Consider the following 72,089-nt stretch of genomic DNA (forward strand, 5'->3'; position numbering starts at 1 on the left):
CAATTGGAATCAGTGCAAGAACATTTGTTTTTTCAAGTCATTGTAAGTCTCTATCAATCAGAGAAATTCAAATTCAAATGACAACTGGAAGTCATTTTGAGGAACCGGACCAACTTTAAACAACAACAGAGAGCGGTGCCAATAACACATAATATAATCACTGCTTTGTACTAGAAACGATACATGGAAGTTGTATTTGGTTGCGGTGATTTCTGGACACAAGACATTGAGCTTCACACTACAGAAATATTCTCTCACCGTGGAACTGTCTGCTCAACAAAGAAGAAAAACTTATCGAGTTCCAAGAATCCATGCCTAAACATGCCCCTTCCCTGAAGCCTGACGCTATGTAATGAAATGAGTCAATCATCGATGCTGAGTGGTTCTTTTCAGAGCCTATCATTTGGTTAGTTAGCGCACACATATTCTGTGTTGTGAATTACCACAACCCTCTGTTGCCAAATGCTGTGACTCCAACACTTTCTCAACATGTATACAAAGAATGTGTTTAGTCATCTAAGACAGAGGTCACACATTAAAAAGAGTTAGTTTTTTTGGTCCTGATTAAGCCAAGATTTCTCAAGACTAAAAAATGATTATCTGACTCCTACAGACAATTTTAACCTGCGCAGGTTGGTAATATTTGTACTGCAAGTCCGTCAGCATCAATCAGTATATTGCACTTCCTACGCCCTCTTCCTCCTCCAGTGCATTAAGTCATGTTGCCATTCTTACAGGAAAAACATGAAATGGTTATATATTATTATTAGTGCTGTCAGTTAAACGCGTTATTAAGGGCGTTAACGCAAACCCATTTTAACGGCGTCAATTTTTTTTTAATCGCGCGATTAACGTTCTTTTTGGCCTAGCGAACTTTGTAGTTTTTTTCCACATGCGGTTGCAACAACTAGTAACGTTAGAAAAACTACCAACACCATGCCGGATCTAGCTAGACCGGAAACTAAACAACAGCCACGCCGCACACACTTGTTTGGGCTCGCGAGCCAGCCAAAGAGTAGCAGGCTAACGTTAGGTTTTGAGTGGATGGCGAGCAGGAGACGGCGAAATGGATGCCAATAAGATTCTGAATGGAAAGTTTGAAGCGCAACGGTTCCATTGACAAGACCAAAGTGATGTGTGTGTTTTGTTGTTGTGAACGGAGCCATCATCGCAGCACGTCCAGTCTGAAATACCACTTGATGGCCAAGCTCACAGCTGATGCCAATTCTCCGCCCCCCCTCGTCAAAGCCAGGCGACAAAAGCACAAAACAAGCCGATCCACTTTAGAGCATTAAAATGAGAAAAAAAAAATAATAATGGGACAAAAATAAATCAAGGGACATTTAGAATAGATAAAAATGTGCGAATGATTGAGAGTTAACTATGACATTAACGCGATTAATCGCGATTAAATATTTTAATCGTTTGACAGCACTAATTATTATATATCATCATGGCCTATCAACAAAGGTTGATGGCCACATGTCTCATGTATGAAATCTGGAGTAGAAAAGCAGTTTGTTTTTCTTGTCAACACCCATCGTCACCTTTTTCAGAGCGGCCACGGTATTGAACTCCGAACGCAAAACCGATATTAAACAGTCAAAAAATAAAGAGCTGCACAAATATAGTCTCTCCACTGATTGTACAGTGAGGAAAACAAAAAGGTGCGACATACATACACAGCAAAAATGTGGTACAACTTCAAACGGCTGCACAAATTCAATTAATATTTAACAGGTCCCCCGCGCTCAAAAGAATTATCTTACAAAACATAAAACAAACAAATGGATTGATATGACATCCGACAGGCGGCAGCTACCACACGCTACATTCATCGTCCCAGTGTTTTGTCTACAGTGACTTATCTGGTCAGGGTCCGTAGTTTTCTAACAGTTCAGAATAAGAAATCACAGCCTACCCATCCTCAGATTTGGTCCTTTGTTTCAGCAGGCGAGTATCAGCATTTGAATAACTTCGTTGATCTTGTCAAGTCATTCCACATCCTCTAGGATTTAGCAGAGCTTTCCTGACCTGGACTTGGACCGTGAGAATGTGGGACATGTCATGTGTTTGATTAAAAGGTCTGTCTCCCCGCCCGCCCACTGGGATGCAACTACTTCATTCACAAACGTTAAATTGTTGCAATTGCTAAACCGCTAAATCGTTTCCTCTAAATCCCTCTTTTTGAACAGCCGTGTCCTTTAGTGCTGTGCATTGGGCTGTAAAGAGTGACATTGCACTTAAAAAAAACAAAAAACGTATGTGTTGGTAAAACGTATGTATCACCTTTTCAAAACCAAAAACACAAGGAATGGATTAAACTTTGTGTTCATCTGCGTTAGCGAAAGTTCTCATTTCAACCGACAAAATGGACGTTCATTGGCTAGAAATGAGAATCTGCTTTTTTTCTACCTCTGTCTGAGATCACAGACCAATTGTGTAGAAAATGACTCACAATTTAGATGGTAAATCTGCAATTTAGTCTACTGGATTTGTGCCTGTGTGAGAACTGAGAGCATGACAGGCATAGCAACAGTTACTAGGGGACAGGGGTTAGTGAATGGCCAATGTATGTAACAAGAAAAACTGATTATATTCATTGCACCTGAAAGCTTAATTAAGATGAATTATTAGTAATTTCCCCGCAACTGAACAAATATCTCTGCTTCAAAAGCTGACAGCACACATGTACCTAAATGGTTAACAGTATAAACACAGAAGCAGTAATGGATCGGTGATGTTGAGAGAGAGAGAGAGAGAGAGAGAGAGAGCAGCAGTGGTTGAGCGAGCTACAGAGGGAGCGCAGTAATCCGAGGAATAAAAGGCTCTCGTCTCGCAGCACCTTCTGAAACACACACACACACACACACACACACACACACACACACACACACACACACACACACACACACACACACACACACACACACACACACACACACACACACACACACACACACACACACACACACACACCGAGTGAAGGTGCCACACTGTCGGATTATGAGTGAACGCAGAGCTTCATCCTGTCAGTTTCTGTCAGGGGAACTTGTGCGCAGGTATGAGACCCAAGAGACAAACGGCAATTGGAATTCAGAACACGCCATTATTGGCTGGGGAGGGGGTTACACACCCACGTTAGGCCCTAAGGCTCTTGTTGAAGGCCAGAAGTGTTCTGACTCTGCAAAAAGAAAAAGAAAAAAAGAAAAGAGAAGGTCCAGGCAGAGGGCAGGTTCTCTGCAGATACAGACACCACCCCACACTGCTAGTTGGTTATGAGGATTGAGAGGGATAACTTTTGTATTAGTCTAAACATGTTTTTTTTTTGACGAAAGAATTGCGTATTATATCTTTAAGGAGCTACTTATACACCCACGGGTGATGCTATTTCATCTTGGTTTTATTTCATATTTACCTAGTCTAGACAATCTCATTCTCTATCTGAACAGAGTAGAAGAATAGGAAGCTTCTTAAATAACTCAAGTCGTCTGGCTCTGAGCTAGGATAACATTACATCCTAGTCAAACTTCCAGTGTGATTTCTAGCAGGTATTCGGAGATGTTTGAGAAATACGGGCCCTGGTCAGCAGAGCTTCACCGGGTCAGAGGGGAGAAGTTGCCAGCTAGGCTGTGGGCCGGGGCCCTGCCCTGCAGCAGACGGTCCTCCACCCCTGGGTGGCCCTGTGGGCCCCAATACTTCCCTTCCCTTGCTAATCCAGGTCCAGGATCTGCTCAGCAACAATGTCCATGGCTGCAGAGGCCTTGATAGAGCTCCCTGCAGAGCCAGAGTCCACAAACATCTGGGGTATTTCGTTCCCAAAGTAGATTTTGCTGTTGGCTGCGATGGCCTTGTACTTCATTAGCTGCAAGTACTCTGGTGTTAACTTCAGCTGCAAGAGGGGCGACAGAATTCAAATTACATCAGAGCAGTCTGGACTTCACTATTAGTCCTGGCTAAGGCGGGAAGTGTGTTTGTGTCATCTCTTTACCTTATTGGCCTCTGCGATTCTCTGTGACGTATAGAACTCTGCATCGGCCCTGGCTCTCTGCTGGGCCAGGAAAGCGCCGTCTATAAATCAGAAACAAGCGGTCAGAAAGTAGGAAGCTGGCGTAAATACTGCAATCTGCAATTATGACTTCAATCTAAACAACTGGTTCCCAGACTCAAACAGCAAACCAGTACTCAAAACAAACACGCTTGGAAATAAGCAGTTCTGACTGTACACAGCACAGCTGCTGAAAACCACTTGGAGGTCTACTCGTAATCATAACACTAGGTTTTCTTTTTAAAATCGCATTGACTTCTGATGCACTTCTACAAATCTCAACTTTGTTACAGTGTTCAGCATGTTTGGCAGTTTGGCTGTCGCCATCTTGTTTTTTTTAAACTGGATGCGATGATTTGTGGACGAGAGGGCGGAGCTAGCGAGGATGATACGGCCAAGCCAGTGTTGTTTATGGTTGCAATGGCGCTTTGCCAAGCTAAACGCTAAAGAGGGAAAGCTGCAGACTTTAAACCCTTCTGAAGCGAGTGGTCCAGCGGAGTTTTACCAGTGGGTAAACACGGACCCCCGAGGTACTGGCGCCATTCATCTGCATGTACAGCAAAACACAGACAATCAGGAGACTTTCCCTCCTTTAGTTACCAGCTAACGTTAGCCTTGGTTGGCAAAGTTAGATAAGATAAGATAAGCCTTTATTGTCTCAGATAGGAGAAATTCATCTTGGGCATTCGAAAGAAACAAAATGGCGACACATCGCACATAAACACACAATAAAAGTTGTGAGGTGGTGGTAAATGTACAGTGCAGGTTTCAGTTTGTCCATTAATAAATGATGCAGCTTTAGATGCAACATTTGAGGCTGTGGTTCATAATTGTCACTGGGTGAAACCTGGCTCTAGTCTGTTTACACAATAGTCTATATCCACGCCGGATTTCACTCATTTAGGCCCGATATCCGTTGCCTTGGACTTCCTTTGTGTTGTTATTCTAAACTCCGGTGGATTTGTGAGGACTATGGTTAACTGCTCCTCAGATCTCTGCAGGGTAAATCCAGACAGCTAGCTAGGCTATCTGTCCAATCTGAGTTTTCTGTTGCACGACTAAAACAACTTTTAAAATGCACACGTTCCACCACAACAAGTTCCTTACGAGCCTATTTTGCAGCGGCACCGCGCCTTTTCACCGCCCAAGACGATTGTGATTGACTTAAAGAAATGCCAGTAAACGAGAGCCCATTTTCCTCCCATCACACATGCTGTGTGGACTAGTCAGACTCTCCTCTAGCGCGCTTTGGAATGAGGTTGTGGCAAAGCGAGACTAATAACAGTAACATTTTAGATGAGTAATCCAGAACTATAACTTGTTGAAAATAGCATGGTTACATTGAAAATTATTCCTCAACTAAAACTCTCAAACGTATCTTTACCATGTCATGTGATGTGCTACTTCAGTATACAACAAACTAATATTATTGGGAACACAACAGATGAACATTTAGTATCTATATTCACATTATAGACACCACCGCTGACTATCCCTAGAACAATTTGGCCACAATTAGGTCCAATGACCATACAGGGTTCAGCCATTTACTAGATTTAGACCTAATCTTGTTACATTGTTGTGCTGGCGCTTTTAATTCAGCAAAGGATTTGCGTACTTCTTCCATGGCTGGAAACAAACCTTCGATTTCAGAGATCCTTTTTTCAGTTTCCTTCTCCATCACCTTCTGTCCAAACTTGATCTCTGCCACTTGAGCCACTTTCTCAGCCTCTATAAAACAAAAGCATATTTGCATTTCCAACCTGTAGTGTGTGTAATGCACTTCTCCGCGATTGCTTTATTCCGTCTCTCTCACCTATCACAGCTTTGATCCTTTCGGTTTCTGCCTCCTTCTCCACAACCTTCTGTGTCTGTACAGAGACAAGCAGCTTCGTCTTCTCGCTCTCCCTGCAAACATAAAACACACACACTTTAACTGTAAAACCCAGACTCTGCAAGGCTTCATGGGAATGCTTATTTTGTTGCTGTCTTTATGGCGTCTTGTCTTCTGACTGTAAATTTTAACCCGTACTAATGTCTTGCTGTTTCCTTTTGCTCTGGTACCCAAAACAACTGGCCAAAAGGACAAAAGTTGAAAATTAGACACATTTACAGAAATGTTGATTAATGTGCATTGTCCGTATAAATAAATAAAATGAAATATTCCAATAGTAGTATGACTTTTTTTTGTTTTATCTGGAGCTCGTTTTAAATAGTTTATAAAGTGGTTGTGCTGTTGTGGCTTCCATTTCTTGCTGTTATTGTGGAGCACTGCAGGCGGCCTCCATGCTGGAGTATTGCGCAATACCAACAATAACTCATCGTCACACACTGTTAACAGCCTTCTGTCTGCTCAGGAACTTGCAAGATCATTTTACCTGGCTATCGGCTCATTACCCGCACCTGGTTTCACCTCTGGCCCATTCCCTCATTAGTCCCTCACTAATATCAAGTCCACTTTCCCTTAGTCCCTGCCCGATTGTCCTGTGTGTTAATGACAAGCTCTCCAGTGTTACTTAGTGTATATTTCCCTGGTCTGCCTGTTCTGACCCTGTTTGCCTGCGTTTTGGACATTGGATTCTGCCTGCATGCTTCTCTTCGGATTTGTTTGCCTGTGTGACGAATTTCCCGGTTTTGACCCTGTCTCAACTGTTTAAGTAAACTGAGCTTTTCTTACAAACTCCAGACTGTCTTTTTGTCATGCTTTTGGGTTCAAGTCTGCCAGTACCAGTGAACATTTCAGTAACAATCCGGCCAATGTGAAACTAGGTGACTCAGAATCATCCCAGACTGAGCTGCTGACACAGGCCAACATGATTCAATGTTGTGCTACGCTTATTGCGGAGAACGCAGACGACAGGGTTGCGCAATAAAAAAAAAATGCCAACGAAAACAGTAGTTAATGTGCTTACTATATAGGCACCTGTTTTGTGAGAGTGCATGAGAGTGTTAAAGAAATTATGTTCCTTTAAGTTTTTGTTAACCATTTCAACATTTCTCTGACTATTATTGCCACTGTTCATCTCATCCCCAACCGGCACCGTCAGACACCGCCTACCAAGAGCCTGGGTCTGCCAATGTTTTTTCCTAAAAGGGAGTTTTTCCTCGCCACTGTCGCATTATGTCGCTTATGCTTGCTCTTGGGGGAATTACTGGAATTGTTGGGGCTTTGTAAATTATAGAGCGTGGTCTAGACCTACTCTATCTGTAAAGTGTCTCGAGATAACTCTTGTTATGATTTGATACTATAAATAAAATTGAATTGAATGCATCGGTTTGAAATTGTCTCACTGTTTTAAGAGCTGTGACATGGCGATGTAGTCAAAATGCCTATGCAGAGGGTTTTTGTCTCACTGATTTATGAGTTGTAGAGAGGCTTGCGACTATAAAATCTGAATGTTAAACTGAGTGAAGTTCTGACAGTTTATAAAAAAAAAAAAGGAGACAGGAATGTCTGAATGGCTATTGAAGGACAAGCTATATATACAGAGACATTTAAAATCTTGCCACTGGCTACTGGAAATTGTTAAACAACCTTTTGATTGATTTGTAAAAATATTCATTTGGCTGCTCTCCAATAAGCTTGGATTTATTCTTCTTGTGGCATGTATATATTCACACGATGTTCCTATGTCAGGCAGCACAGTGGCTCAGTGGTTAGCACTTCTGCCTCACAGCAAGAAGGTTCTGGGTTCGAACCCAGGTCGTCCCGGGCCTTTCTGAGTTAAGTTTGCATATGCTCCCTGAGTTTCCTCAGGGTGCTCCGGTTTCTTCCCACCTATGCATGACATGCATGCTAGGGAACTAGGACTACAGTTGAAAAGTAGCCGAATGGCTAACACTGGCGCATTTACAGAAATGTTGATTAATGTGCATTGTCCTAATCAAATAAACTTACAATAATTATTACAATAAATGTGTCCTTTGGGAGCTGCGGAGAAAAACTAAATGACACTTTTGCTTTGTAGTCCCTTAACTGCGGCACAGAGCCCAGTAACCACCGCTGCTCCCATCTCTCTGGTCCAGACTTCGCCAGCATTTGATGAACACTTGCCTCCTCCAGAACGTTATTCCAGTTCTCCTCGTTCCTGTAACCCATTCCTTGTGCAGTGATCCCTTGCCTTTGAGCTCCACACACACACACAGAGAGGTCTTGGGGGGGAGCCCATGCAGCTGCAGCAACAGTCACACTTACTGTCATTGATCGCTGCCCCATCATCCCACTAACCAAGTTATCCACTGCCAAAACAAACGCTGAAGTTACTGTATGTTGCAACATGTGTTCCGGCTGCATGGCCTCCCAAGTGAAGTGGCCTCTGACTGTGAATTCACTTCTCAATTTTTGTCTGAGTTTTGCAGGCTGCTGGGTGCCACTGCCAGTCTGTCATCTGGGTTCCACCCCTAATCCAATGGGCAGGCCGAGCATATAACCCCGAAAGGGAGACGGCCATGTGCTGCCCTTGCCTCATGCGACCCCGCTATCAAACGCAATCCTTTATTACAGTTGCCATGACTAAGCACATGCTGCTGATTCACAAAGCCAGAGTAAGATGTTCACAGTCTGAGATGAAACAGCAGAGGTCTTACATGACTTGGCAGAAGGAGTTGATGATGAGGATCTGGTCTATTCACTTGGGAGTGAAAAAGAATTACACAACACAGACTTTAGAGGTCAGGGAACATTCCTCGTTGGGCATGGAAAAAAATAAAACTCACATGAGCTCGTAGTTCCTGCGAATGCTCTCTGGGATATTGGGTTTTGTGACACGGACCGCCTGTGGTTTAGTGAGAGACAAACAAAGACAGAGAAAGAAACAGTCAGTTCTGAAGAAGGCAGATAAAGACAGCGTCAGTATTAAAAGCAACAGGACTTTAAAAATAGGTTTTCACCACCAAGGGAGTTATAAAAAAAAAGGGCACTTTTAGAGGAGCCCTGAGACACAAGGCATTTTTGTTCAAAGGCCCACTCTAAACTGTAGGATTATATGTTTCCCCAAAAGAACTTGTTATTTCAACTGTTTCTAGAGATTTACAGGAAACATTAGGTTGGAGTATTAAAGCCCAGTGGAGCGTTTAACACTCAGAAGTGAAATGTGTGTATGTCTGTGGGTTGTGGAGGGGGGTGGATTCAGTAAGGGGGAAAACCACTCAGGCTCCTTTTCAAGTCATAAAGTTGTCCTTTATAAAACCCTTCGGACAAACAATATCTTGTGTTGTTGTAATGAACTCTCCAGAAGGGGGGATGGGGGGTTTATAGAGATGGTGACAGTCAATTTAAAGCCAGTTATGTTTACCGGCTTTGAGTGCAGTTCACTTTTTGCTACTTCCAACGGTACATGATTGCTGGACATACCAACCAAACTTTTTCTTCACTTTCCTGGAGCACGAGCTGATAGCTGACAGGAACATGACAACTGTTGTGTTGAAAAAGGTTGAGAAAAAAAAGGCACTACCACAAAGCTGGCTCTTCGGTGTCTACCCTTCATGAAAAAAATAAATAAATAAAAGCCCAGCTTAAATTCACTCAGAGCATTTCACTAAGAGGAAACTCAATAAAAAGCCATTTTGCCGACAATAGATATCAAACAAAAGCCAGACAGACACTATATGAATACTATATACTGTACTTAATCTCGCTTCCTCCGCAGCGCTGTGCAGACAGGTCTCTATCTCGGAGCTGCTGACGGGGAAAAGAGAGAAGTCTTCCTCAGACTCACCCTGGGTCCGGTTGTTTAAGGGTGTTTTCACACATACCTTATTTGGTCCGGACTTTCGGACTTTTTAGTTTGATCAGAACCAAAATTACAGGTATGAAACCTCCCCCGGACCACGGTCCGGATCAAAAGACCAAATTTTGGTCCGATAAAAAGAGGTGGTCTCGGCCCGGACCAAACTGAACCATGGTCCGGTTCGTTTATAGTGTGAAAGCATTTTTTGGATGGTTCGGACTTTTGGACCAAATAAGAAGCTCTGGCAGGCTCTCCTTGTGTTACAAGACCGGGGAAGCTTTTAAGGAATAGCTCGGTGCTTGTGGGTGTGTGTGTGTGTGTGTGTGTGTGTGTGTGTGTGTGTGTGTGTGTGAGTGAGTGAGTGAGTGAGTGAGAGAGAGAGAGAGAGAGAGTGAGAGAGAGAGACTGTGAATGAGCTCAGAGCAGACAGCTGTCGGCTATCAGAGCGGAGAATGCATCAGCAGTTTATTTGTTAAGTGGTAGTAAATACTACAGTGTTGGTTTCAGTTTGTCTCTGAATAAATTCTCCAGAAAGAAAGTTCCCGTGTCTTGCTTCTCAACATCACAACAAAACAAAAAGAGCCGCGGCAGTAGGGGAGAGCAGCAGGCAGTTGAATAAACTCCGACACAGAGAGAGGATACGAGAGGATGGGGAAGCCCGTCAACAAACCAATCAATTATAAGTATCTGGAGACGCAGCTCACGTATGTGATGACGGCAGGACGTAGTTTTGTCACGTAGAGATCTTTAGCGCGCTTGCATAACTGCAGTGTGAAACCAAAACTTACCGGATCAAATGTATACAGTGTAACAAAAACATGAACCTTGGTCCGGACCTTGGTTCAGACTTTCATGTGTGAAAACGCCCTAAGAGTGCTGCTAACTTATAACATTACCCTCGGCAAAATACCCCCCCGAGAATCAAATCCATACTTCAGCGTTAACCGTCACACCTGTTTGGAAACACCACCATCTAGGCCTGCATGATATTGGAAAAAAACTGACATTGCAATATTTTTTTCCCCTGCGATATATATTGCGATATGAAAATAGACAAATTTTTACAAGATGACATATATAGCTCTATTGAGAAATAATAAATCATTCTCGACTACTGGGGTGATTTTATAAGGGAGCACATCTACATAGACAATAAAAATGAAATATGTGAACCATTCTTTGTTGAACTGTACAAACACCAAAGCAAGTAAGCGCTGTGACTACTCTTCTGAAGTGATTTTGGAGAGGGAAATTAGGTACAAAGACACTGGTTGACTGACATGACACCGTTGTATTCAGAGAATACTATCAATCCAGGCTAAAGTGAATGATATTAATAATGCGTGCATGCTTGTTTGTTTGATAAACTGATCAACATTGATTGCGATTGGTGGTTTGCTGAGCATGCAGACCTGCATGTCGCACACTAGCAACAAGAACATTTAAATCAGTGTAGATTATGTTATATCAGACACAGGGCTAGATTTATCAAGCCGTTTGCTCCCGTTCCAGGCGCTAATTGGTCGCAAAGACGGACGTAACCGATGCGGGCTATTTACAAACAGGGCGCACTTAGGTAAAATCGCAGATTGTCTGCCACATGAGCGAGAAGAGACAAGTTGCGCTTTCAATATGCGTTCGGGAGGGGCGTGGGGAAAGTGGGAGTTCCACCCGAAAAGGTGGGAGGATAAGCGCAAAGTGCCCCTAATTATATATTCCGTGGTATTTACAAAGACTGTCAGTAAGAGCGCGCCTCTATTCTGCGGGGGAAATTCTCCGCCTCTTAAAAGCAGGTCTAAACCAGCCGCAATCGAGTTTCCTCGTAGACCTTTATGCCGCTGGTGAAATGGCAACAGTAATTTGAGCAAGACGAAGACATAGGCGAGGCTGAAAATATTTTGAACACAAGAATCACACTTTGTCAGTGAACACAACATCATTTAGCGTTACTTATCAAGCAGCCGTGCAATATTAGAGTTACTGGAAGAAATCAAAGATGACATTGAATCTCCCACTCAGCGTTCACATCCCATTCCAGCAGTTGTTAAACTCCTCGCTACGTTACAAATATTGGCATCAGGATCATTTCAAACAGTCATAGCATCAGCAGTGGGAATATCGCAGTCTGCACTCAGCCATATCATAGCACCAGTACCGCTTTGCTACAGCGCAATTTACGGTATAGTGGGCGGAGAAAGACGCTGTTTGCCTGATGGGTGTCAGGGTTGATAAATACTACGCAAAATGTGGAAGCATAGCGTGCGCTATTACCGAACTCGCATAAACAGACGCAGCGCAAACTGCGCTAGTGTTAGTAAATCAGGCCCACAGACTGCTGTAGTAGATCAGTGTTATGTTTCCAGCGTCGCAGCTCAGAACCGTAACGTTAGTTGGGACAGACGCCTTGTTTCTAGGCGAACTATAGTAGCTTTAGCCTGGCTGGTAGCAGCGTTCTGTGGTGAAAAAAGGCCGGGAGATGTTGTGATTACGTTGCTGTAGCTTCACTACCGAAGAAGCATGTGCTCTTACGGTACTTTTCAACACACAGAGAGCCTCACTTTCCATAACAAACCTCATCGAACTAATGTTACGTTACATACACACGTTGCCCACATGGCTACCTGTCTTAAAAAGGGGAAGGGTCAGCCGCTAACAATCATGTAAAAGGAGAACGGTGAAAGTTCACTTATCAAGCAGCAAAAAAGTTTTTGCGTCATGTAGAAATATATTGGGTTTAGAATAAGAATGTCCTGTAGCCTAGGATGGCCTCGCTGTCTCCTCCTGTCTGGCATGTTTAAAATAAGACTGGTTCAAATTTAGTGGATAAAAAGTGCTCCTGATTTGTTTAATAAACATTTGGAACAGAATGCACCTAATGAAATATCTTAAAGGAACAGACAATCTCTAGGCCATGAGAGAATAAGAGAATGAGAGCGATCCCAAGGCTTGCGTACAACTTCTCTATCTTCTCGGAGACAGAAAGCCTGAGTGATATCCAACCAATTGGCGGCCCAGACGCAATGGCGGGAGGAGGAACCTGAAGATGAATAAAAGAATAGGGAAAAGGAAGGTCCAGGGTCAGACCCGGAGAGACTTGGTTGGTGGCTACGGAGAGAAAGTCTTGAAGGAGCGGCTGATCCATATGCACATGAAATATCGGTTTGCAATATCATTTTACTAAAGATTGTTATAGTTTAACTGAACGAATCCTGAGTTTTCATTTCCTGGTCTGCCTTTCAACGAACACAATAATTAAAGGGAAAACTTTGAGAAGTGACCGGTTGTTCTTAAAAGACTCCGGCCTTTTGAGCCAGAGTAGAATCGTTCGCATTTTTTCCTACAGTCAACATCGCAATGTCCTGCAATGTGACTATCGCGATGTAGACAATGAAACAAAATATCGTGCAGCCCTACCACAGTCATTAAACGCTGACCGAGGCGATATCAACATGCGATATCGTTGACAAAAAAGACAACACTAAAATGTAGTCTTTAGTTACATTGCCTTCCACCTTTTCTTCTGCCCTCTTCTGAGCTAAAATGTTGTATCAACAAATTAACCTTAAAACCATACTATGATCCATACTAGGGCTGAAATGATTCCTCGAGTAACTCGAATAATTTGATTACTAAAAATCCTCGATGCAAAATGATTTGCCTTGAAGCTTCGTTTAATCAATGTTACCAACGTATCGCTCACAGTGTTTCCGCACGGAGGATTATTACGGTCGCACAACAGGCTGACGCTGCTGGCGACACATGCCATGAAACTGACGGCGCAGTTTACAAAATGAAGAAAGAGCGTAAATAGTCAGGCTGGAGAAAACGACAGAAAGTGTCCGAAGTTTGGAATCAGTTCAGACGTAATTAAAACGAAAATGCCGTACAGTGTGTCTACTGCAAAATCAAACTAGCTTACCACGATAATAGCACGATGTCAATGCTTCAACATCTCAACAGAAAACATGGAGTCTAACTTAATCATCCATTCCACGAAGCGGACCCAACAAAAGTAAATCACAGAGTCGTATGGGACGATAAAACTACACCAGACACAACAACTACCAAAAACAAAGACAAGAAAATACGTAGTGGTGACCACAATTTGACCTAAAGATCCGACTTGTTGACTATCCCTTCGGGAAAACAGCCGATTGTTGGGCACCATTTTCTCTCACACACTCTGTTTTCACGGAGAAACAGCTGATCAACGATCTACTAGCATAAGTGTAACTGAGCTGTCTGACATTGTAATCAAATATATAAATGAAAATAGGTTAAGTATAACTTATATATACTTAGAAGCCTATATACAGATCAGTCTCAGGTTGAAACTTGCAGTTCTGAAAGTTAAGTTGCACAATTTAAGGTAAAGTTTCTGTATGTTAAATGTATGCCTTAGTTTGAGGTTGTTGTTGCATTTCAGAAAATGTTTTCTTTAAAAGAAATGTAATATGGCACTTAAAGTTTAGTTTTTTGAGAGATAGTGTAAGCAATGTAGGCAATACAAATTTAGCTTTTTCCGAAAATTAAACCATTGTATATTATTGCTCTTCAATAAAACAAAAGTATTTCTTATCCAATTACTTGATTAATCGATGGAATAATCGGTAGAATACTCAATTACTAAAATAATCGATAGCTGCAGCCCTAATCCATACAGAAAGGTTCATGTTATTATAAATCTCAACCCTGTGTGCACCTCCTTAACTCCTGTTAAATCATGTTACACTAAGGCTATCCCAAGTTAATTCTTGTTAATTTTAGTTGTTCTAGATCATTGTTCATTTCATAAAGTGTTTTAAATCGTGTTTTGGGGATTCAATAACTGTTTTGTGCCGTAACGGAATTACATGTCCGTATTGCATTCATTGCAATCTCATCTGAACAGATTTCTGTCATTCAAACTACTGGCTTATAGTTAAATTTTTTTACAACATGCTTAATAAAATGTCTGATTTTATTCAGGCTCAAGGGGAAGGAGAAAACATTAACTGAAGGCTCGGGTAGCAACGATTAGCAACGATTAGCAATGATTAGCTCCGGTTAGCGGTTATCTCCAAATATAGATCATCTCAAGCGGACACACTGCCGTGGAGAAAAAATGTGTGGCTTTTTTTCTTTTGCAGTTCAGATGAGATGCGGTTAATTTAGGATTATGTCACATAGCTATGTGCTGACATGGATACATCCATCCAACATATTTCAATAAAGTAAAGTCACATCAATCAGTTTTGCAAAGGAATCAAAATATGCATCAAATGTCAAAAACGGGACTTAGTTTTTGCCCATCTGGACCAGAGACAGTTTTGGTCTCAGCTCTTTGTCTTGACTGCAAACTTTCTGGTGGTTGTGTTGTACCTGTATGATGAGTCCTGGTGCCATGGATGTTAGATCCTCTTGTAGTGTCAACTTCAGGTTTTCATCGATTTGGTCTGTGGGGGTGAAGTACGAGAAAGACACAAGGTGGGTGGGTGAACTGAGGACAATTAAATTAAATTAAAACTAAAAAGCAGAAATAGTTTAGTTTCATTTCAATGTCTCTACAAGTGGATTATGTCAGATATTTTAAATTCATTAAAGTTCTTGACTCGTCAAAACTGAAATACTGATACACCATCAGTAATATGGAAATTATTCAAAATAATTCAAAGTAACATAGCTGGAAGGAACTTTCAATCTGCTTACTGTAAACCAGAGATCTTCAACAGGGGGCCCGTGACCCCTATAGGGTCCTCAGAGTTAGTGCAGTTAAATTATGTTAAAGTATTTGTTTTGAAAGTTTATTTTCTAAAATTAATATATGTATGAAAATATACTTTAATATGAATCCAACATTTTAATAGGAAAGATAAATTGGCCTACAGGTGGAGGGTGGGGGTGTGGCCTTGACCAACTGCCACTTTGCTTGTTTGCAAGCCATGATGTCTCTCTCATGGGTGGGCCAAATTCTCTGGGTGGGCAAAGCAGAGAAAGGGTGTAAACCTTGCTCCTTATGACCTCATAAGGAGAAGATTCCAGATCGGCCCATCTGAGCTTTCTTTTTTTTTAGAATTTATTTTTGTTAATTTCTGTGGGTCACCATAATCCGGTTCCAGGAAATACATCAAACAAGGCGAAACAATAAAAAATAAAATTTCAAAATAAATCAATAAAAAGGACAGATTTCAAAACAGTTTCGTCAAAATTTCATTTCTATTTTTTATATAGTATACTTCCCTCAATTCTTATTGATTTTATCGACCCACCCCCACCCACCCAGATCACACCCACCTGAATCACACCCACCCACCCAGATCTCCCACCCACACACCCACCCATACATCCACACACACGTAAAATAAATTAACGGGGTTCTAAAGACAGGTTCTAGAGGGCATCATAAATTTGTCTCCATTGGCTGTCAAATTGTTTATTTTTATTCTCTGACATTGATCTTTCAATACTCAGATAATACTTCATTAGGGCCTTCCAATTCTCTATTGAAGGTGCTTCCTTATTTTTCCAGTTTTGCAAGATCAATTTTTTAAAGATAAGAGAGGAAAAAAGTATCTGCCAACTAGTTGGATATCTTATTCCCTCTATATCTTGAAAAATACATATTTTTGGGGAGAATATTGTTTCTCTATTAGTATACTTAGATAACCAAATCTCTATACCCTCCCAGGTCTTCTTTATACCTTTGCAGTACCAAAAGGCATGCATAAGGGAGTCACCATATGAATTACATTTTAGACATATATCCGATGTATTATCAAACTTGTTTATTTTATCTCTAGTGTAATATATTCTTGTCATTATCTTAAACTGTATTAGACGCAGATTTTCGTTAGTAGTTAATTTGTACGTTAGTGACAAACTTGCTTTCCATTTTCCTTTAACATCAACCCCTAGGTCTTCTGTCCATTTATTGTATATACTTTGTAATAATGTATCACTATTTTCTATGCTTATATAGTAAATTGTACATAGAGCCGATCAGCCTCCTTTTTTTGTTTATTTGGCTAAAAATATTAGATATTTCAGGGCTGATATTCTTTTCCAAGTCAAAATTACAGATAATCCAGTTTTTCAGTTGCATATACCTAAATAATTCTGTATCTTTTAGATTATATTTGCTTTTTAATTCACCGAAAGGTGCAACAATATCATGATTTATGACATCTGACAACTGCTTTATTCCACCTTTTATCCATGTTTCCCAGTATAGTTGCGTACTCCGTATATTTATTGAGGGATTGCTCCAAATAGGTATATGTCTGGGAAGCCCCATTTCTTGATGAAGAATTTTTTTTATTTTATTCCAGGCCTTTAATGTACTATTAATAACAAAATTTGATGATTTGATATTGCTCTTAGAAAAAAGCGCCAACAGTAAGCTGTTGTACTGCAATTGATTATTTTCTATATCTATCCATGGATCTTAGTTTGTTTTATTTATTATACGATCAACATAAAATGACTGAGCTGCTACATGATACAACTCTAAGTTAGGGAGATTTAAACCCCCTTCTGCTCTTGAGTGATACAAAAGTTTCCTTTTCAATCTAGATGCTTTATTTGACCAAATGAACAAAGAGATTATTGAATTTACCTCTTTAAAAAAAGTTTTAGGTGACATCTAGCCACTGGGGGACCATAGGCAGGCTGGGGGAACTCATATTAAAAAGGTCCCATGGCAAGAAAATTTCACTTTATGAGTTTTTTTAACATTAATATGAGTTCCCCCAGCCTGCCTATGGTCCCCTATTGGCTAGAAATGGCGATAGGTGTAAACCGAGCCCTGGGTATCCTGCTCTGCTTTTGAGAAAATGAAAGCTCAGATGGGCCGATCTGGAATCTTCTCCTTATGAGGTCATAAGGAGCAAGGTTACCTCCCCTTTCTCTGCTTTGCCCGCCCAGAGAATTTGGCCCACCCATGAGAGAGAGACATCATGGCTTTCAAACAAGAAAAGTGGCACTTGGTCAAGGCCACACCCCCACCCTCCACCTTGCCCCCCAAAGAGCACCATGTCATGGGACCTTTAATGTTAAAAAACCTCATAAAAGTTAAATGTTCATGCCATGGGACCTTTAATATCCATTAATTTTCATCCAGCCGGCCTAGTTCAATATGCAACTCAATTTTATACAGTATATGCAGTAGGGGGTCCATACTCCGTGTCTCTTTCAGCTATAAAACAAAAAAAAACATTGAAGCCTCCTGCTGTAAACAAACCTTTTACCACCCATAATTATTGTAGGTGTCTCATCATTAGGCCATGGTTGTGTTTACCTTCTGAGGACCTTTGCTAGGTGGATAGTTTGTAACATTCACAAGTGTGGGCTCACTTCAGCAAAGGGCATATGCATTAGCAGCTGCTGTGTATAACAGGGCACCGTCTGAGTTGTAAAGACAAGCCATAACAAGGGTGCTATGAACCCTCAGCTGTAGGCTGACGACATGCTGTTTGTGTAGATGTATCATTAAAAAGAAACTGAGATGAGGTGTTTCAAAGTAGTTGTTAGTGCATACCCAGTCCGCCCAGTCTTCAGCACTTACCGAACAAGCCGATGTAGACCTCCTGCAGCGAGTGAACACTGCAGAACTGGTTGAGCTCATGGTGAACCTTGTTGAATATCAATGCTTTGTCGTAGTCTGCCGTGAAGTTCCTCACTATGTCGTACACTGCAGAGAGGGAAATAAGTGCTCAGCGGATTCAGAAATGACAGCAAACACAGATCACACGTACAGTTGGTAATGTGGCTCGGCTGGAGCCAAGGGTGAACGTGTTTGTCAGTGCCAAGTTGTCTTCAGATGTGAAAAGACCAGAGCAAGGAATTCAGGATAAATACGTTGTTTGATGTTTTTGGCCTGTTGAACACTGGGGGTTTACCTGCTGATTGAACGAGATAGTTCACCACTTCTATACGGTCAAAGTAAATCATCACTCCTCCACTGAAATAAAAAAGCAAACATAACATTGATATATTTGATAGGCACTTTTATCCAAACACCAGCACAAGATAAAGGGTTTGTATCTTCAGTTTGGGTGATGCAGATGTGTGCTGATGAACCTCTGACCACTGACTCCGGCAGTGTTGGTGTAATAGTTCAGCCAAGGTATTGTGTGGGAGCGTGTAGGGTACAAGACAAACGTTCAGTGTTTTAAATCTGGGGAACACATCTGATACTACTTCAGCCAATCAAAACAGCAGACCTACCTCGTGCCGCATGGTACATTCTTCACCTCGTCTGTCTGCAGCGTTGTCTGTGAGACAAAAACAGAGATTCGTGTTTCCATTTTGTTTTTCTTCCAAGAATCGGAAAAGAAAAGAATTGGCAGTTAAACAAACCGACGAACATGGAGAAGGGTACGGAACTTTTACATGGCCATTTTCATTTTAAAGTTCTTCCAGACAGCGCAGTCAACAGAACCAAAGTTATTTGTAGCCACTGCAAAGTTGAATTTTCTTATATTTCAGTACTTCCAGTTTGAAATATCACCTAAATGAAATACACACCGTTGATACCAGCAAATCATTCAACTAGGGCTGAAACGATTCCTCGAATAACTCGAATAATTCGATTACAAAAAATCCTCGATGCAAAATGACTTGCCTCGAAGTTTCCAAAGTTTGGAATCAGTTCAAACGTAATTAAAACTAAAACTCTGTACAGTATGTCTACTGCAAAATGGAACTAGCTTACCACGATAATAGCACGACGTCTAACTTAAATCATCCATTCCACCTAGCGGACCCGACAAAAGTAAATAACAGTCGTATGGACGATGAAACTACACCAAACACAACAACTACCAAAATCAAAGAGAAGTAAATACGTAGTGGTGACCACGATCTGATCTAAAGAGCTGACGCGTTGACTATCCCTTCGGAAAAACAGCAAATTGTCTGTCTGTCTGTCTGTCTGTCTGTCTGTGTGTCTCTCTCTCTCTCTCTCTCTCTCTCTCTCTCTCTCTCTAATAGCCTAAGTGTAACAGAGCTGTGTGACATTATAATCAAATATATAAATGAAAATAGGTTGAGTATAACTAATATTTACATATAGGCCTACTGTAGGCTATATACAGATCAGTCTCAGGTTGCACAACTTAATGTAATGTTTGTGTATTTTAATGTATGCCTTAGTTTGAGGTTGATATCATTTGAAAAACAAAATTCTTTAAAAACAATGTAATATGGCACTTAAATGCACTTAATAGGTTTAGTTTTTTGAGAGATGATATTGTAAGCAATGTAGGCAATACAAATGTTGCTTTCTTCTGAAAAGGTTGCTTTTTTTCCCTAAACATTTCACTGTCAAAGAGCCTGAAACGAAAAGCTGTGGAAAACAGCAGCTTTAATGATGAATGGACTGATACGCAGGCTAGCATTCGTCCTGTTATGCCTCATTTGAACTAAGACAAAAGAATACAACGGACAACATCATCGAGAATGAAGAACGCGGACATGATGATGGCGTCATTCATGTGCATATTAAGTAGCCACATGCATCGGTTTTGGTCTTATAATACCTCCATAGGTTTACCGCTCCAAAACCTTAGACTAAGGCTCCTTATACTGTAGGCCTCTTTCTGTGGACACAGTTTGGAGAAACAACATCCAGCTCCCTGCAGCAGATCTGAACTGGCAATCAATCTGGAATAATATTTTAATGACCGATACCGTCCCCAGAGTGCTCTTCCTTTCGGTTTTATAAATGGCTCAGCCAAATACAGTTGTGGTCAAAAGTAAAGAACATGTATGTCACGGGAGTCATAAGCTTTGCTTATACGGGCGAGCCATCTACGGGGGCCGGCACCACGGTGTTGGGTGCGCTATGAGCATGCACGGGGACATTTATGCTCAATGCATTGTTCATTGCAGTATTCTCTGAAACACCAGAGGGCGTACAGATAAAATAATCTGTGAATAAACAAGAAGTAGTAGAGATGAAGAGAGGGAGTAAAGGGAAAGCAGGCTGCCAGTCTTCCTAGCTGACATCGGCTTCTCTGGGCTCATCTGAGATGAACTGACGCAAAGTGGAAAAGTGTGCTGTGGTCTGACGAGTCCACATTTCAAATTGTTTTTGGAAATCATGGATGTCGTATGGGGGGGGGGTGTTAGTGCCCATGGCATGGGTAACATGCAAATCTGTGAAGGCACCATTAATACTTTATGGTACACACAGGTTTTGGAGCAACATCCAAGCAATGTCTTTTCAGGGAGGTCCCTGCTTATTTCAGCAAGACAACGCTAAGCCAGATTCTGTACGCGTTACAACAGCGTAGCTTCATAGTAAAAGAGTGTGGGTACTAGACTGGCTTGCATGCAGTCCAGACCTGTCTCCTATTGAAAATGTGTGGCGCATTATGAAGCGCAAAATACGACAATGGAGACCCCGGACTGTTGAGCAACTGAAGTCGTACATCAAGCAGGAATGGGAGAGAATTTCACCTACAAGTCTTCAACAATTAGTGTCCTCAGTTCCCAAATGCTTATTGGGTTTTGTTAAAAGGGAAGCTGATGTAACACAGTGGTAAACATGCCCCTGTCCCAGCTTTTTTAGAACGTGTTGCAGGCATCAAATTCAAAATGAGTGAATATTTACAAAAAACAATAAAGTTTAATAGTTTCAACATTAAATGTTTGGTTGAAAAGGATTTGCAAATCATTGTATTCTGTTTTTATTTACATTTTTTAACGTCCCAACTTCATTGGAATTGGGGTTTGTACATACAGCAACTTGAATTATCAATTTTGGTGATGTGTCAATCAAATTAGCTTTGAGGCGTGGCGTGAGCTGGTGACTTCTCTGAGCCCATTTTAGGGCTCGTTTGATACACTCAGACTCATCTACAAACGCAACAACGGGAAAGTCTAAGGAGCTCAGCACAGATCTGAAAAAGCAGATCATTGATTTAAATAAGTCAGGAAAGTCACTTGGAGCCATTTCAAAGCAGCTGCAGCTCCCGGGAATAACTTGTTTGCAAGTATAAAGTGGATTGGCACAGTTGTTTTCGCTGCCACGATCCGAAAGAAAACACAAGCAATCATTGGCTGCTGGGAGAAAAGTGTTCAGGATGGTCCAGAGTTCACCAAGAACCACCTAAAAGCAGGTCTGCGATGATGATGATGTGTGTTTTACATCGCCATGGGCTGAGAGGCTGCCGTGCAAGGAAAAATAGTTTTCTGCTGATCACATCGACAAAGAAAAGGCCTTCTGCCGGACAAAAGAAATGTAGCTATTTGGCCACAATGACCACGTTTAAAATCAATCAAATATATGTTTGGATCAAAGAAGGTGAGGCCTTTAACCCCTATAATAATAATAATAACAATTTTCAATAATGTCAAAGATAACATTTTCACTGAATATCTAACAAATTAAAATATATTTCAACTTGTGTATTTATTTTAGAATGAATATTAATGATTATTATTATTTAATATTAATTCATATTATTAATAATATGGCAACATTATGTGAACATTGAAGTGAATTCAGTGATTCAGCCTAATGGGCTCAGATTGAGTTACATAACTTTAGGCTACTCTGACACTGTTTGCAATTATTTATGATATTTCAAAAGGAAAAAAATATTAGATTTATTTATATTATGTTATTCCAGCCATTTTGTAATTAATATATTATCTGAGTTATTAATTACACACTAATGTAAATGAATTGCTCGCTAATAAAAATTTGTTATTCCAAAGGAAATCATGTTGGCTCACCCAAATTATCTGTTGGTCCACTCACATTTATAGTCAATATACCCTTCTAGTTTAAATAGGGATGTCATACAGGAAGAAATATTTTTTCAGTGACCATATAGTTCAATATTTGTAAGTGTAGTCAGTGTGTTCTGCTTATTTTATCCCTTCAGTCAGCTTGAATATGTTTTTTCTATGGGAGAGGGAGAGCTAACAGGGCAGACTTAAGGGTTTTTTACACTAGACGCATCCAAGGTGGCCCGATTTATGGTGCACGAGCCGAGGTCGCGCACGGCTCTTTTTTTTCAGCGGCGCGCGACAAAGCGGAAACAGGAGGCCTGAACGAGTTCGCTGACAACCGGATGTCAGGACTCTCACAGTGACTGCAAGTCTCTCATGTAAAGTTGCTGGGTTAAGAGGAGTTCTTTTATGGTGAATGAAAGGCTTGATCTGACGAAGTAGGTCATCGAATCAAACCGAAGCATTGACGGCAATGCTGCTGCCAGTTCTGCCGTTGTTTACCTTTTTCCTTTCTTCTTCTAGTCCGTAGAAAGAGCAACGTCGGTAGCCTTTGCTCATTAGCGCCACCGCTGTTCAGGAGAAGACCGCAACTAGTGTCGCGACCACCAGCGCGGGTATAAATACTGACGCCGATCCCATGACGTCACATTTGTACGCGCCAGCTGGGCTGCGTCTAGTATATAAGACGTTTTAGCTCTTCCAAGAGAGGAGAGGGAGGATGAGCCAGGAGCCAGTGATGAATGATTTACCAGAAATCCAGAAGGAAAAAAACCTCTGTTGGCACTCAAGTAGAACAATTTCCCCAGTGCCATCCTGGAAAGGCTCTCTCCCAGAATCAGTGGAAATACTATAGTCAGTGGATTACTTGCATGCAATTGAAAAAGGGAGGTGCAAAATGCCAGGGTGTAAAGGCCTAGTGAGAAGCAAATGCTCCAAATGTGATGTCTTCCTCTGCATTACCCACGAGTGCAACTGCTTCGTGGCCTTTCATCAGGGCTAACACCTGGGTTAGAATGCATTGTGTAATGTGGCTTTGTTGACATTGACCATAAAATGATTTTACTGATGACCAAATGAGATGAAGGATATGAATTTTATAATATTAAACTGGAAATAAACGTTTTTTAAATCAAGTAAATTGTATCTGTGTGTCCTCTTTCAGGTATGTGTGTGTGTGTGGTGTGTGTGTGTGTGTGTGTGTGTGTGTGTGTGTGTATATATATATATATATATATATATATATATATATATATATATATATATATATATATATATATATATATATATATAAAAACAGTCTTACTACAGTGTTATTAATAATCATCACAAACTACAATTAAAACTAAACAAATTTCACTGTAAACACATTGGGCTATACATTTTAATAAATATAAGTAAAATTTGTTTGGTATTTTTTTCAATAAAAGCAAGTTTTTAAAGAAATCTACTCTGACACTGTTTGCAATTATTTATGATATTTCAAAAGGAAAAAAATATTAGATTTATTTATATTATGTTATTCCAGCCATTTTGTAATTAATATATTATCTGAGTTATTAATTACACACTAATGTAAATGAATTGCTCGCTAATAAAAATTTGTTATTCCAAAGGAAATCATGTTGGCTCACCCAAATTATCTGTTGGTCCACTCACATTTATAGTCAATATACCCTTCTAGTTTAAATAGGGATGTCATACAGGAAGAAATATTTTTTCAGTGACCATATAGTTCAATATTTGTAAGTGTAGTCAGTGTGTTCTGCTTATTTTATCCCTTCAGTCAGCTTGAATATGTTTTTTCTATGGGAGAGGGAGAGCTAACAGGGCAGACTTAAGGGTTTTTTACACTAGACGCATCCAAGGTGGCCCGATTTATGGTGCACGAGCCGAGGTGCGCGCCGCGCTCTTTTTTCAGCGGCGGGCACAAAGCGGAAACAGGAGGCCTGAACGAAGGGGCCGCCTGACAACCGGATTTCAGGACTCTCACAGTGACTGCAAGTCTCTCATGTAAAGTTGCTGGGTTAAGAGGAGTTCTTTTATGGTGAATGAAAGGCTTGATCTGACGAAGTAGGTCATCGAATCAAACCGAAGCATTGACGGCAATGCTGCTGCCAGTTCTGCCGTTGTTTACCTTTTTCCTTTCTTCTTCTAGTCCGTAGAAAGAGCAACGTCGGTAGCCTTTGCTCATTAGCGCCACCGCTGTTTAGGAGAAGACCGCAACTAGTGTCGCGACCACCAGCGCGGGTATAAATACTCGCTCTTTTTTTTCAGCGGCGCGCAACAAAGCGGAAACAGGAGGCCTGAACGAGTTCGCCGACAACCGGATGTCAGGACTCTCACAGTGACTGCAAGTCTCTCATGTAAAGTTACTGGGTTAAGAGGAGTTCTTCAGGAGAAGACCGCAACTAGTGTCGCGACCACCAGCGCGGGTATAAATACTCACGCCGATCCCATGACGTCACATTTGTACGCGCCAGCTGGGCTGCGTCTAGTATATAAGACGTTTTAGCTCTTCCAAGAGAGGAGAGGGAGGATGAGCCAGGAGCCAGTGATGAATGATTTACCAGAAATCCAGAAGGAAAAAAACCTCTGTTGGCACTCAAGTAGAACAATTTCCCCAGTGCCATCCTGGAAAGGCTCTCTCCCAGAATCAGTGGAAATACTATAGTCAGTGGATTACTTGCATGCAATTGAAAAAGGGAGGTGCAAAATGCCAGGGTGTAAAGGCCTAGTGAGAAGCAAATGCTCCAAATGTGATGTCTTCCTCTGCATTACCCACGAGTGCAACTGCTTCGTGGCCTTTCATCAGGGCTAACACCTGGGTTAGAATGCATTGTGTAAACCGTCTTACTACAGTGTTATTAATAATCATCACAAACTACAATTAAAACTAAACAAATTTCACTGTAATCACATTGGGCTATACATTTTAATAAATATAAGTAAAATTTGTTTGGTATTTTTTTCAATAAAAGCAAGTTTTTAAAGAAATAATGGATCTTTTGGCACTTTCCACGAATGCGCATTTAAATTACCACCCCCCCCCTAAATTGTTTTGTTGTTGTCATTTTTGTTTTTTTACATTTGCATTATTTAAGCAACCTGGAGTCATAAAAACACATCAAGACATTTTTAACAGGTTTAAAAAATAATTCATGCAATAGAGGGTTAAGTGATTTGGGATTTTAGGCTATACATTTTTTTTACTTCACTTGACTCACCTGAACAGACTTGTAGGAGGTGATGAATGGAAGCATAAGATGGAAACCAGGGCCACTGGTGATGGTCAGGAGAGCCCCTCCCCTGCGAGAGACACACACACACACACACACTTTTTTTCTTTTCTTGTAATGAATAAAACTATTCTGATTATGTGTGTTAAGATCAATTAAAGATTTGGATCTTGGCCAAAATAATAAGACTTGAGTTAGACTTTATTTATGTGCCAAGGAGGAACTGTTATTGTATTTTAGTCAGTGTTAGCAGTTAGAACTCAGGTGCTGACATTGTCCCTTATGCTACTGCAAGTACAGACATTCCTTCCTTACTTAATGTCCACATCCTCAGGCAATTCATCAGAGTAGAAGAAACAAGAATTTTTCCACGAGAATTTCTCATTAAAAAGATGTAATCTTTATTGTTGAATTACACTATCGTGACTCATAAGAGAGCCCAGTCTTAATGGCAGCTTATCATGTGTTTAAAAGAGCCCTACTGAAAGGCATAACTCTGATATTTACTGCATGTCTGTGCAAGTAAGAAAGCTCTAAATACTCAGCGCCTAAGAAGATACACACAACTGTTTAACAGTTAAGTTGCCTACGGTAAACATCTTTGCAGCAGATGCTCTCTTTTATTATAGTCTCCATTTTACAGCAGAGCAGTTTAACACACTAATGTCTCAGGCACAACATAAAAAACTAGGGATGCACGATATTGGATTTTGGCCGATATTCGATATGCCGATATTTTCAAACTCATTTTGGCCGATGCCGATACCGATGTATATGCACATTTTTCCCCTGATATACTGTTCACTTTAATTCTACTGAAGAGAAATCCAAGTATCTCTCCTGTACTACCTTTACCTTATTACAGTCATGTGTTGTAGATAAGGCAATACACAAGACCAACAACATTTGATTCTACCATAAATGTATCATTTTACAAATGTAGACAGACATTCACCCCTGAAAAATAGTAAAATTATTTAACTTGGAGGAGAATAAATTATATGCCAGTGCCACATTTTATTTTTAAGTTCAGACTTCAAACTTCAGTCCTTAGGAGTAAAATAAATAAAAATACATTTTCAAATAAAAAAATGTAACTCCTCTCCTACTTGAACAGGTCTGCCAAATGCCTTACATCAGAGGCAACGCTAAACAGCCGTTCACTGTCAACACATAGCACGACATGCACTTGTTCTCTTTCTATTTTCCATCTCACAAATGTATCATCAAATGCAGATGCAATTGCAGCTGCTGTGTGAGAACCGGAGCATTCCTGTGAGTGTAGGTCGGACAGCTTTTTTAAGGGTGAAGTCTTCGTCTATCCACTGGGCAGTGAGGCTCAACATGCTAACAGGACTCACGCTTGATGTCCAAATGTCCGCGGTAAAGCTAATGTGACTAGCGCCGCAAGGAGCTTTTCAATGTGACAAGCGACAACACTCTGGAGATCAGATAACGGCACATCAGAAAAGTAGCGCCGGCTAGGCATAGCCTGGGCATAGCATACCACGGCTCCACCACGCTCAACGGCTGGTTATCAAGAGCAATACATTCAAAATTAAACTTTTACCTTTGGGTCGTCGCTGCTGTATTTTCTAGCTTTGTCAAAGGACTGAAGTAGAGGCTGCTGATGGGTTTTTGTCGGCGTTTTTTCTTCTTACTTTTCTCGGTGCTGCTCAGGATGACGGCTCTTGAGATGCGTAATCATATTTGTAGTGTCGAACACGCCTCCTCGCATCACTTGTGCTTTACAAGTACTGCATATAGCAAGTTTGTTATCTGTTTTACATTTGAAATACCTCCACACAGCCGACATGTTGGAAGTTTAAGTTGCTGGCGCTCATGCTACGTTCATGGTCGTCATGTGCGCATAGCAAAAAAGACACCCTATCGGCATGGCTCATCGGCAGAAAAATTCATATCTGCCGATGCCGATGATGACCATTTTAAGTTTTTAATCGGCCGATACTGATGTCGTGCCGATATCATCGTGCATCCCTATAAAAAACAACAATGTGTGCGGCAGTCTCACCTGTAGTAAACTCCAGTGTGTCCCTCATCGATCTTGTGCACGGAGGATAGGAGCGCTGCTCCTCCGAGAGCGCCGATTACTGCGAGTATGACACCCCACTGGGCCATCCTGGCAGGCAGAAACAGAAGACAGCATTTTTATTTTACCTTTATTTATTTTTTTACAGGCAAGTCATCAAGAACAGGTTCTTATTTAAAATGTCGATCGGACAAGTGGCATAGCCACTTAGAGAAAGGGAAGGAGGGCTAGATAATACATAAATTAGAAATACATACAGTTTAGAAATTACATAAAATACAATTTGAAATACTCAGGATTTGTACCTTTTCCAAGGTCAAATTCAAGCACTTTTCAAGCACTTTCAAGATCCATTTTAAAGTTTCCAGCACCTTACACAACCATAAAATACATACCAATACATAGTCAAAATTATGATTTAGTGTTTTTAATCACATTAAAAGAGATAATGCTATAAACAGCCAAATTTGGGTTTCGTAATAGCAGGAGGATCAGATATAACACAAGTTTTATTTTTCAAAATGTATAACTGTCTAAGTAGACTTTGCTTGCCATCCAACCTGCCTGAGTCAATGTAAAAACAATTACCCCAAACAAAATCACTCGACAGGTTCACTTCACCCTGAATTATCACCTTTAAAATGTTTAACCTCTTCATGGTTCCTAACATAACATCCAGTAAGACAGCTTGGAGAGGAGCACTGAGTGGGAGGATCTGAGCCAAGTGACATGCAGCTGGCTCATTCTGGGTCAAAATCCAGGAAAACAGTTGCTGCACCCTCTTTGATTATACTCAAAGTTTATGCTACCCTTAATTTCAGTCTTTTCACACTTTTTTTTCCGAATCTAGGGCATGCCGTACAAAATTGTAATGGTTCAGTCATTTTGACGTGTTTGTCTTCCACCCTACAAAGTTTGGGCTGCCTATGAATAATACTTTCCATTATATTAATGTCCAAATATTGCTTCCCAGATAATGTGATTTTCATATTTTTACAGGCCTTTGTTTTGGGACACATTCTTGATATAGACAAGGTTTGAACAAAATCTGAGACAGTGAAACAACAACCTGTAATTCCATTTTAACACAGAAGACTGACAGTGAACATGCACCTGCCTGATAAATAGCCTATATAATGCAATTGAAAAAAATTATCTATTTATCTACTGGAATAGAGCAGTGTAAATACTGCATAAGGCCATCCTCAACCTTACAGTAGGCTACTTGTATCGCTGTATGACACTCCATCTTCTGACACAATTTCGGTTCAGCCATCAACGATTTTTGTTATACACTGGGCTAACGTTTGCAGCTTTTAATTTGCGGGTAGGTAACGTTACAGTTACTGTGATGTCACTTTGGCTACGTTCACTGCATATTCCACAAATGAACGTGCCATAACGGACATGCAATACTAACGTAAGGTATTTTATTGTGTAACCTCTCAGTTGAGGAAGTTACAGTAAATATAGAGCTTTTATTGTGACGGGAAAACCGGAAGCGGATAAAGTGTTGTATTTTCTGACGTTTGACTGTGTCGGGGGTTGAATAAAGTGAGACGTGCAGTGCCGTCTTGGTTCCAGCATTGGAAGCCTGTGTCTTTATTTTACAGCCAAACCTGAGTCTAGACAGTATAAGAAATCCTCGGTTACACTAACATTACATTATCACACCAAGTACTCTGTCACTTAGCCTGCGAATTAGGGCTGTGCAATTAATCGAAAAATTTGGCTCCCAATGATCACAAAAACATAATCGAGAAAAACTAATTATTTAGCTCATTACGTTTTGCAAGTAAACTATTATAACTCTCTCACATATGGAAACAGACTGGCAGATCACAAGCGAGCAGGTTTCATTTTAAGCTCGCCGACAAAAAAACACAACAAATTGCATGTTGAATTTAAAACAAAATCATTTCTAACATGCTTTTATTGAACAAATTGAAGATTGAATTGAACATAAAAGGCACTGCTTAAAAAAGAACGAGTTACATTTTAATTTGCAGTTTTTTTTAACTTATATTTTCTTTCAACTAACACAAAAAAATTGTAGCGTCTATAGTGATATGTTGCAGCCTTTTGCGATATGTATATTGCGCTAGTTGATATGGTGATGGCGATAAAAAAAAAAAACTATATATTGTGCAGCCCTAAATGGGAGAAAAGGTTTTCAAATCTTACACGGTGCACCCGGTGAGAGAGAGAATTGGAAAACCAAACCAGTGAGTGATCAGTGACACCAATTCTGCTAAGTCTGTGAATGAGTGTATTGTGGTTGCATGTGAAAATGGACAGATGGTAACAGGAATTTCTCTTTTGATGTTTACACACGTTCCTGCCTTAAATAAATGCTCCCAACCACAAGTATGTCCTGCACTCAGTCTCTAGCTTGTGTTGTACTGTAGTAGTATCACGTTGGAGTTGGCATCTTGCTCACTGGTTTATCTCCTCTGAGCTCAGGCTTAGCCCGGCATCAGATGGGACTCCTACTACAGTGTGACCTTGTAACACTTAAAGAGGATTGAGGCTAAAGTACGTTGTTCTTCTTTACAAATGAAATAAATGTCAGGCTGACTATGACTGACATGTGATGTGCATTATTTTTAGAAAATTCGTTTTTAGAAATGCCTCATGATATATTGTCTCTAGAAGTGTATTATTCAACTTTTGTTTTCGTTAAAGAAGGAAAAGAAAATCGCAATACTCAATACTATTGGATCGCAACACTTCTAGAATCGCAATACAAATCAAATACGACGGGTGCCGACCCATGTATCGTAGGGGTATGAACCTTCATTGGTCTCGTTTTGATTATTCTGTCAACGATTCAAATCGATATCACGATGCGTCACCTCCTCAATATCATATTTTGCTACACATGGTTTTCATCAACAATTTTAAGCAGTCAGATACATATGAACTCCCCTTTTTATTGTATCTTCGGTTACACTTTACTTGAAGGCATCTACATAAGAGTGACATGACACTGTCATGAACGTGTCAAACAATATAAACAAGTCATAAACATTTATGACATAACGCTTCTTTTAGTAAGTGTCATTCGTTTTTTGTCATGACAAGTTATGGTTAGGGTTCATGTGTCATGACAGTGTCATGTCACTCTTATGTAGATACCTTCGAGTAAAGTGTTACCGTATCTTCTCTTAAAAAACAAACAAACACTTCCTGAATGTAGTGGAGTCTGAGCACAGAAGACAACGAACAAAAGGCTTAAAAAAAAAAAAAAAAAGCAGTGACCGGAAAATCAACAAGGATTATGGTCTGTAAATCCATCGATGCAGAATCGTCCACGTCCGCATCGTGATGCAATGATTCATTTCAACGGCCCTATCGTGAAAGAATCGAAACGGAACAAAAGCATATCGTCCCAGCCCTACTTGTCATATACAAAGTGAATCTGCCAGTAGCATCTCAAACAGTATACATACATACATACATACATTCACTTATATGTGAGAACCTTGATTTTAGCTAGTTTAAGCTCAGAGTTGGATGAAGTGCTGTTAGCTTTGGTTGGTAAGGATTTGCAAAGATACAATCCGGTGACCCTGCTGTCTCAACACTGGACTCGTCTCATACAACTTCCCCTTTGTGCGTTAGTTTAAATTAAATTTACATTCTCGTTTCTTTACTATGATTTTGACTGTATTCGGACTTTGTTCTTTGTAAGACACCGGTCTGCAACTAAAGTAGAGTACTGCATTTGTTTTGGTGCTGGTCGTATGCTGGCCCCGGCAGCTACACGTTAGATAATGTGTATGTGAACTACCGACGACCTGTATGGACAGAACGGAAGGAAGTGAACACTCAGAAACTGGTACCGATATCATGGCAAAGTCACTAAAGTGTTAAGTTAGAAGGGTTTAAAATCTTGTACAAATAGAAAGGATTTACCGGCAATTTTCAGAATACATCGACCAAACAGAACCTGTCTGAACTAACGTTCTATCTTAAGTCTTCTAAAAGTGGCGGACACAGGCTCCTCTGCTTCACGGAAACGACTAACGTTACAGGTACAGCAGTTCAAAGTTAACATACTATCAAAATACAAAAAAAAATTGTTAACACACGTATGCCGAATGGCAGGGGGACATTTAAAGATGTATATACAGTCGTAGCGTGTTTAAATTATGTAGGGTATGTATGACTTATTAGAAAGTGAATTTAAAATATCCAAACGTTTGAACCTGATTTGGTTCCGAGGACTTCGGAGCTAGCTGCGATAGCATAACGTTAATGTAGCTAAGTTACTAGCTATATTATTTCTGCCTCAAAATGAGTCGCCTTTTCCAACAGCAGACCGGTTTAACGGTCTGCTGCCCAGTCACCTAACACAACGTAACGTCAGCTAACGTTACACTGTTGGCGTCAAAACATTAGACAGCGCCAAATATTGACTAACCTTGGCTAACGTTTCAAGTTAGCAAAACAATATTAGCATGTCGTATCTAGTTTTGACAATGCACTGTTATATTGAACAAAACGGCGTATACCAGAGACTTTGTTTGAATTGACGGTAACATATATTTGTATTGCTCTGCAGGTCTTACCTGTTACTTTACCGGAGAGGGCCACGAACAACAGATAAGAAGCAGGCACCTCTGGCACCGGCTACCTTCTTCTTCTTCTTCTTCTTCGGTAGAGTATCAGAGTGTTTGGCGTCTAACTTGTTGCATTGGCGCACCCTCGTGGGCAGTCGGCCAACAGCGTCTGTCGTTCGCATACAGTATTATGTCTATGCAGTATTATTATTATTATTATTATTATTATTATTATTATTATTATTATTATTATTATTATTATTATTATTATTATTATGCAGTACTATTATTATGCAGTACTAGTGCTAGTCTTTTTATTGACAAAAAACTACCTAAAAACTCTCGTTGGGGAAAGAGAATATACATGCGTAGATACAATACAAATGTTGTCAATGAACAAGAAATAATTACCCAGCTAAGCAAAACAAAAATAAAAAAGGAGGAACTACTTCAAATACACGAGTCAAAAGCAAAAAGGCTAGAGAAAGTAAAATTAACATTTAGAGCAAGACACAAGGGGAGATTAATCAAAACAGTAGTCTCCGAGATATGTCACTACACATTTTTCTTGCAATTTTACTAGATTTGATCGTTTTCAGTGAGGAAAAAAACAATTTAAAATCATTTATTTACCAAACAAAGGAAGGCTTAGAACATCTCCACTTACTGCAATGAATATGATCTTTACATAAGAACAATCATATTGACTAAATATGATACTGATGAATCTATATTATCCATATAAATGAGAATATGTGGCAAGAGTAGAGAGAGAGAAGGGATATTATCAGTCTTAAAGGTCCAATATGTAATACTGACAGCTTGTGTTTTAAAAAGTTACTGCAGTACACATTCAAAATACTAGAGAGTCGTCTCCCCCGCCACCTCCTCCCCAGACTCGAAGTTCACGGAGGTTGCCAGGCTGAGACCGCAGCATCCACAACAATGTTGCTAGACGATAGACCTTTTTCATGGCAGACATGTTGACATGTCATAGCAGGAAAAGCACAGGTGTATTCAAAACCATTAATGATGGCTGCATTCCACTTAGGAGAGACCCTGGTATTGTTCATGCTGACTCACTGAAATAGCTTACTGGGACACTTGGAATTGAACCATCATTAAGGTTATCAATTTCAGCTGTGCTTTTCCTACTATGACAAGTCCAAATGTCTGCTGTGAAAAAGGTCCATTGTCCGAGCACGGTCCGCGTCCAACAGAAAATCCTGTTCCTGGTGAGCAAATGACTGAACTTGGCTTTCAGTCTGGGGTTTATTTTGGACACTGCACACACTGTGTACAAAACTTAAACTTCTTCCACCAACTCTGCTCTGGTTGCATACAACACGTCTGCTTCCTCTTTCTCTATCTCTCTTCTGCCCACTTTCCACACACGCACACGCACACGCACACACACACACATACACATTTTAACCATTTATTTATGTCCACATAAAGAAAAATCGTACAGGGACACACATATTACAGATGCAATACAATACAAGACACAGCACAGAACTCACTTCTTAAGAGTATAAGTAGCACAAAACTCACTTCTCGAGGGTATAGGTAGCACAATACTCGGTTCTTAAGGGTATAAGTAGCAGCGTCTTCGCCATATGTGGCGGCTGCCAATAATAGCAGATATGGCACAGTATTTTGCAAACCGTTTAGCCCTCTTTTTGGCCATTCCAAGTTGTTGCAGCCCTCTTACTACCAGCCTGTGTGTGTTTCCTAGGCTACCAAATATGAAAACCAGTAGTGTGCACCTATAGCCCAGCTCTGAGATGGTGTTTAGGAGTGGTTGGTATTTAACTACCTTGGTGTAGAAAGACTCCTCCATGCTGGAATCAAAGCTGCAGCCTACCTCCAAAATATGCACCTCACTGGACTCCTCGTTGATAATAACTACATCTGGTGTATTAGCAACCAGGTGTAAGAAAGTACTAAGATTACTACTGCAATGCTGGAACATGGATGGTTTTACCTGAGAATGTTTGTACATTTTTACCGAGAGAGGGAAATGGTTTGATATGTCTTTCACTATGAGGTCTACTATTCTGTCATGACGTGCTATGTACATTCCTTTATAGGCATGGCAACCATTTAAGATGTTCACACACACACACACACACACACACACACACACACACACACGAACTGAGCTCTCTTAAAAGGAGCCGCAGCACCATTGTACAACAAATGCCTTATCACGCTGATGTGACCGAGTCTGACCCGAACCCGACCAGGGCCGGATTGGGACTCATTTTCAGCCCTGGATTTTCATGCCTTAGACCGGCCCACTTTACTTCACAAATGACTATATTAAAAAAATGTAAACAAAACCTTAGTATATAAGTCTGCAATAGCGCCCTGTCCTCTACATCCTTGTTATCCGGTGTATTTTGTCACTATTTCCAAGTGTTGCCTAACAATGTAGATTTATTAGAAAAGTTAACATCTTAACTACAACCCAATGATGTTGAACAATATCAGAATCTGTTTCTGTGCAAATAAGTAATCACAGATTAAATAAAGAACAAGATTTATTGTATTGCACCTTCAAATGACACCATAATCTATTTTTTCCTTTGAATATTTCATACAACTTTCATAATGGGTCACAAGTAATATTTGGTCATAAAAAGTGATTATATTGTAGCTAATCTGATCATGTTTGCTTGTTCACACACTGTGATACAACAGCTTACAGTAGATGTGCCATCCACACTGACAGCAGCTATCCCTAATGCACACTACTGGCTCTGCTTCTGACACTAAATCACATTTTATAAATTGTCATAATTCTCAGCACAAATCTCTCCTTTTTACAAAGCTTTCTGATCAAGTCAAGTCAGTGTCATTATGGTAGTGCCAAATCATCTGGCATCATTAATTATCCCAGGGCATTTTTCATATAGAGCAGGTCAACACCACACTCTTATTAATTCTTATAATACTCAGTCAATGAGCAACCCTACTTGCCCAAACTGGAGTTCTGGGCTCATATAGCTGCTGCTTGGTAACCTTACTGGCTCTTCATTGTCACTGTTAGCAGCAAACTGGACTAGTAGGCCTACTAGCTGCTGCTGCGGAGCTACAAGAACAAGTTTGATTCATAAACATAAACGCTGGTTTGCATGCACTTCTCCTAACTAACTTAGCTTACCCGTCTCAACGTCTTCATTTGACGTTTTGCTAAAAATAGAAAAAGTTCATCTGGCCGCGTCACTTTCTAGAGCTCTACTTTTTAAATTTACGCTTTTTCAGTGCCTTTTTGCGCTTTCTATTACCCGTTTAAAACAGCTTATTTTTGCTCGCGGTGGCATCCTCCAACAAGCACCAGTGACTTGTGTACGATGACGGTTTGTTGTTTTTTTAGCAAGGTGCTGCCGTCATATAAATAGGTCATCATTAACCAGGCTGCACTCTGCGAGTGGGCTGCATGAATGAAGAGAACGGTGGGCTGCAAGAAAAAATAAATGCTGTAAATACAAAAAGTGGGCTGCGAGTGCAGGCAGCATAGGGACAGCATCCATAATATTCAACTATGATTTCAACCCAGTGCCATACCTGAACACCGGCCCTCACAACCAAACAACCAGACCGGCCCACCGGGAATTCTCCCGGTGCTCCCGATTAGCCAATCCGGGCCTGAACCCGACCATAATTTCTAAATATCTGTCCAAACCCGGCCTGGACCGTCGGGTCCTGTCGGGTCCTGTCGGGTCCTGTCGGGTCCCGTTGGGTATCCATGCCTTAATTGTCTCACATAGCCAGACATTACTTCACAGCACAGCGGAGTAGCTAACGTTAGCTCGCTAGCTAAAGCCCGTGCTCACGCGGAGCTCTGTACCCAACTGACAGACAAACTTTTTCGGCTTAGAATTACAGTAGGAACCGCCAAAACCCCACAACCTCGCCGTCCAGGAGATTCAAGACTTTTCCCGGTGGGCCGGTAGTGTTTTGAGGCCGCAAGGGCCGGTCTGATAATAATTATGCATTGCAAGTTCTTAGCAACACCATCCGGCGGCCGCTGCCCGCTAGTCAAACTGCGCAGCCTCTGCTCTACTAACGAAGTGCAGGTCACAACCATGTCTACGATTTTCAGAAATACAGGGGGATCTCTGGAAACTCGGACCCTCCACACCCTCCACTCGTCTGGATCCTGTAATGTAGGTCAGTGGCTTTCCTTTTCCCAGTTTGTCCGGCTGTGGCATAAGTTAGCTTGGCAGTCAGTTCCAATACGCTACTTGCGTTGGGCTAGTGTGGATCGTGTTGCTGTGCTGTATGTTGTTCATTCATTCACCGACCGGACAATCCGAACCATCAAGGCAGGCCTGCTTGGTTCTTTCAGTAAAGGATTGTAAAGATTTACAAAGAATATGTTTACGGCGTTCACTATCTAACTGAGACGTTTAGGGACTGATTAAAGATGTGGCCATAGTACACATGGTGATACACTGGTAAGAGAACATTTAACCATGTATCCAGCTAATTGAAATAGCTCATATTACAGTATTGTGTTAACAGTTCACTTCATTTAAAGGTCCAATATGTAATATTTTTACTGTAATAAATCCAAAAATGACACCAATGCCTCATCAGATATTAAGGAAACATGTTAAACTGAAATACTATCTTTTCTGACAACAATGCTAATGTCAGTATTTTTTTTACTTTTTATTTATATTCCGTGACGGAATTTATGTTTATGTTTTGGCCTGTGTGTTGTTATCAACTGCCCAGTTTGACAGCCAGGCCGGGTTGCCAGACATACCTGTAAAAACGTAAACCCAGCGCGCTACAGCTGTAACGTTGTTACAGCCATGAAAGCAGCTAACAAACGAACAGGATCAACGAAGATAGATTCTACCCGACCAAAAAAAAAAGTAAACGGCATGTTTCTGACAGTTGCGTGACCAGAGACGTAACAACCCCCTGGTAAATATTGGAGATGTATTTGAAAGATGAAGACAGCTTAGATCGCAAAAGGACGCAGAATTGGCTTATTTCCTCCTGAACAGGTAAGCATAGCTTCAGGCTAATTTATCACAGCCACTAGGGACGGGCATTTTATGTAATTTCAACATTTGTGTACTCGCATTTGTTGAAGTTAAAAAGTTTAAACACAATGTACTTGCTAGATCTAGTCAAATAACTACACTAATTAGCATTGGTCTGGTTCACACCGTCTGTAGCTTCTAAAGAATTAATTATGTCATGGCTGTTATTTAGCATACTGTAGGAGACTCATTGTCCCCACAGGAAAGGTAACTGCTAGACGTGATTAGAACAAAGGAAATGCAAACTCTGTAAACTTGAATATAATCAACACTTCCATGATAATCAACCTTAGTCTGTGACCTGGAGTAAACCTAAATTCAGGTGTGTCCTTATCCTGAGGGACAGGATAAATGGGGGCTCCTGAGACGATCTCGGGACTACAAGCCTGGGTCCCGACAAGGGCACAAGGTTCTGTAGTCCACTGTTTACAGTGTATTGTTTGTCATGTCGCATGGCTGCTAACTTGTGTCCCTACAGGGGAAGCATGTTTGCAGTCTGATGCTGGTAGTGTTTTATGTTTTAGGTTTTTATGTTTATTTGTGCCTTGACTGTCGTTTTTCATGTTGTTTTATTAAACCATCTTGCTTAATCTTTCAATTCGAACCTAGCCTCTCCTTCGTCCTCAGAAATCTAAGAACACGTCATTTAGTGAAATTCTAACACATTGAATTATATAGCTAGAGTACCTGAGTTGGTTACTCGCAAAAACAATTGAAACACAGCCAGTAAAGTGATCCCGACTGGTCCTGGCTAACGCCGCCATGCTAACCCTGTTAACTGCTAACGTTACCGGGAGGACCAGGCAAGCGGGCCATGGCTGTTTACAACGTGTAGTTCAGCAGCTGGAGCCGACAACGGTGAGTTATTTTAAGCCACGACAGGGGGGCTGTAAATCGGAAAGAGAGGACTATGAGTTTGCAGTGTGTTTAGCGATTGTTGCCGTAATTCTAAGCCAATGAAGTGTGTTCCATCGGCAAGGTAGCTAGTGGTATTTTTAGCGTTTCGTATTGTAATTCTAAGCCGAGGAAGTGTTCCTGACTGGCGTGTGGAGAGGACGGTGAGGTTGTTGTGTTTTTAGCGGTTCATACTGTAATTTTAAGCCGAAAAAGTGTGTCTGACAGTTGGTTACAGAGCTCTGCGTTGTGTATATATCTATGGCTCCGCGTGAGCACGGGCTTTTATGACTGTTGATATAGCCAGCATAACGTTAACTACTCCGCTGTGCTGTGGAGTAATGTCTAGCTATGTGAGACTAGCATCTAACGTTAGCTACTCTGCTGTGCTGTGGAGTAATGTCTGGCTATGTGAGACTAGCATCTAACGTTAGCTACTCTGCTGTGCTGTGGAGTAATGTCTAGCTATGTGAGACTAGCATCTAACGTTAGCTACTCTGCTGTGCTGTGGAGTAATGTCTAGCTATGTGAGACTATCATCTAACGTTAGCTACTCTGCTGTGCTGTGGAGTAATGTCTAGCTATGTGAGACTAGCATCTAACGTTAGCTACTCTGCTGTGCTGTGGAGTAATGTCTAGCTATGTGAGACTAGCATCTAACGTTAGCTACTCTGCTGTGCTGTGGAGTAATGTCTGGCTATGTGAGACTAGCATCTAACGTTAGCTACTCTGCTGTGCTGTGAAGTAATGTCTGGCTATGTGAGAAAAGCGTCTAGCAACATTGTTGTGAATTCTGCGGTCTCAGCCTGGCAACCCCCGTGAACTTCGAGTCTGGGCAGGAGGGGGCGGGGGAAACGACTGTCCAGTATTTTGAATCGGTAGTGCAGTAACTATTTTAACCGCTAGCTGCTAGTATTACATACAATATTACATATTGCAACTTTAATATTGTATGTGGCGTTTTTCTTTTGCGGGGGTGCAAATGTTCCCCGAGACTATTTGGCAGAGCCACCATTGCTGCGTTGGAGCTTAGCGCCGCCCAAGGTGATTTTATTTTTATTTTATTGTTTATTTATGAGGGACAATACCTATAACATTAACAGATGTGAAAGATGTAGGGCCCTATTTTAACGATCTAAGCGCACGGCGTGAAGCGCATGGTGCAGGTGCGTTTAGGGCGTGTCCAAATCCACTTTCGCTAGTTTGACGGCGGAAAAAAGGGTCCGGGCGCATGGTTCAAAAGGGTTGTACTTAGTGTCTTCATTAATCATAGGTGTGTTTTGGACGTAACATGCAATAAACCAATCAGAGATCATCTCCCATTCCCTTTAAAAGCCACCAAAGACCTTGGCGCATTGCTATTATGATGGCAGATTTGCACCGTAATATTTGTATTTGTAATCTTTTGCATGTGTGTGTGCTGCTGCGCTTCCCTGTGTGTGTAACAAGCATAGTGTGTGTAACAAGCATAGTGTGTGTGCCCTGTGCATGAGCCTAGGAGCATTTGACTAATGTGCTGTTAAAATAACAATGAAATGCTCCATTGACTTAAGACCAGGTTTTTGTTGGTCAATGGCGCGATCACTTCCCGCTGCCTCAAGATAGCAATACGGCAAGAATACACCTGAACACACCTCCCTGTAAGACCAGCATGCCCATGGGTGCAAGGATGGGCGTGGCCGGGTGCATTTGCTATTTAAACGACGCGGGCGCTGGACGGGAAATTGACAACTGTTTTGGTCTTAAAATAGCAAAGACACTTGCGTCGGGCTTCTGCGCTGCGCTATGCCGCGCTGTGCCGCGCTGTGCCGGATACAAGATAGGGCCCGTAAGGTGTTAAGGACGTCTAGCCTCCGCTAATTTGCGGTCCTTGTCCCTGGTCAGGCTTTTACAAAAACAACAACAAAACAAACGAAAAAATAATACAATTTACGTAAAAATTGTGTCGCAAAGGGACACCATTAGTGCTCACATCTCTGTTGTTTAAGCCATAATTTAGCTTTTGTGTTAAACACTTTAACTTCTGTTTGGGATTTAAGTTCCATGGATAAAGAATTCCATAAGTGTACACCTTTTACTGACCAGAGGCCCGTTCCAGAAAGCAGGTTTAGTGAAAACTCTGAGTTGGTTAACCCTGAGATGAGGGAAACTCTGGGTTTTCCGTTTCAGAAAGAGAGGTAACTTAACCTCAGAGTCAGTTACTATGGTAACTGAGTCTGTGAACCTAACCTGGTCGGGAGCAGGTTTTCTTCAAGAAACCTTGAGTTTCTCCCTCTGAGAGGGAGGAGAAACTCATTTCCTCATTCATTCATTCAGTCTGTATCAAGTGCATTTTAATGCAGTTTGTTATCTGCATGAATAAAAAACATATTGGTTTATGGTAGGCAGACTATAAAACGTTTTTTTTTCTCAAACGTGTCATGTCCTTTTGTCGACGATCCCGTTGATGAAAAAGCTGTATTAATTCACAGAGAGTTTACGTCGGGAGATGATATCAAGTCCCGACTATAGATGTATTTTCATTTTCACATAACCGATTTGAGAGGTATTTTTTATCACAGTCCATTAGATATGTAGGCCTCGATAGGCCTACCTTATCTGTCCTCATATCACTATCATCAGCCATCGTGGACAGGCTTTAACATCCCAGCAGATTCTTTGTGTTGCATTACGTTTTTTGCAAACGGCAGTTTTCTTTATAACTGTGTAGCGGATCATACTGTAATAGTAAGCCACTGTATGCAGAGCAGTGACTGAAAAATATCCTGTGCTTTATGGAGACTTTTGTACCCTAATTATAAAAAAAACACCAAGTCGCTAGGCCCAGCTAATTTTTTGCTGTCTATAGTTACAAAACAGAGAAAACATAATGCACAAGTGTGTGTATGCAGATATGAAAAATGCAATACTGTTAAAGCCTTATACTTAAAATAATTTAACAATTGATAAATCAAAAAAGAAAAACTAATGAATTAAAAGACATAATAGCCCTAGTATCTGTACAAATTCAAATGGCGATGGACACAGTCTGTGATTGCCTTAGCTGCTCTGCTGGCATTCCCACTTGGTGGAATATACACAACACACACAAATATGTTGGTAAATTCTCTTGGCAGATAATGTGGCCGCAGGATAACACACAGCAGCTCCAGGTCTGGGTTACATTTTGTCTCTCACTGCAATGTTACGGCACCAGCTATCTTTAATGTACATACACACCCCACCCCCCCGTGTCTTGCCGTGTCTAAACGTAGGTGGGAGAAACCTTCGATTTGAATAAAGTTGTCTGGCACCTCGTCACTAAACCAGGTTTCTGTAAAAGCCATTAGACCAGACTCACGATATTCTTGGCAGGCTCCAACCTGTTGACGCAGTTCATCCAGTTTGTTTTTTAAGGATCGTGGGTTGCAGAGAAGCATCGGTGGTAGCGGTAGCTTGGTAGCTCCTCGGATGCGCCGTCTAAGGCTGCCTCTCCTACCCCGTTTCCTAGCCTTCCTGCCTTGACGGAGGCCCGGCCCATGATGTCGTTGTAACTCCCCAGGCACATCGTGGAGCAGATCAGGCGAAGGTAGAAATCTTCCAGTCTCTGAGACTCAGCCTCCGCCTTTTCACAAGTCTACAGTAAAAAAAATGTATCTTCAAAGGGTAAGACAAATCATAGAGGCTTTATATTGTATATACAGTATCTAAGACACATTGGTCAAACAGGACATTGGTTTTATATGAATATGACCAGTAAACCTGATCACATGGTCTCATGTTATCTGGTCAATACCTACCGAAATCTAGCCACTTTGGATGTCACCCAATTTCAAACCCAAAATTACTTGGATGAGATGCAACATATTGCTCAAATTGCTGGTTGGGAGATACTAGTCTGTTCCATTTAAGCTGACACCATCTGGTCTTGAGGGAAGAAATAACTAATTTGTAATGGAAAATCCTACATTTCAAGTTTTAAGCCATACATTGCAAAAACAATATATAAATATTTAACTAACACTTTTTACTCCCGATCTCCTCAACAAAATGCTGTACTTCAGCGTCCTTGGCGATGAAAGTACCGTCAAAATATGGTTGCTCTGACTTAAATAAAATAAGAAAAAAGATTGTGTTCAGTGTAAGACATTATTTGTTCAGTTCATTTGACTAAATGTAAACCAACTAACCCTTTTGACTGTCGAAATCGGTACTGCTTTCTGTTGCCATCTGCACAAAGAGCTATCTTGTTGGGTGTACATGCCGGGCAGGTGAAGTGCTCTACACTGGCCATATTCTCCCAATGGTACTGGCAGAATGTGTACTCCAAATAACTCCTTTGGAATACGTCTCCATGGATTTTGCCAGCCTATACATTTGCAGGTCAATTAGTAAAAAGTCAAATTAAATAGTTCTAAAATATTTTTACTTGAGGCAACTATGATCCACGCTGATCTTACCCTTCCAAATTGACAGGTCCTCTTCTCCAACATCCGCAAAAAACCCTGACGCGACAAACTGGGAGCCACAGTTTTCAACTCTTCAAATGAAGTAAAGACATCCACTGAAAACAATGTGTCAGCATTCACAGATGCTGGCCAATACCCAGTGCGTATGAGGTCGCTCATGTCAGGTGTCCACTGTGCCAGACATAATTTGCAAGACAAGTTTGACAAGTGCCAATCATACCGACCTATAAAAAGAAAAAAGTAGTACATTAATGCATGGTTATGTTGTGAAAATAACTCTGGATAGGACAAGAAAAATATATATATAAAAGGCCATAGTTCATACCATTTATGCAAACCATAATTATTGCTCTACCAGCTGATTCTGTTATGGTTGCAGGATCACACGTGCACAACTGCACAGGCCTCACTGTAGGCAAAAGACATACTGAAAGAGAGAAGTTCAATAAATAGTGAGAAGCTTTAAACAATTATTATTATTATTAAATACAAATTTTAATAAAAACAAGGACACAACTTCAACCACTTTATCAAAAAGATCAAAGCACTACCTTGATTGACCAGTGTATATCCGCCATCTTGCTTTACGCAGCACACTGTTGGCTCTATGGGCTTGTAAATTCCCCCAATGCAGGACTCCCTGTTATGGAGTGTGTGTTTTTTATGGATGTGTATGCCACACTCCGTACACAGCCACTCCTCTGGCATGCAGTCTCTGCATCGAATGATGGCAGGAGATGTGCAGTGGCTGCAGTTCTTCTCTGGAACCACGTTGCAGGACAGCAAGCAGCTCAGATGATGAGACCTCGCTTTCCGCTACTCATCTTGGGCTGCAGATTGGCGCAAGCACCATGATGTGGAGGTGGAAGGATGCCCGCTTGCATCTGGAATATCTTCTGAGCTCTGCAGAATGTCCTGCAGTTTCCTGCATCTCACTCTCTGAAAAACAGGTAAAATAAAACCAACATCCCTTTCATGCTTTTTACTAACTTGCTTAATTACAGTAGGTTTCATCTTAACTGTTGAGAGGAGTCTGATTGGGTCACTGTGAGAACCTCCTCAGCTGACTCAAAAGGAGTAGAGTCCTCACTGGGAACCACGGAAACTACAAAGATAGATAGAAACAGGCTGTAATAGGCATAAAAATACAATGTTTGTTTGGTGACTTCAGGCTATAATATGGAAATGTTACATGTAAATCAATATTAGTTACATTCAATATAATATGAACCTGACCAGGACTGCTTCACTTACATTTCACATCTTTGGATTAGTTTAGCAGTAGTTGACATTAAAGTGATGGTTCGGAGTAATTCACCCTAGGGTCCTTTGCACCATGACCTCGAGCCAAACACCCCCCCAGAAGCTTTTTTTACCTGGGTCGAACATTGGGCGAGTTAGCGTAGAGTTGCGTTAGCCACTGAATAGCTTAGCGCAGGGGCTAATGGACGCACGTTTGTATCTCTTAAATGACCCCACTAATAATGCCCGAAATGATACCAAACGTCTACAAGTAGTACAAATAGGTTATGCTCTCATAAAACGATGGATTGGAAAGTTTGTAAGTACACCAGAAGTTTATGAACACTTGCCTGCTCTCTTCAGCTCTCTGTTGCTGCTGCTGCTACCTGCAGTTAGACAGTGCTTAGGGACGTCTACAAATTACTACACCGAAAAGAGATACAACAAAAATATGTATTAATTTAATGATTAAATAAGGTAATGTCTCCAAACTTACCTCAATTATTACTTGTCTCCTGCTAGTTATATTACAGCACTTACTTAAAAAAAAAAGTTAAATTAAAAAATATTTTTGTTGCATCTCTTTTCGGTGTTGTAATTTGTAGACGGCCCTAAGCACTCGTCTTACAGCAGCAACAACAACAGCAGAAGCCAGCAGGCAAGTGTTATTTACATAAACTTCTGGTGTACTTACAAACTTTCCAATCCATCGTTTTATGAGAGCATAACCTATATATACTAGTGTAGACCTTTGGTATCATTTCGGGCATTATTAGTGGGTCATTTAAGAGATACAAACGTGGGCCCGCTGCCCCGCCAAGCTATTCAGCCGGCTACTCACTCTACACTCAACCAATGTTAGACCTCACCTCCTGCAACAACGGGGGGGGGGGGGGGTTGACAGGAAGGTGTGGCTGCAAGGTGTTTGGTCCGCCCTCTTCCAAGAGAGGTTTCAAAAAAGCAGTCAAGTCCATTCATTCAAGCCTTTCAGTTGGACAGGATGGAAGGCAGCTCTGTGGCTCTCTACGAAGGGAAGACTGTGGAGCTGTGGCTGGCTGAGAGAAGGGCAAAGAAATAGGAAATATTTCTTTTTTTTTTTTTTAAGTGTGTTTTTATTATTAGGGTAAATATTTCTTTTTGTTAAGTGCATTTCTGTTATTTTTTTACTATTTGAATACATTTTTCACTATTTCTAATAAACATTTAATTGATTAAAACCCTTGTCTTGTCTATTTCAATATTTTATTTTATTCTTTTTTTTTTATTTATTTCTATTAAAGGGGTGATAGAATGCAAAACCGATTTTACCCTGTCATAGTTGAATAACGACAGTTCGGTGGGTAAATAGGACATACATATAAGCTCAAAATCCCATTGACACCCCTTTACTATGAAAATTTCATATTTTGAAACTGCCGCTGAAAACGGGCGAATCCCAACAAAGCTGGAAGTTGACGTCAACCTCCCAAAAACCGGAACCTTTGTCAGCCCATGGGTGTATTAAGAGAACGGTCACGCCCCAACATTTACATAGGCTACACAACTGACCTGAGATCAGTTAGTCTTCTGAATCTAGGTCGTGCAGATCTCAGAAAATGTATACATTGTTCATATGCTTTTTTACCATTAAATTCACTTCTGAGAATTTTTTATGCGAGAAATGAACTACTTAGGAGGTCAAATATGGGCCGTTTTACGAAAATTGATGTCTAATTGCAAATTTTGTCCGACTGTGTCGGACTTCAGAGGCTGGTGCTGCCTGTGTTGCTGCCTCACCGCCTGGCCTGCCTTCCTCCACAGACCCCGGCTTGCTGTGAGCCCGATTGAGCTCCGGCACGGCTGCTGCAGCCCACAGCACCTCATACCCGCACAAAGTCACCGTTTGGGCTATTGGACTACTACTAAACGCCGCTGCTCTGACAGAGCTCCAGGGCCTGCAACTCCCCTCTTCCTGCTAGCTAGCTAAATGCCCGGTGTATGTGAGTGAAAGCGCGGTCAGCGAGCTTGTTACGCCAGCATTCTCTTACCACAGATTCTAGTTAATCTTATAATGTGTGTAATTATAATGTGTTGAGTTATTTAAACAAACGATTGGGAAAATAAACGCCGCTTGTCCATGAGTCTCATTGATAGAGCCTGCGGCTGGATGGAGCTCTATCAATGAGAGCTAGCTAGCCTCCTCTTAGAATTCCTCTGGAATTCACAAATATTCATTAACTTGAAATCGACACCGTTGTTAGCTTTATAAAACATATAGTTAGATGTTGTATAAGGTGTGGACGTAAATTCAAACTGTAAATATACTTGAATTACGACCAAAAATGAAGCTAACTAGCCGCAATCTGTACACATAGGATTGTAGGGACAGTCGCAGCTAACGAAACCCGTACAGCTCACAAATATTCATTAACTTGAAATCGGACACCGTTGTTAGCTTTATAAAACATATAGTTAGATGTTGTATAAGTGGCGTGACGAAATTCAAACTGTAAATATACTCAAATTACGACCAAAAATGAAGCTAACTAGCCGCAATCTGTACACATAGGATTGCAGGGACAGTCGCAGCTAACGAAACCCGTACAGCTCACAAATATTCATTAACTTGAAATCGGACATCGTTGTGTGGTGGCAAATTTTATTTTAACCATTTGTTTAATGATATTAACCATTGGTTTAATGATTGTTTTATAACGTCACAAGATTTAGCTTCTTCATGTGTAGATTCAAAAGGCTCCAAGTGAAATAGTTGGCAACCGTGAACTATAGCCCAGTAGAATTATTTAGTTTCACTAGTTTGAACCTTCTCACATTGTTGACTTTTAGCAGACAAAGTCGAGAAGGCCACAAACCGTATCTCTTTCTGTCTCCTGAGATAAGCAGGTGTTTAGTCTAATGTAGGAGACACTGGAGCAGAATGGAAGGTTGTAAAATCATCTGACTGTCTATGGTATTTTTTTAGAAAAGTGGCAGCATGCTAAAGATATTTGAAGAGGGGTGGCTTAATGGAGTTTCTTCACTATAAGATGTTTTGATTTTTAGGTTTCTAGTTAGGAAAGACATTTTCAGTTGTGCTGCATGTACTTTTGAAACTGTGTTTTCTCCATTTGCAAATGTAAATAAATACTCAAAGAATTAAACTTTGGTTTAATTCTCAAACGGTCATTATTCGTTTCATTTGATCATTGATATTTCTAAACGCTGCTGCTTCTTAGGAAAACTTCCACCACAATTTGGCGTTGTCTCGGCAGGACGGATGAGTTAACAGAGAAAAGAGCTCCGTTGGGTCGCTGATGACTGGCTATCCAGGGATCAAAAATCACCTGCCTCATACCTCTAAACCTTTAAAAAGGTTTTTCAGAGAGAAGAGGGTTAGGACCGCGGAGCGCTCTTGACTGTTTTCCACTCCGTCAAAAACGAACAGGAAGAGATTTCAAGCAGCACGGTAAGATAAAATTGATTAATTACAATTGGATTGCGAATTCAAGGTTTTGAACAAACATTCTAAACAAGCAACCGTTGCTAAATGAATTAAGTAATGAATAATTGTCAAAATCATTCTCTTAACTAAAGAGAATAAATTAAACTAATTCTGACTTTTGGGAAGTGAGTATTGGGTATTTTCTTTTGGGTCATTTTGGGTAACAAAGATATAACTGAGGTTATGAATGACATCTTTTGCAGACACAGACATATTTCTGATGCTGGCGGGACAACTGATTGACAGAAAAGACAGACGTAGGGCTGGTCAAAAGTTAATCGAAGGATTAACTAGATTAGGCAGAGAAGCCTAACAAATTAATCTACCAAACTATTAGCACGGTTCATGATTAAGAGGCGGACTGCAGTATAAATAAAATAGTTTACTATTTAAGAGATTTTCACTGCAGGGTCGCACCGGATTTTGCAAGGTTTGCCGAAAAAAGAACTAAGTTTTGTGGTGACGATCACATCAAAAAAGAAATAGTATACTATAAGGTTTCTGTCAATAAAGGGGAACGAAACCCTCCCGGCCGAGCAATGCATCTGGACCCATTGTGGGTGAGATGTGTCAGAAATATGGACCAAAAATGTTGGAATGTTTGCGAGGTCTGTCATAGGCCTACTGGTCAAAAGTTTTGGCTTTCCGAGAAACGGATCTTTGTGTACAAAGACAGTGAGATGGTTAAAGCAAGATTTTAGAAGAAGTAGAAAGAAAATTAATGGGAAAATCAATAATTAAGACAGAGGATTTAAAGCTTCTGGGTACAGGAAAAACAAAGAAAGTTTTAAAATATAGATAAAACAGTGATCTAGGGAAAAAATGCAAACACACATGCACCAATAACCTCATCAGTTCAACCAAAGCCCATTTCTGAGCTTTCTCTAAAAATCAGGAAGACAAGCTGGAGAAATGGAGGGACGAAGAGGACACAGACTCAACTCTGGGACAGGATCGATAGCATCCGTCACACCTGCATCGGGTGGAATGACCAACGAGTACGTGAGAAAACCATGTTTGAAGCGTTTGTCTGCTTGTTACAACAGGCTGGTGGGCAACATATGGAGCGCGGACCTGAAAAAGGCCGCTCCCACAAAGGACGTGGTTGAGTCAGAAGAGGCCAAGGCGGGTACCGTGGGCAAAATGGTGAGCCCTAGAACCCAGACCAGTGTTTGTACTGCAAGGACTTTGGACATTGGGTAGGTAACTGCCCGAAGAAAAAGCAAAAAACACCTCCGACAAAGAACACCTGTCCCTCTGTTTGACTGAGTCCAAAAGCTGATAAGGAAGGTAGTGCTACCACACACACACACACTCGCTTCATGCAAATGAAGAAATGCTTTGCACTGATACACTGTTTTTGTTTTTGCTATTAGGGACAATTGATTGGTTAGAAAGTTCTGAAAAATAATCTATACAGTTAAACCATTAACCCTTACTTATCTTCTGAAACCTAGAAGAAGATGCCTACTACTGAGTGTAAAGTTAAAGGGGTTCCACTCACATATTTGGTTATTAGAGTTATAGATTTGACACTGAAGATTATTTGGTCATTCTATTTGGTCAATTGGGGTTACAGATCAAACAGTAAGAGAACAATTCTCTGTTCCTCTCTCCTGTACATGGGAAAAACAATTCTTGGTGTATGAAGGTTCCACTTATTTGGTTTAGGTAGTGATTTAATGTGCACTTTTAACATTGGTTTAACCTCAACACCTGACGGATTGAGAGTTTCTCCTAATGTTCAACGTAACCACGTTAATTACAGTGTGGCTAAAATGACCTCACTAAGGCGGCGTCTGTAATCAGCCCTGCCTCTGACTGCATGAAACCTGACAACCAATACATCACTCAAGGCTGCATCTGCTTTTTATCCTTCATGAAAAGTTTTTTGGTGCAGTGCTGTTTTCATGTAAAATGAACAGAATAGCAGCTTGTTCAGTTTAGTGTTAACTATTAGATTTTTACTTGAGCCGGTCACCTAGAATGTCTGTACACGTTCCTGATGTCACTGTAAGACTTTTGCTGCCAAAGCTATTGAAGCGTTTGTGAATATGAATGTTCTGCAGTCTTCCCCGATGCTGGGACTGCCAGATCCCTAAAAACAGTTCATACAGACATACACGTAAATACACATGCTTGCAATGAAGACATGCTTTTTGCACGCTACAAACACTCCCCACACGATAGACAGATCAAATTAGACGCAAAAACAGCACGGTTAACAGAAATAACTTTTGGAAAATATGTCCAAGTATTCAATCTGTTTGTCTGGTGTGTATACAAATTGCCTACCATGGTGTTAATTATACAAGGGAAGAAAATTGGATTTTTAGTTGATTCAGGAGCAATAATTTGGGTTTAGTGAAGTTTTGTTCTTCAAATCAGAAGCTCTCTGGTAAACTAGTTTTTCTTTAGAGAAATGGTTAGAAGAATGGTTGTCTCAGAAAAGTTCACCATTCTTATGATTTGTGTGTATTCAGATCCTTAGGATCCTGAACTAGATAAGAAAGGAAAATTTTCATTGTTTCTTTCTCCCTTCCATCTGAGTGTCCTGAAAATTTGGCAGGCAGACATTTGAAAATGTCTATTTGAAATTGAAGACATTGGCTTTAAAGTTGTGCGGCTTGATAAAAATCACTCTTTGGCTGACATATTTTTGTTGCAGCCTAAAAGTACGCATTTGTTTACAAATTAAAATGGTAATGTACCATGTCAGTCTGTTAATCTCCTGATTACGGTAACATAAATTGGGACACCTTTAGTTAAGATTAAGGAATCACAAATATTACATGCATTCCTTTTGTCACCTTTTTTGACCCTGATGAAGATTACGTTGAAAAGTTTTTTGAACAAATCAAAGGACGAGCATGAGTTTTCTTTTGTCTACTGGCATAGACACATGTCCAGTGGCTGTTACCCTGACTGATAAACTACAGAAGTTTTTCAGAAATTCAAACTCAAAAGCTCACATTCATCTTTCTTTGTCTCCAACAGAAGAGGAGACAGACCTAGGACACCTTGTGACTATTTGTAAAATTGACTGACTGGACTGACACTATTGATAATGTGTTTATTTGTCTCCATCGACAGGAGACTATAGAAAACCCATACAACAACCGTATGTGTTGTATTCACAGTGTTCACATATTCAGTGAACGTGTGACTAAAAACAGGCATATTCACACGGTAAAAACGACATTTTATCTACTGATGTTTCACCACTTTTTGTCTCAGGTACAGCGTTATCTCTGGGCAAAACACAACAAATGTGACGTGGATTGATTGACAAATTGTTAACCTGTAGTCATCAAGCTGCGTTCGGACTACAGGCCCCAGAATACATCAGTACACGCTAAAACAGGAAGTAATCGACAGAAATCCGACCGTGTTTTTAACTCTTTATTGACGGATGGGGTTTATAGTTCCGTGTTTAGATTCTCCAGCACGTACACGTATTCTCTCAAGTAACATAAATAAGAAAAATCATTTTTATTACGAATGTTAAAGTTTTGTTTCATTCAGGACCTTCGAGCAGTAAATGCAGTGGGTCTATGCTCGAGCACCTAATGTCTCCCAAAGATAAACATAACATTCTGCAGGGAATGTTAAAGGTTTTGATTCTCTGTTGTTTTGTCTAACGTTTTTCTTTCCTCAGCATTCCAGTAGAAAAAAAACAGTAAATATCGTTTTATAGTTCTGGGTGATGGTAAGCTGTACACCTTGACACACCTTTGTGAGGAATACATTGAGTTGTTAATTAATGATGCCATAAATTACTAAAAGAATAACAGTGTGTTTATGTACCCTGGAGAAATCCTTCTTTCTTTGAGAGAGGACAGCCAGAGGATGAGACACACACACACACACACACACACACCCCCCACACACCACACCACACACACACACACACACACACACACACACACACACACACACACACACACACAACCCCCCACACACACACACACACACAGAGATAAGACACAAGCTAAAACCAAACATGAGTAGTACAAGTGACATTTTGGTTTAAAGAAATGATTTTGATATACATTTTTGTTGAATGTTATATGATATGATGCTTCCCATAACAGGTAACGATTTGGATAAATAGAAGGCTAAAAACTTTAAGTTGTAATGATTCTTGGAACTAGCAGATAGTAATTAGTGTTACTTTGGTTTGTAAACTGGAGATAAAAAAAAGGACATAAACAATGTATTTTGGGTAATTCGTCTTAGTTTAATGGTGATATTGCATAAATGCAGGTTTAAATGAGATTTAATCCTAAAAGCAGTACGTTTCATATCGTACTTTAATGCGTTTTTGAGTTGCTATATCACAAATTGTCTAAACTAAATTAGTTGATGTTGACGTTGAAAAATTTACTGAGGTGAAAATTCCCCTAAAGAAATTATTTATTGAACTTTTGTTACGGATAAACAGGATTTGCTGTAAAACCTAGAACAATGTTAAGGATTAGAATATTAAACAAATTATTTATATTGCTTTTGAGTCATGAGCTTTGTCATGTCTCAAAAAGGAGGGATATAGTAGCAGTGATAAATAAGGGGTTTAATAAAGTAGCAAGGGAAATAAATAGTGTTAAATAATTTTTCTAAAGACGTTTGAAACATTTGTTGTGACATTACTGTAGCTCCAGTTTAAAAGACCTTGGATAACCAAAGTGATAGAATAGTTAACAATTGTACATTTAAAGAAAAAATCTGCTTAGGTGAGAACAAAATTGACAAAATTGATAGACTATTAAAAAGGATCATCTACCCCTGATTGACACGGTAGTGTAAGGGGATGCAATAGTAATTGTTTTTGTTTTTACATAGGTAGGGAGAGGCCCATAATAAAAAACACCTATTTCTTCCACGGCAGTATAAGGGAAATGATAGGTTAGGTTAGGTTATTGCGTGAGAATTTTCTTCTGCTCTTTTGGCCGTAAGAATCCAGGTGTCAAGCCTGGGGATTCTGTGGTGATAACAACTTCAGGAGGAAGGATTGGCAAATCTAGACGGTGACAGAGACCATCGAGATCCTTCCAGTGACACACAGGGCAGTGAAAGGTTCCAGGGAGAGTCACCTGGATACACGCATCACTACAAAAGGTTCCGGAGGAGAAGAGGACAGGTTTTTCTACAACCTGCAACAAGTGACGAGCAGATCCTCTGCTGAGTCACCTACGTGCCATTTCTGAAGCGACAGGGAAAACTTGAGTTTTTCTCACTGTTTGCAACAAATTGAGAGAGGAGGAAAACGAGAAGTTTTTCCAAGGAGGAAAAACCAGCAGCTACATACTGGTATTGTAGCCTTCTGTTTAAAATCTTTTCAGAAGACAGCAGTGATACTGATCTCTTCTCTGACAACCACAGCACATTCTCTGACAGTGACAGCAGAATACACTTCACGATTGTAGAGGACACACCACCTCTCTCGCTCTGAATACACACACACTCACTGCACATTCTTTTGAGGAACTGTTGACATTCCTCTGTGACACACACACACAGGAGCAGGAGGACAGAAAGGACTGCAACAGGTACCCTTCAAGAAGAACATGGGGGGTTTTCCACATTTGTAGTGTGTTTATTCTTCATTACTGCATTTACGATTTTCTATTGTATTTATGGTTTTGCATTTTATTTTTGATGAGAGAAAAATATGATAAATCACGTGTAACCATTCCTCCCAACATTTGCATACAAAAACACTTTAGGAACAATAGTGAAGAACATGGAAAGAAAGACGGGTGATGCGTTCACTGCTTTCCATATCAATGAGAAAATGGTGGTTGGAATACAATAAGTACTAGTACAGAGCTAATATTACTGTAATGATTAACTTACGTCCACTCTTATGTTCCAATAACAGGCATTAGGATGGTTGGTATACGAATGCTACTAAATTGGGGCTAATTAGGGTTTTTGTACCTTATGTGGTTCCTCATGACCACACAAATCTAACTGATAGATTATTGATGAAAGAAAGTAAATTATTCCTAAACAGCAATATTGTTAATATTGAACAAAGTTAAGTATAAAGACCTAGGCCATTTTGTTGTGTGCTTTAGAACTTAGGAAAAGTTCCTTGTGGATCTTTTATTACATTGAAGTAATTTCACTTTCCACATTTTGACGACATAGACACCACGTTTGACTAAGACTTTTGAAAGATTATCTAATAGATACATTTTCTAATAAGGAATTACTTGGGTTTAGTTAGGAAATGTATACGTGATGTAGGTTATACTGATTTTTGTTCACTATTTCTTCACTCAGAAATAAGTTTCCAGTGAAGCCACACACATAGAATAACTGAATTTTATTTGTGCTCTGACAGCACTTAATGATGTTAGAGACAAGGAGGGGTAAGTTTGATTCTGATTCTTCTCAACTTTCACTCTGTGAGAGCTTTGATAATTGCACTAAGCGTGCTTCAATTGATTTATATTAAAATAACCAAAGGGGGGGAAGCATTTGATGGATAATTGAATTATCAGCTTTATGGAAAATTTGACTTCGCCGTATGGGTTTGGAGTACTTGGGGTTTAACCATGGGTTGTCAATGGACATACGCATGGGTAGATATGAGATTAGTAAATGTTCACACTTCACACTTTATTCTTTGACGTGAATGCTTGCTACTATTAAAAGAGATTTTTTGTACCTTTAAGAAATAGACATGAAGATCCATAAGGTTGAATAATAAGAAGTGTGATTAATTCTATAATAAGGGTTGAATCTTTAAAAGTAAAATTTATTTTTGTGATTATTTTGTAATCAAAAGGGTGAACTGTGGTGGCAAATTTTATTTTAACCATTTGTTTAATGATATTAACCATTGGTTTAATGATTGTTTTATAACGTCACAAGATTTAGCTTCTTCATGTGTAGATTCAAAAGGCTCCAAGTGAAATAGTTGGCAACCGTGAACTATAGCCCAGTAGAATTATTTAGTTTCACTAGTTTGAACCTTCTCACATTGTTGACTTTTAGCAGACAAAGTCGAGAAGGCCACAAACCGTATCTCTTTCTGTCTCCTGAGATAAGCAGGTGTTTAGTCTAATGTAGGAGACACTGGAGCAGAATGGAAGGTTGTAAAATCATCTGACTGTCTATGGTATTTTTTTAGAAAAGTGGCAGCATGCTAAAGATATTTGAAGAGGGGTGGCTTAATGGAGTTTCTTCACTATAAGATGTTTTGATTTTTAGGTTTCTAGTTAGGAAAGACATTTTCAGTTGTGCTGCATGTACTTTTGAAACTGTGTTTTCTCCATTTGCAAATGTAAATAAATACTCAAAGAATTAAACTTTGGTTTAATTCTCAAACGGTCATTATTCGTTTTCATTTGATCATTGATATTTCTAAACGCTGCTGCTTCTTAGGAAAACTTCCACCACAGTTGTTAGCTTTATAAAACATATAGTTAGATGTTGTATAAGTGGCGTGACGAAATTCAAACTGTAAATATACTCGAATTACGACCAAAAATGAAGCTAACTAGCCGCAATCTGTACACATAGGATTGAAGGGACAGTCGCAGCTACCGAAACCCTTACAGCTCACAAATATTCATTAACTTGAAATCGGACACCGTTGTTAGCTTTATAAAACATATAGTTAGATGTTGTATACGTGGCGTGACGAAATTCAAACTGTAAATATACTCAAATTACGACCAAAAATGAAGCTAACTAGCCGCAATCTGTACACATAGGATTGCAGGGACAGTCGCAGCTAACGAAACCGTACAGCTCACAAATATTCATTAACTTGAAATCGGACACCGTTGTTAGCTTTATAAAACATATAGTTAGATGGTGTATAGCTAAGTGGCGTGACATGTGTGTAACATTTGGTAAGAGATTGCTGGTGTAACAAGCTCGCTGACCGCGCTCTCACACACGGGCCATTTAGCTAGCAGGAAGAGAGGAGATGCAGGCCCTGGTGCTTTGTCAGGGCAGCGGCGTTTGGTAGTAGTCCACCAGCCCAAACGGTGACTTTGCGCGGGTATGAGGTGCTGTGGGCTGCAGCAGCCGTGCCGGAGCTCAATCGAGCTCACAGCAAGCCGGGGTCTGTGGAGGAAGGCAGGCCAGGCGGCGAGCCAGCAACACAGGCAGCTGAACTCTGACACACAGTTTTACCCAATTTGCAATTAGCCATCCATTTTCGTAAAACGGCCCATATTTGAGCTTTATATAGTTGATTTCTCGCATAAAAAAGTCTCAGAAGTGAATTTGGTAAGGAAACATTGCAGTGTCTGGAATATGAGATTCTGTAGCGTTTCTAATGTCTGTGTATTGGGGATTCGCTCAACCAATCAGCACACGACCTCTAATGCGTGTGTATGGCGAGTCGGTCAACCAATCAGCGCGCGTCTCTATGTGTGTGTACGGGGCTAAGGCTCAACCAAGCAGCGCGCAGCTCATCTAAATATTCATGACCATACCATATTTGGAAGAAAAGCTCTTGTTACAAATAGGGCCAAAACACAGGGATGCATAAGGGCCAATAAAATATCAACCAGGCCATTTTCAGCCCAACTAATGTTACATACCCCATTAGGAGACCATAAGGAACAGTGTGAAATACCCTATATAATCATTCTATCACCCCTTTAATTTCTGTGGGAAATCACAAAATCTGAGTTTCGTCAAAATTTCATCTCTATTTTTTAGGGCTGTCAATCGATTAAAAAAAGAAAACAAAAAATGAAAGTCTGACTAAGTTATGATATGTTTAATATCTTTCAGAACAACAGCAGCAACAATTTGGCTTATTTAGTCCTGCTGAAGGCTGCTGAAATGGCTAGAAACTGTCCGACTTGAGAGCAGATTTTTGTCACCACCCCCAATATTAGCCACATACCTAATATACCATATTCTGAATAATATACAAATGTGTGTGTATATATATATATATATATATATATATATATATATATATATATATATATATATATAGAGAGAGAGAGAGAGAGAGAGAGAGAATATAAATTACAATCTAGGCAGTACTTAATATCATAAATATTATAATATACATAGTGTTTAATCTGAATGACTAAGCAAAGCACATATATCTAAACACAGAAATGCACATCAATATCAATGTTACACATTAAACCAGTAACCCAAAACCACAAAGGTGTATGTTGGCCTAAAGGGAAAACATTGAGTGTAGTTTTAGATAGCGATGCTGTGCACAGCAATCCATTACCAATGTAAAGCGATTGACTACATTTCCCTTCCAGCACCGCAACCAGGAAGTAGCTTGTGTGACAGTGAGACACACCAATTTCAAACATTTACTGGAATATAGTCACGGATACTATCGAGTCGACAGCGTTAAACATCAGACTGCAAATAAGGTTTTATCAGCGTGACCAACGTAACAGTTATCAAGCAAACAAATCGCAGACGATTATTAATCGGCGCACGGCGCATGTAGCGAAACAGCAGCTTACCGGTGGCGCATCTCTCCGAGACAACATGTCGGAACTAGTACTCGGTCCCGTTTATAGCCCGTGCTCATTCATTTCTGGATTCTAACACATCATGTTTTTTCTCTTTTGGGATCTTACTGGTCCATGTTTCAACTCTTGACTGGCCCGTAGGCCTACTTCAATCAGGTAAATCCCTCCTAGAGTAGCGCCGCCTGCTCTTATGGAGACGTATTACGTTTCTCAGCCGCCACATGAAGTAAACAAACACAGCTGCATTAATTTCGTTAATTATTTTAACGAGTTAAATATAAAAAAATTAACGCAAAAATGAACGCGTTAATTTTGACAGCCCTACTATTTTTATATACTATGCTTCCCTCAATACTTATTGATTATATCAACCCACCCTACCATCCACCCACCTCTCCCACCCCCGTCCCCATTTACCCGCACAAATTGCTGGTCCTCATTCACCACAGGTCTCCCTCACACACACACACACACACACACACACACACACACACACACACACACACACACACACACACACACACACACACACACACACACACAAACACATACACACACACACATACACACACACAAATAAGTAAAATAAAATAATAAAGGGGGTTCTAAAGACATGCTCTAGAGGGCATTATAAATTATATATATATAAATAATTATATTATAAACGATGGTAAACAACGGCTTTTGACTAACAGGTGTTGGGAAATGAGGGATTACCTGTTGGCTCAGTCTGATTACAGGGATGATCAGGATTTAGAGGGAGATCCAGATGTTCCTGACGGCTTCCAGCTGGAGGAGGAGAGCCACGCAGGTTATGAGGCCTTTGGGGAGGAGCTGCTCTTCAGCGTTGAGGTGCTCCTGTCTGGTACAGAGGCCCAACCAGGCCAGCGGGACCCTGACCACGGAGAGCCAGCCTCTGCTGACAACACAGACACACACAATTTGAATCCACTGTTCTCTCCTATGCTCTCTGTGTCTGTCTGACTATACTCTGTCTGTCTGACTATACTGGGAGATAGGAAGCCAGTGGAGTTGTTTTAGGACTGGAATTTCTTTTTTTTTTAAGTGTGTTTCTATTAATATTTCTTTTTTTGAGTGTTTTTTTATTATTAGGGTAAATATTTCTTTTTGTTAAGTGCATTTCTGTTTTTAGGGCAAAAAAATGGGAATTATTTCTTTTTTTAAGTGTGTTTTTATTATTATTTCTTATGTTTTTTTTAACATTTAATTGATTAAAACCCTTGTCTTGTCTATTTCAATACTTTTTAACTTTACCTTTTAAACCTGGAGCCACGCATAAGGCTAAAACCATACAAATGTGTGTGAAATGTGTAATGTAATGTGTAAAACCATAGAAATGTGTGTGAAATGTGTAATGTCATGTGTAAAACCATAAAAAAAGGGGGGCGAAGGGGGCAATCGTTCCAATTGCGGTGGGCAAAAATCGGGAAAAATAGAAGCAGGGGGCCCCGCCGGCCGCTTTCGCGCAGGCAGGGCCCGCCAGGCGTACCCGCCCCAGGTGGGGCCGCCGGGGTGAAGAACCGCTCCCTTCCTAGAAAGAACAGCCACTGTTACTATCACTTACTTATTTCAAATGAAATTTGCTCAGCAGCTGCCAAAATGGCCTCTAATTGGTTTCTTCCATAAAAGGAGGGCTTCTTGATGTGAAGTCCAATGGGCAGCCCAGCAACTTTGATTGTTGCATCATCGTTATTCACAAGGGACTGGTAGGGGAGCCTTCCAGTACCTCCGGCCTCCTCTGAAAGACATGGGCACACACATGCATGCACATGTTACACAGTTGGATAATTCTGACTTCCCTCCTGTTGAAAGCTAGTTTTGTTAAAGTGTCATAATCTTATGGTTGATGGGTACATTAATAATGATAATAATGCCATTGATTCTTGAAGGTATATTAGATTATCAAGATATAACTTTAAGGCATTTCTTTACATCAGTCTAAAAAAGTGTTTAAACGTATGCTTACTATATCTTTGGTTGAAAAGATCTTGCACTTTTTTCAAAAGCACACTGATGGGATCTTTAGTAGTAGGTGTTGCGGCTGAGGAGCTGGCTGCAGATGTGAAAACAGACAACAATTAATTCCATAAAACTGTTTTATGTATATTTGCACTATTATGGGGCTGAGTCCATTTCTGTGGACTTTCATGCAACCAATATTACCTTCGAAATGCAGTGCAAAATTGTTCACTGTGTCCGTTGAATCAAGGAACACAGTGGCTTTCTTGCTACTCATTTCAAAGACCTCTAAGCTGGCCTTTTGACTGTCAGAGGATAAAATGGCCGTCTCCACACCCAGAGCCTCAAGCTTGGACACCTTTATAATATTTAGAGAAACAAGCAAACCACAAAAATAGTAAATAATTGATTATAAACAAAATGGACAAACGGTAATTTTAAAGATCCAACATACACTGAAGAAGCAACTCTTAACGGGGCTAGGCAATCTCTATGAAAACAGTGTGAAATAAGTGCTTATGGAGATTACATATATATATATATTTAGTCTAATGGACTCATAGCCATATGTGACTACTAATGTTTCAATTGACCACCTTGATCTGAATAGACTAGCCCAACCAGTAAGAATTTAGTTTGAGAGGGGTGGTATAAGCCTTCGACAATCTTTTTAAGAATATTTGATGCCGATAGCCTTGTAAACACTTGACCCAACTTCTTTGTTTTACATATTAATTGTGGTTTTACAGTGTTTATTCTTTTATGTATGCGTATATGTTGTTGCGATTAAGCACCGCTTATGCTTGCCATATCATGTTTAATAATTGCTTATAACATACATTTGGCTGGATATGGTTTGAGTATGTGAATCAGCTGAGGACCTGATTTAGTACACCCTACATGTTTAAAAATCAGATGGAATGTTTATTTGGGATGAATTCATTGGAAATTCTAAAATAATCTACAGATAAACACTCCAATTGTCTGTCACAATGTACTGCTCACATCACAATTGCCATCAATCATGCTTACATCTAATACTATAATGTTACCACTAATGCCTAGTAAAAGAAGCTTCTTTCCAAACCTCTAACTTCAGGTTCTTCAGATGCCCTTTTATTTTAAGCTCCCTCATCTCAGGGCTAAGGTCCTGTGTCTGCCCATGTGCCTTCAGTGCTGCTGCCTCCTGAACATACTGTTGCTTCACATCTTCCCTTAATGTGGACCACCTACCCTTAATATCATTCATTGTGCCTGAGAACAAAAATAGATGCACAGAAAACTTAACACCTTAGAGTCAGCATCTCTTTATATAGTAAATTCATACAGAGAAAAAAATTGACAATCTGTCCAACACACTGCTTCACTTGGCTTATATAACCCTGTAACAAGACTGTAAAAATAAAGATAATGTTTGCAGTAGATCAACTCATGATTCTTTTCAATAGACACAGCAGTCTGAGTCTGTGAAATACTTGGCAAATACTTTCTTAAAAATCTGTTTAATGACCCTTGTGAACCCCTGATGTAAACAGGGCCGCTATGTACAACAACAATCCATTTAGTATAACAATTAAAAGCATCAATTAAATATTGTTCATCACCTTTGTTTTTGAGAATGTCCCGACAAAAAAGATCGTATGGTGACAGCTCTCTTCTGTAAAGTTTTTGTTTTGGTGGCCCTGGCTTAGAACAAGCTTTAAAGGACCTTTTGTAGTTACCAATCCAGTTCTGAAAAAGAGAAAACACAAAAAAGAGAATGGCACCAATTAAACTGAATTCAATTCAATTTTATTTATAGTATCAAATCATAACAACAGTTATCTCAAGACACTTTACAGATAGAGTAGGTCTAGACCACACTATAATTTACAGACCCAACAATTACAATAATTACCCCCAAAAGTTACTGTGTGTGTGTGTGTGTGTGTGTGTCCGTGCATGTGTGTGTCCATGTCCGTTTATAGCGTAGCAGGGCACTGAAAGGCACTGCAAGTTGTAGCAGGACGTAGCAGGGCATAGCAGGACATAGCAGGGCGCTGCAGGGCGTAGCAGGGTATAGCAGGGTGTAGCTGGCTGTAACAGGACGTAGCAGGGCACTGCAGGGCATTGAGCAGGACCCCAGCAGCAGCTGCAACCATGATTTAGATGCCACCCTAATCCAAGGAAAACTGCTGGGTAAGAAAACGTAAGGACTCCAGGGAATAAGCTCCCCAGAGCTAGGTTAGTAACAAGCATTTCTGGGACATGGATGCACACAGATGGAAAGAGAGAGGAGAGAGGAGCTCAGTGTGTCACAGGAAGGAAGTGCCCCGGCAGTCTAAAACTATAACAGCATAACTAAGAGCTGGTCCGAGGCAAACCTGAGCTAGCTCTACGAGGGTTGGTAGAGAAATCTATCTATCTAAAAACTATGAAGATAAGCAGAGAAGAGAAGGGATGTTAACAAAAACATTTGATTTTACTAGCAGTACAGAAGAATGATGTTATATACAATTACAATAATTACCCCCAAGAGTTACTGTGTGTGTGTGTGTGTGTGTGTGTGTTTTTATAGCGTAGCAGTGCACTGAAAGGCACTGCAAGGTGTTGCAGGACGTAGCAGGGCATAGCAAGACGTAGCAGAGAACTGCAGGGCGTCGCAGGACGTAGCAGGGTATAGCAGGACGTAACAGGGCACTTCAGGGCACTGCAGGGCATTGAGCAGGACCCCAGCAGCAGCTGCAACCATGATTTAGATGCCACCCTAACCCGGCTTGACATCAAGCCCCGCCCACATCCAAGTCAGCCATTTTTGTTTTGCTTACGTCACTCCCCATATGCTCGGAATGCTCGGTGTCAGCTTCTTGAGTTTAACACCAGGGTTAATGATTTAAAATGCCCACTAGACAGTGCTGTTCACCCTCCCATGGTTATATTTAAACATTTATAACACTGTTGAGACAAAATTTGTAAAAAATAAAATAAAAATGTATATACATTTATTTGCTGACGATATATTGGTACAAAGGTTTCATATTTATTCTCAATCAAATACAAGGAAAATCATGAAGTCAATAGCATTGTCAAGAGAGAACACAATACATATACAGATTATAATATTGGAGATAATAGAACAAGATATCAATAAAGGTTATAGTTATTTGTCATGAAAATCGTACATTTACTAAACTTTTTACCAACTTGACTTTGGTAAAACCACATCAGCATTACCTTTTTTTTCTGTGGCAGGAGGAAAATCATCCTGTCAGATGAGGGGAAGATGTATGGTGAGTACACTTTACTGTGAATGCTTTACACTACACTGTTTTACACATAACTGACACAGAAAGTCTGCTTGTTACTAAAAAAAAGTATTTTTGCTATTATTAATAGTACTGATTAGCCGATTAATTGATCGCCAGAAAACTGCCAATCGTTCTGATATCTGATTGTTTGAGTCATTTATCAAGAAAAAAATGAAGATTTACTACTTTTCTCTATTTTATAATATTACAGTATTGTAAATTACATAAAGGTTATATATCGCTACGGTCAATTTGAAGACATCACCTTCTTGTGATGGACAGCTTTAACCATTTTAAAATATAAATATTTTATAGACTAAATGACTATGTGATAAGTTAGAAAAAAATTGATATTGGAGATAATAGAACAATATATCAATATCAATAGAACAAGATATCAATAAAGGTTATAGTTATTTGTCATGAATATCGTACATTTACTAAACTTTTTACCAACTTGACTTTGGTAAAACCACATCAGCATTACCTTTTTTTTCTGTGGCAGGAGGAAAATCATCCTGTCAGATGAGGGGAAGATGTATGGTGAGTAATACACTGGATAACTGCCAGAGAAACAAAAGAACAATTGCATGGAAATTAGTCCCATAATGCATGCACGAAAATGAGAAAACCACCCATTCCACAGAGATTTGTGGCTCAAAGAAAACGAATACCCACCATAGTGCCCTCAAAAGAAAAGAGAAAATTACTTTCTTTTCCACTTGAGTTGTGACCCAGGGGCAGGTTCTTCCAGTCACACCAGCACTCCCATAGCTGGTTATTGCTGTCCTGAGAGCTAGTGTTAATTTCGTCAGACAAGACGAGACTAGCTAAATATGTTCGTCAACGACCTTTTTTTCCATGACAAAGGCGGGACGATGACGAGACTGCGCCAATGTCCAACAACGCTGACTAAGACTAAATTAACATGCATTATTGTTGACGAAAAAAGACGAGACTAAAAAGTTTTGCATAAAATAAAAACTAAGATAAAATCTTCATTTTCGTCTACAATCGTCTCTACTTTTTCATCATGAGATAGAATATTCAGCTGTTACCGACACCCGGTGCTACGGCACCGACAGGTGCCCTAACGACCGTTATCTACCGGACCGAATAGCCTGCGCTTCTCTCTGATGCTCCTAAACGGACGTTAGAGTCAACCGAAACATCGCTGCACGGGGCGCTAGTTAACACTACACTTGGCAGCAGGTAACGTTAGCCTACTGTTAGCTAGCAGTTGGAGTAAACACGACGGTTACAATCATTAAAGGGGTGATAGAATGCCAAACCGATTTTACCCTGTCATAGTTGAATAACGACAGTTCGGTGGGTAAATAGAACATACATAGAAGCTCAAAATCCCATTGACACCCCTTTACTATGAAACTCTCATATTTTGAAACTGCCGCTGAAAACGGGCAAATCTCAACAAAGCTGGAAGTTGACGTCAACCTCCCAAAAACCGGAACCTTTGTCAGCCCATGGGTGTATTAAGAGAACGGTCACGCCCCAACATTTACATAGGCTACACAACTGACCTGAGATCAGGTAGTCTTCTGAATCTAGCTAGGTCACGCAGATCTCTGCTATTCCATTACAAAATTCACTTCTGAAACTTTTTTATGCGAGAAATCAACCATATAAAGCTCAAATATGGGCCGCTTTACGAAAATGGATGGCTAATTGCAAATTTTCTCCGACTGTGTGTCGGAGTTTAGTGCCGGTGTTGGTGCTGCCTGGGTTGCTACATCGCCGCCCTGACCGCAGTGTCAGCGAGCTTGTTAGGGCCGTTACAGAGTCAACGCGAGTGACGCGAGCAACGCGAACAAGCAACGCGAGCAACGCGAACAAGCAACGCGAGCGACACGCTCCCTTTCATAGTCTAAACAGCGGACGCAAGTAAACCGAAGCGTCACGGGCGATGCGTGAAATGCAATACACCGCCCACGCAACAGGGGGCAGCAGAGTGCTCCACGGTGTTCGGTCGGCAGAGCCAGACCCTCCCGGAGAGTGGCTCTTGTCAGGGAGCATAGATATATATCTATGGTCAGGGAGCAGCTGGCTGGCTGACTTCTTTTTATCAGATGCTTGTTTCCCCACCAGTACAGTATGCTACGATTGGGTAGCACTGACCAATACATTGATAAAAGGTCGCTTAAACATGGTTTAGCAGGTTTTAAAAATATATAGATACATTTGGGCCCCCTCTCGCCTCTTGAGGAGGACACAGCATAGACTACACACAACGTTGATACATACCGAAAAATGTGACTCAGTAGTCCTATGTTTGACGAAATTGCACAGATATGTTGATTCAATATTTTTAATGTACAATACGTGCAGTGTCGCCCCCACCGACAACGCATAGTATTGTGCGCATCGGCGCGTATCAAAAACTGGGACAACACATTTGGCTACGCATCGACGCATAATGGCGGCCGAAGCGTAGCGATGCGTAGCCTTGCGGACGCGTATGCGTACCGATGCGTTGACTCTGTAACGGCCCTTACGCCCGCAATCTTTTACCGCAGCCCGCAGGTTCCAACTAATCTTATAATGGGTATGTGTGTTGAGTTATTTAAATAAACAATCGGGGAAATGAACGCTTCTTGTCCGCGAGTCTCATTGATAGAGCCGCGGTGAGATGGAGTCCATCAATGAGAGCTAGCTAGCCTCCTCCTAACTCTGACATTCACAAAAATACATTCAATTGAAATCCGAAATCGGACAAGTGTTAGCTAAGCTTTGTAAGACCTTGAGGAATCTGTAATATTCATGCCGTGACGAAATTCAAACTGTAAATATACTTTAGTTATGCGAAAGTGAGCAAGCTGCGATATTTCCCCATTGTAATGAATGGGACATATAGCAAGCAGCTGCTCGTCCTACAAAGATGCCTTGCGTTCATAAAAATGCCTTAAAATCAAATCGGACACAACGGTTAGCTTTATAAGACATTGGGCAATGATGTTGTATAAGTGGCGTGACGAAAATTCAAACTGTAAATATAATTTAGTTATGGCAAAAGTGTAGCTAGCTAGCTGCGGTATTTCCCCATTGTAATGAATGGGACATATAGCAAGCAGCTGCTCGTCCTACAAAGACGCCTCCGTCCGTAAAAATGCCTTAAAATCAAATCGGACACAACGGTTAGCTTTATAAGACATTGGGGGAATGATATATTATATATAAGTGGCGTGACGAAATTCAAACCGTAAATATATTATAGTTATGCCGGCAGCTGGCCGCGGAGCCCCGTAGTGCGGTATCCACAAAGGGTGACTTGCGCTGGGTATGGAGCCCAGCAGGCTGCCGCTTTCTGTCGAACTGTGTGGAGCTCCTAAAGTCCGACCGCGTCTTACCAAATTTGCAATTAGCCATCAATTTTTGTAAAACGGCCCATATTTCAGCTTTATATAGTTGATTTTCGCTTAAAAAAGTCTCAGAAGTGAATTTGGTAATGAAACATCGCAGTGTCTGGAATATGAGATTCTGTCGCCTTCTAATGTATGTGTATTGGGGATTCGCTCAACCAATCAGCGCGCGTCTCTAATGTCTGCGTATGGCAAGTCGCTCAACCAATTAGCGCGCAGCTCATCTAAATATTCATGACCATACCATATTTGGAAGAAAAGCTCTTGTTACAAATAGGGCCAAAACACAGGGATGCATAAGGGCCAGTAAAATATCAACCAGGCCATTTTCAGCCCAACCAATGTTACATACCCCATTAGGAGACCATAAGGAACAGTGTGAAATACCCTATATAATCATTCTATCACCCCTTTAACATATATGAAAGGGTTACAATGCTGACAGCTAAACGGTGTAAAGGTTTGTCTCTATTTCACTGTGTAGGATTCCAACACGAGACGTACGACAGTCTTTAGCTGCCGTTGTCTGAAAAACAACACATATGTTGCGTTCACTTAAAATACGCCTCGCCAGTTTCATGCTGCATTTATTTTATTGTAAAATATCCTTTTCCCATGCAGTGGCTGTTTTTGTCGTTTACTGGTGAAATAAGGAAGAGGCTCAATATTTATATAACTTTATATCATTTATTTATTTTTATAACTATTTGACTGAAATGGTTATCAGAAATAATTTATTTAAAAAAGACTAAAATGTTTTGACTAAAACTTGACTAATGCTGCGTTCCAGGCAACCCGTAACTCGTGTTTTCACAACCTTCTACCAGTGAAAGCACCCTGGAACGGCAGTCAAACCCGTAACATACTACCCGTGAACTCGTACCAGATCGTTGTACTCCCAGTTACAGTTTTTAACGTCACACACACATAAACAACAATGGCGACCTCGTTGATGCTGTACAGACGCCGTTTATTAACAGTGATAAGTAGAAATAAATAGACATAAATAGGCAACGTAAAGTAACCTAGATAGTTAATGTCAACGTTAGGTAAGCACTAGGTAGAAGGGTTTGTGGTGACTTTGCCTGGAATGCTACCAACTCGTGAGTCGTGACTTGAAGTTGTAACTTACACGTTAAAAACTGTGTCTGGAACGCAGCATAAGATACCTTGAGTTCTCTTTTGACTAAAACTAGACTAAAATGACGAGACTTTTAGTTGACTAAAACTTGACTAATAACATTTTTTGGCACAAGACTAAGACTAAGACTAAATTAAAAATAGGTGACAAAATTAACACTAGTGAGAGCATCTCAGCTCCTCTCCGTTTTGATTAACACACATCCCTTTTCTTCTGTGTTTTTATTTACAGCCTGTTCTTTATGCCCACTGTTTTATGGCCTCTTCTCTTCCTCGCTACTCTTTTAGTCGCAAAACCTGCTCTTTGTGTTTTATCGCGGAACATCATGTACTTGTTTCTCCACAAACCAGTACCGCTGGAAGAGGTTTTTCTTTGCCTGTAGGTGACTGCTTGCCGCTGGTTTGTGGAGAAGTGTTGAGTTTGATGCTGGATGGCTCGGATAAATTGGCAATAATTAGCACAGCGTGAATCGAGACTCAGGAACAAAAATCATCACATTAGCATGTCGAAGATTTTAAATTTTAAAGTTTCACAAAAGTTATGCTGTTTCCAGCCGTGTGTTCATTAAATTGCAGGTGTTGAGACCTTAATGCCCTGAAAACCTCCAGATGTATGTTGGCAAGTTCTCTGGTAGAATCACTGACGTGCAGGGAATTGAATGCATTTGTCTTTCATTATTTTGATCCCACTTTCCCATTCCTATTGTTACAACAGAGCACGCTCTCCTAATTACATTTAGCATTTGAAGCTGGGAATTTTGCTGAACAACAATGTTGATTGAACTATGCTGCCTTCTTTACTGTTTTACATGCTGTTATCCTCAGCAAACCTTTTTGGTTTTGTGAAATGATGTTATGGCACATGCTATGAAACTAATACCCAACTAATTAACTTTTTTATTTCATATATCGGGAATTTAGATACACAAAGCTAAAACTAGCATAGTCTTAAACAACCAATCTGCAATAAGCCATATAATATTGAAGGACAATATTTAAAATACAGGATATTTAAAATGCGATGCCTCCTCTGGTCATCAGGACTTCAGATTGTAGTCTAGACAGATCTTCACCCTCCAGGATTCTTGTTTTGATCTGGAAAACAGTCAAACATTCATATCATGTGATGAGTGCAGGGTTCGTATATCAAGTTTCCTCCATTTCCCATCCCACAATCAAGTGCCGTCCACTGGGTATTGCATAATGTGGGCATGCAAGACTTCTTTATTCAAGACCCCTTTTTCACTCTATACAAATCTCCCATTTTACCACCTAAGATGCTACACTGATGCTTAATGCCACCTGTCAAGCACAGTGGAGGCAGCGTGAGGGTCTTGGGGACCATCAGATTACCTAGAAAAAGTGACCATCTTACCTCTGGATACATGACATCCATCACAAAGTCAGCGCTCATGTATGCTCCCATTTCCCCACTGGATGATCCCAAGCCAGTCACCTCCTCTGTTATTTTCCACATCTCAAAGGTCTAAGGAGACAAAGCAATACAAGGATACAAGGACTTTTATTTGTCACATTCATAGAAATTCTAATGTAAAGCTTGAGGAAATAAACTCCTCCTCAGTCTCTCTGTTCTGGTCTTGTAGCAGCAGAGACATCTGTCTGATCTCAGTGGTTCATGGTCAGGATGTGAAAAGTCCATTAAAATACTATTTTCTTATAGGCATCATGCAGGTTAGGGAGAGGTACTCTGACCACTCTCTGTGAAGTACTGCAGTCACGGGTACACACATACACATCACTGACATTTTTGCTTACCTGCTTCTCACTGAAAAGCAGCATCTTCTGCTTCAGGTGCTGTTCCATGGGAACATCCTGTTGGACCTTCTGCTCCCACAGATTAGCTCATCATATAAGCTCTGAAACGAAAGTGTGAACACATAAGAACACTTCTCATTTTGTTTTACGGCTAATAAATAAAAACAAATAAAAAATAAATAAATAAATATATATATATATTATCTCTTAATAATTACCTTTATTTGGGCTTTTGATAAAATTGATAAAATCCCTTCTCTCTCAACAGTATCAATTATTCTGTAGACAAGAGGGAAATATATTCTTTTGTAAAGTGGACCACCAACAACAACTGCAAAAAGTTTTTTCTATACTGACTCTCAAAACTAATTGTCCAATCATTTCACAGTCAGAATCTTAACACAACAGTAAGTAGGACAACTTGGCTGACATTTCATGATGAGAAACATTTGTTGAATGTTATCCTTTACACATTCAACGTTCACATTTTGTACTATTTTATTTTTAAATTAACTTTGGACATCAGCGCTACATGAACAGCCGCACGACCAACTCTGATGGTGCACTGGACCCACACAGTCTTTGTGTAACCATTCATTGCAGGTTTTGCACTGCAGCCATTCCATTGGCTCAACATCTGGGTATAAGACTCTACAAACACAACAGATGTAAGAGTTGAAAATAAATAACAAATATTCAGTTTGCGTTTTAACCTACTTCTGTCCAGATTTTGCTGATGACTGGAAAACACAGAAGCCCTTTTGTTCAGCAAGACACTGTCGTGACTGTGAGATTGTAGCAGGTGCAGAGGGTGGACACTGTGAGATAGAGGCAGGTGCAAAAGCCGGACACAGTGAGATGGAGACTGTGAGATGGTGGTAAGTGCAGAAGGCGGACGCTTTAAAAGAGTTTTGACAAGACTGTGTGTATCAAGGTTTTTCCTCACAACTAACCTCAGGGTCCTGCTCGCGCCTTCTCTTCAGCCTCAACACTGGGAAATAATTTCCACTCAACAGCTCCTGGCACTCCGCTGTCGAATGTGCAAAGACTTGGCTTCAGACCATGGCTTCAAATGAAAATGTACAATTAAAACAAAGACCTACATTGTACAAAGTTACAACTACCTACAGAATCAGGGGCAATTATCATATTTAATATGCACTGTGTCCTGATAGGGTAAGAGGCAAGCAACAGTGAAACTGATTGAACTCATTTAGACAAAGAGAGAAAAAACACCTACCAACGGTCATGGAGCCATGTCATCTACAACAATTAGTTATACCTGTCAAGGGAGTAATTCTCCAGTAGTAGCAGACACCACCATCTCCGCAGGACTGCCATGTCTTGCTGAAATAAAAAAAAAATGTTTGCTTCAGTACACAACACAAAATGAAAGAACCAGGCCATAACAATTTCATAGTAGAAATACTTACAACAGAGTAGTCAAATTCAGCATCTAAGATGTACAAGGCGGCCTGTACCCAAAAATATTACATGGTTTATAGCTTCAAGGTTTGATAGGCATGTGTGCATATACTATATCAGTATGACATCAGAGGTAGCCATGGTGTATCAAATAAAACTTGATGCTGCAAATATAAATTTAACATAATCAACATGCTTTGACTAGCATCACAGAGTAGGACCCACCATTAACATGAAGATGTCACAGTCAATGCCGAATTGCTGGCTAGGGAAGCCCTGAATCAAGACAGGCAAGCATTAATGAATTGAACACTGTGTGATGCAAATAACTATAGAAATACCTGCAACTCTTTGCCGGTTATTTCCTCCCAAGTACCTGCAGAAATGTTTTGAGCAATATTCCTGGAAATTTCCGAGGGAGACAATTACATTTGTGATAATGATGAAAACAAAAAAACAACAATAGACAATTCAATTCAATTTTCAATTCAATTTTATTTATAGTATCAAATCATAACAGAGTTATCTCGAGACACTTTACAGATAGAGTAGGTCTAGACCACACTCTATAAATTCCAAAACCCCAACAATTACAGTAATTCCCTCAAGAGCAAGCATTAGCAGTGGCTATTGCGACAGTGGCGAGGAAAAACCCTTTTAGGAAGAAACCTCGGCAGACCCAGACTCTTGGTAGGTGGTGTCTGACGGGCCGGTTGGGGGTGTGATGAACAGTGGCGATAATAGTCACATTAAAGATAATGGAACAGTGACTTCGAAGGTCATCGTGGAAGTTCATGTCATAGCAGGGCACATCGTGTCATACTGAGTAGTGCAGTCTCCTATATCGGATCCTGACTACTCTGTGCATATGAACATCACAGCAGGGCATTGTGGGATGTAACGTGGCACTGCAGAGCATGGGTGGATGCAGCGGACACAGCACAACGCAGCAGGACGTGGCTGGGAATTGCAGAGAATCAGAGCATAGCTCTGCGAAGAAGAAACATAAGGGGCCCTATCTTGCACTCAGCGCAATTGCCTTTGTACACCGACGCATGTATCATTCCTATTTTTCCCTCCACAGACGCACGTTGGTAAAATAGGGAATGTATTTGCGCTCCAGGGGGCAGTTCAGCGAAAAGAGGAGGCGTGTTCCGGCGCAAACGCTACGTGGTCCTATTTTGCAGTTTCAGAAAACAATTCGCCACTAGACGAAAAAAACCTGGTCTAAAGTCAGTGGCGCTAGTCTAAAGTCAGTAGCGCTTATTCAGATGCTATTTTAGGGACGAATGCTTGGCCATAATGTAGCGTGTGCACAACGCGCATACACTTCTCTCATTTACAGCAGTTCCCATTTTTGAAAATCATACATAATTACAAAGGAAAATATTACTGAAAATGCCCTTCAGGTGTTTGGATAGATCAGGAGGCACTTTACAGTACAGTCCTCAAAAAGTCGCAGCATTCTTTGTGGCTTGTTGTGTTTTACACAACATTTCCATGAATCATGCATATGTTGATGACATAAATTCGGAAATATTAGAGGACTTAAGGAGACGTGATGTTGAGAGGGATTGGACACTAAGGAAGGGGCACAACAGGTGCAGGTGGTGCATTTGGAGGCCCACGCTCCATAGCTGCAGCAATCCTCTCCAGACTTGAGGAGATGCACCCGAGAGGCTGCAGCAACATCGCCACCCGGCCAAGACGGGCATTTATTACTTTGCCGCGTCCCGGACAGCTCCCGCTGGCGTGCGCCGGGCAAATCCGCCGTCATAATAGCAGTCCGCCATGGAACAAGCGCGCCTGCTCTTAAAGGGAATGAGAGATGACGCTCTGATTGGTTATTTTCACGTTACGCCCAAACCACACCTAGCTACTTCTGACCAACCCATTTTAGATTTGCGTCGGGCGCAAGAGTCATTTATACCGCCGGTATAATAGCAACAGCGCCCGAGATCCGCCCACAAAGCTACTTACGTTTGGCGTTTTATACTTGTGTTTCAGATCGTTAAAATAGGGCCCAAGGACTCCGTGGAGTAAACTCCCCAGAGCTAGGTTAGTAACAAGCATTTCTGGGACAGGATGCATACAAAAGGAAACAAGTGGAAACAGAGATGAGAGAGAGCAGCTCAGTGTGTCA

At 40.5% G+C, this 72,089-nt stretch overlaps 2 protein-coding genes across 3 annotated transcripts; both read right to left on the bottom strand.

Moving 5' to 3' along the window:
- Positions 1-3,276: 3,276 nt before the first annotated feature.
- On the bottom strand, positions 3,277-32,475 carry erlin2 (ER lipid raft associated 2). Its single transcript, XM_039803504.1, has 12 exons — positions 32,358-32,475; positions 27,766-27,873; positions 25,722-25,803; positions 18,982-19,028; positions 18,654-18,715; positions 18,320-18,445; positions 15,139-15,212; positions 8,765-8,823; positions 5,865-5,956; positions 5,690-5,779; positions 3,992-4,071; positions 3,277-3,892 (listed from the first exon to the last, which is right to left on the bottom strand). Exons 2-12 carry the CDS (start codon positions 27,870-27,872, stop codon positions 3,713-3,715), a joined length of 999 nt encoding a protein of 332 aa, XP_039659438.1. The 5' UTR covers position 27,873; positions 32,358-32,475; the 3' UTR covers positions 3,277-3,712.
- An 8,829-nt stretch (positions 32,476-41,304) lies between these two features.
- Positions 41,305-44,047, bottom strand: LOC120561006. 2 transcript variants are annotated; one of them, XM_039803947.1, is made up of 6 exons: positions 43,777-44,047; positions 43,308-43,695; positions 43,082-43,183; positions 42,748-42,980; positions 42,478-42,656; positions 41,305-41,924 (listed from the first exon to the last, which is right to left on the bottom strand). In XM_039803947.1, the coding sequence occupies exons 2-6, from the start codon at positions 43,462-43,464 to the stop codon at positions 41,867-41,869; spliced, it is 729 nt and encodes a 242-aa protein (XP_039659881.1). In that variant the 5' UTR covers positions 43,465-43,695; positions 43,777-44,047; the 3' UTR covers positions 41,305-41,866. The 2 variants fall into 2 exon arrangements, with proteins under 2 accessions (XP_039659881.1, XP_039659880.1); XM_039803946.1 differs by lacking the exon at positions 41,305-41,924 and adding an exon at positions 42,005-42,394 and having other exon boundaries at positions 42,477-42,656.
- Between the last annotated feature and the right edge of the window lie 28,042 nt (positions 44,048-72,089).

Source organism: Perca fluviatilis, chromosome 6 (genome assembly GCF_010015445.1).
Source record: "Perca fluviatilis chromosome 6, GENO_Pfluv_1.0, whole genome shotgun sequence".
NCBI classification, from domain to species: Eukaryota; Metazoa; Chordata; class Actinopteri; order Perciformes; family Percidae; genus Perca; species Perca fluviatilis.

Coding starts and splice junctions, on each gene's coding strand:
- erlin2 (XM_039803504.1), bottom strand. CDS start 27,872: ATGGCCCAGTGGGGTGTCATACTCGCAGTAATCGGCGCTCTCGGAGGA. Junction 18,716..18,981: donor AATGTACCATGCGGCACGAG/GTAGGTCTGCTG, acceptor TTTTTATTTCAG/TGGAGGAGTGATGATTTACT. Junction 3,893..3,991: donor GAATCGCAGAGGCCAATAAG/GTAAAGAGATGA, acceptor CCCCTCTTGCAG/CTGAAGTTAACACCAGAGTA.
- LOC120561006 (XM_039803946.1), bottom strand. CDS start 43,464: ATGCCAGAGGAGTGGCTGTGTACGGAGTGTGGCATACACATCCATAAA. Junction 43,184..43,307: donor ATATACACTGGTCAATCAAG/GTAGTGCTTTGA, acceptor TCTCTCTTTCAG/TATGTCTTTTGCCTACAGTG. Junction 42,981..43,081: donor AATTATGGTTTGCATAAATG/GTATGAACTATG, acceptor TTCTTTTTATAG/GTCGGTATGATTGGCACTTG.